The 53,783-nt window shown below is 39.9% G+C and overlaps 4 protein-coding genes, 1 long non-coding RNA gene and 1 pseudogene across 12 annotated transcripts; 1 reads left to right on the top strand and 5 right to left on the bottom strand.

The window, feature by feature from the left end:
* Positions 1 to 11,561: 11,561 nt before the first annotated feature.
* Positions 11,562 to 15,388, bottom strand: LOC135616477 (probable WRKY transcription factor 4). Its single transcript, XM_065115708.1, has 4 exons — positions 14,855 to 15,388; positions 13,444 to 14,129; positions 13,210 to 13,365; positions 11,562 to 12,254 (listed from the first exon to the last, which is right to left on the bottom strand). Exons 1-4 carry the CDS (start codon positions 15,236 to 15,238, stop codon positions 11,960 to 11,962), a joined length of 1,521 nt encoding a protein of 506 aa, XP_064971780.1. The 5' UTR covers positions 15,239 to 15,388; the 3' UTR covers positions 11,562 to 11,959.
* A 1,121-nt stretch (positions 15,389 to 16,509) lies between these two features.
* On the bottom strand, positions 16,510 to 26,058 carry LOC103990997 (uncharacterized). 5 transcript variants are annotated; one of them, XM_009410333.3, is made up of 5 exons: positions 24,908 to 26,058; positions 23,905 to 24,248; positions 22,216 to 22,436; positions 19,952 to 20,744; positions 16,510 to 18,928 (listed from the first exon to the last, which is right to left on the bottom strand). In XM_009410333.3, the coding sequence occupies exons 3-5, from the start codon at positions 22,432 to 22,434 to the stop codon at positions 16,746 to 16,748; spliced, it is 3,195 nt and encodes a 1,064-aa protein (XP_009408608.2). In that variant the 5' UTR covers positions 22,435 to 22,436; positions 23,905 to 24,248; positions 24,908 to 26,058; the 3' UTR covers positions 16,510 to 16,745. The 5 variants fall into 5 exon arrangements, with proteins under 5 accessions (XP_009408608.2, XP_009408607.2, XP_018684972.2 ...); XM_009410332.3 differs by having other exon boundaries at positions 23,936 to 24,248; positions 24,908 to 26,056; XM_018829427.2 differs by having other exon boundaries at positions 22,216 to 22,380; positions 24,908 to 26,055.
* Positions 26,059 to 27,901: 1,843 nt separating this feature from the next.
* Positions 27,902 to 36,039, bottom strand: LOC135616474 (probable galacturonosyltransferase 13; annotated as a pseudogene).
* A 716-nt stretch (positions 36,040 to 36,755) lies between these two features.
* Positions 36,756 to 39,241, bottom strand: LOC135616475 (uncharacterized). 2 transcript variants are annotated; one of them, XR_010488346.1, is made up of 2 exons: positions 38,928 to 39,241; positions 36,756 to 37,446 (listed from the first exon to the last, which is right to left on the bottom strand). It is a non-coding gene; the product is annotated as an uncharacterized LOC135616475 (long non-coding RNA). The 2 variants fall into 2 exon arrangements; XR_010488347.1 differs by having other exon boundaries at positions 36,756 to 37,443.
* Positions 39,242 to 43,611: 4,370 nt separating this feature from the next.
* On the top strand, positions 43,612 to 46,417 carry LOC135616473 (probable WRKY transcription factor 57). 3 transcript variants are annotated; one of them, XR_010488345.1, is made up of 5 exons: positions 43,613 to 44,025; positions 44,564 to 44,707; positions 45,045 to 45,418; positions 45,713 to 45,959; positions 46,041 to 46,417. XR_010488345.1 is itself a non-coding variant. In XM_065115705.1 (4 exons), the coding sequence occupies exons 1-3, from the start codon at positions 43,745 to 43,747 to the stop codon at positions 45,403 to 45,405; spliced, it is 786 nt and encodes a 261-aa protein (XP_064971777.1). In that variant the 5' UTR covers positions 43,613 to 43,744; the 3' UTR covers positions 45,406 to 45,418; positions 45,713 to 46,417. The 3 variants fall into 3 exon arrangements, 2 of the variants coding, with proteins under 2 accessions (XP_064971778.1, XP_064971777.1); XM_065115705.1 differs by having other exon boundaries at positions 45,713 to 46,417; XM_065115706.1 differs by having other exon boundaries at positions 43,612 to 44,025; positions 45,045 to 46,417.
* Positions 46,418 to 47,279: 862 nt separating this feature from the next.
* On the bottom strand, positions 47,280 to 52,598 carry LOC103991001 (uncharacterized). The gene is made up of 5 exons (XM_009410337.3): positions 52,219 to 52,598; positions 49,508 to 49,684; positions 49,223 to 49,396; positions 48,946 to 49,119; positions 47,280 to 48,088 (listed from the first exon to the last, which is right to left on the bottom strand). The coding sequence occupies exons 1-5, from the start codon at positions 52,555 to 52,557 to the stop codon at positions 47,597 to 47,599; spliced, it is 1,356 nt and encodes a 451-aa protein (XP_009408612.2). The 5' UTR covers positions 52,558 to 52,598; the 3' UTR covers positions 47,280 to 47,596.
* Between the last annotated feature and the right edge of the window lie 1,185 nt (positions 52,599 to 53,783).

Raw genomic sequence — 53,783 nt, 5'->3', positions numbered from 1 at the left:
AAACGGGGTTATGTGATTTGTTGAAATCGTAATATTTAAATTTATGGAGTCCTATTCTATCTTAGAGCGAAGTAGGATGCAACGAAAGTGAAAATGTCAATTTGAATCGTATAAATAGTAACGATAATGTGATACCCTAAAAATCTAAGGATTTCTCATCATCGACCATGAAGAAAAAGTTAAGGCCTAAGATTAAATTAAATAAAAAAATAAATTAATGAATAAATCATTATGAATGTAGAGTTTGAATTTTAGGTAACATGTATCAGTTGAAAATAAAAAGAATCCAGTTTAATACATACGACCAATATCATATGCAGAAAATCAAGGATCAAGATTGAATGCAAATGAAATTTATCATATTCTTTTTTATCATACTGTTGAATCTCTCTTATTCTCAAATGTGTCTTTTAGAGTTTATGAGTTTCAAAAGGACAAAATCGGATACACTCATCTCCCAAAACAAATAATTTTTTGTGAACATACGGATCCCCGCTCAATTGACCAAATGGTCTATTATGAACCATTTATGTATCATCCGAACCAATTTGCACAACAATGTCAAACATCTCCCATTTTTGAGCTAATAAAAGAGAAATCAGCTAGCCGCATCGACTGTTGATATGGTTGAAATGTTATTTTGATCCGGATAGGAACAGTGTGATGGCATATGTTGGACTAACACGTGGAAATTATTGCCCAACATGCCATGGATAGGACCGTAGTAGGTGAATGACCTAACAAAGTCATGCCTTTTGTCTGCCTGCCTCGACGCAAATCCCCATCAAATTAGACATCGAGGCATTAAAAGAAATCCTTTTCACTGTTGAAATTTCTTGGTGCTCTGTGCCTCTCATGTCTGGACGAAAGATGTGATGTTAATCTTGATCGAGTTGCTTCACGGGAACAATGGGATGCTAGCTCAGAAGAAGTGCTGCACTGGTGGGTACTTTTGAGTCGCAAAGCTGGGTCCTCTGTGATCTCCTGCTCCTCCATGAAGAGCTTTCCTTGGTGTTCAGAAGCCTCAGTTGGTATCTCGCCGTGTTTCACGGGGATAGCTGTCTTGTTGGAGTGTCTTCTTCCATCATTCCCCTACTCAAAGCACACACCACAATGAGCATTTAAACATGGACAGAAATGCGATGTGCCATCCTTACGTACTCGATCACATCGTTATAAGATACTATCCATGACACTGCATAGAGGCAAGTTGTAAGGTTGAAGTTACTGCTACAGATCTACGATGAACAGGAAGTCTGCAATGCTAAATATCAAGCATCGAGAGAACAGATGAAGTTAGAACGGGTACGCTTATCTCACAGTAGTAGGGAACGAGGATCGAATGATGTAAATTTTCTTAGTGTCCATGATCAAATGTGTGCTCCTCAGCTGCATTCTAAAGATGAGCCGAGTGAGCTTTCACACACTGTTCTACTAGGAAACCCAGAATGTGAGGAAATAACAAACATCCAGAGTTCCTGCAGAGAGCAGCTGTTAACATCAAGGAGGGAGTGCCATCTTTATCCTGTGCGAAAACCTAATCTTCTAGCCAAGCAAATGACATCCCTCACTGTGTGGTCTCTTAAACAACCGACAAAGCTGCGGTCAATGAAACAAAGTATAGCCTAAGAGAGGAGGAACAGTAGATTCGAAAAGGACCCTCGAGAGATAAAAAGGGGGATAAACAACATAATTTGGCAACAGTTGTATCTATCTATCTATCTATCTATCTATCTAAAAAGTACATGCAATGGATCATATGCGTCTCGACCAGATTAAGAATTATAGGATTAATTTTTCTAACATGGAAAATCGACAACTCAAATTAAAAGGAGGAAAAAGATTGGCAATCAGAAGTCGGAACGAAGCGAGAAAGTCCAGATACAAACCATGCGTAGTCAAATTCTAGTTAAGAGTCAAAAGTAGAGGAATATCACAACAACAGACAAGTTAGACACACTGACTGTTATCCACTCATTACGAGAGAGAGAGAGAGAGAGGTGGTGAATGTTTGTGCATGTATGCTGGACATGCATTTGCTCCTTTAATCACACAGTCAAAATGCAGTACCCAGAAGGCAACAGCATAAAACCTTAAGGAAGCAACAAATCATAATGGACAAGTTGCATCAAGTGTTTTTTTTCTGTACAACTTTCCAGCTGGCTTGCTGACTGAAACCATGTACTTGAAATCTCACAACCTGACATTGCTCACAGAAAGAAACTATGGGTTTCCAAGACGTACGAGTCTGGGGGTGGGGGCTTCGTGAGCAAGTGGCCTGTGTCGATCATCAAGTGGTCTCTCTAATTATAATGACAGACAGCCCCAACGACGCTGATTCATGAGTCGTGCCGTATCCAAGACACGGCCCCAAAGGAGAGAATGCCATTTATGATGATGATGGTTTACTCTCCTCTTCGAGTCGGATGAAGAGAATCCCAGAATTTTAAGTGAAGCTCCTCCAGTGGCCACCGGCCATCACGTCGATAAGATCGATCGATCGATCGGCAGTGGAATCAGTTCCGATCACATGTCAAGCAGTCAAAGCATCCCTCTTTATCTTAAATGGAGCGCCAATAGTCAAAGCATCCAGTCAGTGTAAATAACAAAAAAAATTCTCCACTACAAATTACCAGCACATGACACTGTAGCAGAGCTGATCGATCATATTCGATTTGCTTACGACTTTAGATCAAGCCTCTTTTTGCGGGGGTGATTCAGTGTACATACAGAACAGTAAAAATGTTAGCATTTGAGCTTGTATTAACTATTAACCCATACAGGACTAGCACCTTTACAACCCTATTTGTGCTCTCAGTTCAGACCACTAACTAAAATCAAATACATTCTCAACTCAAAATAAAATTTTCTAAAAATTTATATTCACTTAATAATATACAAGTCAGTCATGCCCCTCTCTCAGAAACCATCCCTACCTTCTACTCTAAGAAAAGGGAAGGGAGAGGGAGTAACAAACAAAGCATTCATGATGGATGATGCATGGACTCCCTTATCTTTGAAGCACATGGGAGTCGGCCCGAGCGGGGTGGGAGATCAGATGCTACCATCCCCGGCTACCACTTTCACATGAATTTACTATGCTCATAGTCTTTATCCCACCCCTCTTTCCTTTGTGCCATTTGCCATCAAGTCCATCGACCAGAGACTGTGTTGCAGGGAAAGCACAAGTACCCAAAGGGCATGAACAAGATGCATGTTGTTTGCCGTGTCACACCACTGTGTGCTGCTTTGATGATGCTTGGAGTCGAAGCGTAACAAAGTCCTACTGGGCTGTACTTCTTTCGGAGCACGGTGTTAAGACGGATCATAGGAAGGTTGTACTTGCAGTACAACTTTCAGCATGAATTGGTCTGGAAAAAAAGGAGGTACAGTGACCGCACATAATCTTGCTCGAGAGCAACAAGCAGAAATAAAGAGCGTGCTGCATCATATCGAGTAGAAGAACAACTTTCAGCAGGAATTGACAGGGAAAAGAAATCTGGTAAAGAAGATTGGGAATGTGACCGTGTCAGAGATACTGTGCACTTTTGCCCACTCATAATGTGTGAGTCTCGAATGTAAAGAGGTGCACAAAGCTGCAGATGCTCTTGTAAAGAAGAGCGAGCAGAAAGCATCTTGCAGCAGCATTGGAGGAGAAGGAGAACAGGGTGTGGCAATTGGATGGGCCTAATGAGGCATTCCAGGGTAGCCCGTCGTACACAGGAAGCTTATGAACAAAAGCAGGTGATGGAGATACGATAATAGTAATAGAGGATTCACCAAACTTTTTCTTCTTTCAACAAGAGATAACTCTTGTTCGCAATATCTCATCATAAAGGACCCATCATCAACTCATATCTGCCAATGGATGGGGTTCACTGACAAATGACAACATCTCAAAGTCAAGTTACTAACATAAAACTAAAACTGGACCGAGTCATTTATGAATATCTTGCTACCTACTTCATAAAGACCTTCGATCGATATACACAAACAATTTCATCACCAAAAAGAAGAGGATTTTGAAAAGAAAATATGTTTCGTTTAGAACTACAGCCATAGATGTGAATTTGCTCAGTGTTCTAACGTACAATCATAGTAGCGTTGTGTCACGACCTTAGCTGGTTTTGCCTAAGGCGTGCGGCACCCTCGCGCGTCCGTCCGCAAAGGTCAGCCTCCCCGAAGCCTCCCATTGTCCTTTAGGACCAACAAAAGAGAGAACGGGTTAAAGAGAACGCCTCAATCGGGATCCACAAGCAAACATGTCCGAAAAACACTTCATAGACAATGCAAATTACAAACAGACTTTACAAGCTCTGAATAGTTGCACAACAAAGGGTAAAATGGTCCATTACATACCGAAAAGCTCTCGAACGTGTCCACGTGACACAACCTTTATTTACAAGCCTAAAGAGGCCACCAACCCAACTAAAATGGGACTATTAAGCCTTCGGCCGCCCCTTTACATTCTGTACAAGGCATGAACATGCCAAAAGACACGGACATACATAAGCATTATATCAAACACCTTGTTTAGAAGTTTGTCCGTGACATTCTCCCCCACTTATCCCTTCGACGTCCTCGTCGAAGCCTTTGTGAACACTGCAACTCTTCGCCTTTGCTGAGTCTTCAATCTTCTGCTCCAGCTGCAATGCGCCTCCTGGCTCCCAGCTGCTCTCCGCTGCTGTTTTTGAGTAGTCGAACCTTTGATCCGCCATGCTGCTTCAACTCGCCAATGACTCTGACTTTGGTGTGGGGTTGGCTGAGTTGTGTTGATCCTCGTTGATTCCTGCGGATCCACCAAATGAAGGAAAAGACCATTCTTACTGCGCCAGTTTCTCAAAATTTCCACATGCTGCTTGAACTGGGTGGATGCTTGTTGGAGTTTTAACGAGCATCGCCTCGCAAACTTCTGAAGTTTTGGGTCCTTCCTCCACAACATCTGCTCATTGACTCTTCTTTCAGTTAGTTGTCACATCCAAGTAGGTTCGCATCACTTCCGCTTTCGATTGGTATTTCGTTGGGAAATGAAGCGGACAATCTACTCTCAGTAGCACTGATCACCGTTGGTGAGGATTTGACAACTATTGTCTTCCATTATCTTCGAAGGGTCTTTGAACTTGTGCAGAGCTCCTCTGCTGGATAGATAAGAGAACTGGGGTACTCGGTTTCGCCCATTCTCTTAAGAGTTGAGAAGGCAAAGGTTACTTTGACTTCGCCCGCCTCCTCGAGGTTGTGCTTCATGCATCGAGCTGGTTACTGGTCTTCACCTGCTCTTTGCTCACACTTCTGAAGCACTTGAAGTGTTTGCACTCCTTGCATTGAGTTGGCTACTGTGATTCACCTTCTCAATGCCATCGAACTTCTGGAATGCGGGAAGTTTTCACCCCAACTTGGAGTAATTCTCTGATAGATGAGGTCGCCTCTGGGATTGTACCGTCTTCTCCATCAACCCTGCCGCCTACTCCACTGAGTAGCAAAGGTACAGCACCGCGTACTGCTTGCTTCGTTCCTTGGTCGTGCACTCTTGCATGACCCGAAGTCCTTCACTTACGACTATCTTGATGAGAAACTTGTTGACACCGGTCTTACGAAGTTCTTCGGCCTCTGCCCTTCAGCCTTGTCTCGGTACTTGAAGATTGCCTCTGCATTCTCCACCTCCTCGGCCCCTTTCACGACCAAGCGCTCTCCCTCTATGAGAGCAAGGGATCAATGACTTTCACGGAAGTCCCGCCTCTGCGGTACCATGGCGCTGCCATGCCCATGGCACTACTATCCGTCGCCTCGCATCTCCATCCCTTTTCTTCACAATCAGTAGATATGCCTCCGTGACACTCCTCCGAGTCCACCTCCATTCTAACTGATTGCTTGATTTTGGGTAGCTAAGTCCCTCTGGACTCGTCGTCGCTTCCTCGCCCCTTTCGACCCCCTGCTTCAACACCTCTATGTTCTCTAAGCAGTCTGTTTGGTCGATGGAAAGACAGACTGCAACTCCCATGCATGGCCTCTGCCATCACATTGTAGGGTTTGCACCGATTCTGTTCTCCTTAGTTTCCTTGGTAGCAACGTTCGCTTACTCGACCTTGTCCTCTGACTTGTCGGGCTCTCTTAAGCGAATATAAGCTCTGGAGCAGTCCAACTCTCCAGCTGCTTCGATCATACCTCTGCATGATCAAGTCCCTCTCATGGGACTCACTGGTACTTGCATTCGAACTTTTCCCTTGGTGGAACCCAGCCCCCATATGCTGATGACCAAGGTTTTCATCCGATGCAAAATTCGGTGCACGCCCGGAAGACCCGCCTCTGCGGTACCATGGCCTTCACTCCTTGAATCCATAGCCCTTCTTGCCGTCGTGTTGTTCACCAAAGCGGAGCTCCCAGTAGCTCCCAATCATACCTCCATATGATCTAGTCCCTCCCGGGACTTTGTCGTGTGTGTCGCATTGCCACGAACTGTTCCACCACGATCCGCTGCACCATGTCGCCTCCTGGTGACATCTCCATTGCATTCTGATCCTTGTGGAATAAACTCGAATTGTGAACCCTCCATGTGTGGCCTCTGCCAATACATCGCAGGGTCTCCTCCACCTTCGATTTTGTTCGCTTTGGCAATCGACCTTCATCCACCCACTCTTGGGTCACACCTAGATGAAGCACCGCTCTAGGACAGTCCGTCGCCTAGTAACTCCCGAAGTCCACCGACTTTGCTGTAATTTGTGCACCATTGCCTGGATCCTGGGCCTCTGCCCCTACCAGCACAATCTCCGCTGCGCACTGCTTCCTTCATAGCAACTCGAATGGCAACACTGTGGCATATTCTTCAAGAGTACCCGCCTCTGCGTCCTCTTGCCCCGTGCTAAGGCCTTTTGTACCCAACTTCGCCTCCGCAAATTGAGTCGCCTTAGTTCCTCCATCGAATGCTCCTCCGAGATAAGGTGCATGTGTCCCGAAGCTCCCTTCGTCTTTGGCACCATGCAAGATGAGTCCACTCTGTCAGAATGAAGGACCCAGGGAACAGCATGATTCTACTCCTGCCTCTGCAAGAGTTCATGTCCTTGACCTCTGTCTAGGGAAAGCGCTGTGCCTCTGCTCCATGTTCCAACTTCTATGCTGGCTCCCTTCATGCGGCTTGGGTACTTCGCCAAGTTACACCCAAGTTGCTCCGCTCCTCGTTTTTGCATTGAGTCGATGGTGGCCCTCGCGCCCACCATTCCACGGGTCAACCCTCCCTTGAGTCCGATCTCCATATCGACTCTAAGTGTGCCTTCATTTAAGTTGCTTCAGGTCGCTCCCCCACTTGATCTCGCAATGCATCCACCAATGCATTCTCTCAAGCGAGATCATGCGACGACTCCTCGCCGCTTGCTCAGTCCATCGAGCTTCGTGGAGTTGTTGTTTTGTTGAGGTACTCCTCCTCAACATGTGCAGTCCGTCGCACATGATTCTCCCTCTGGAGAGCCGGGACTTATCCCTCCTGGATAACTATCCCATTTGAGCAACATCTCTCTTCGTTTCGGAGACCACCATCCCCATGGACTACTCCGATCTGCTGAACAAACTGTGCATTGTTCTGCCTCCTGCAAACGCACTTGCTAGATTGCACCTCCCCGTCAATACAGCCCCCGCTGCACCCCTCAAGGCCTAACAACATGCTGAACTCGTTGCACACTTCAGCCTCCTCCGGACGTATCCTTCGCATGCCGAAGAGAAAGTTTCAATGCTCCATGGCGCCGAGTCTCGACCGCCTTGGGATGGCCACGAACAATCCATCATCCGCATACAAGCCCATGCATGAGTACCGAATTCTTCGAGTTAGCAATTCCTCTCACCTCTGTGAGCTTTGCACAACTCTTTCGATCGCTGAGCAACTCATTCCACTTTGCATGGTCTCGTCCTTTTGCCAAGTGCCTCGCTTGCCTTGAGCACCATCAAGTAAAGTTGTCAACGTTGAGCCGTAGCTCAAACTCAGCCATCCCAACCTTTGTGCGCTCCGCATTCTTCCAAGCTTGCCTGTTCTCGTGGTGCCTCTCGCGCGAAGGGTTGGCCATTCCTCTGAATGCCAATGTCAGATGCCCGCTCCTCTGAGCGACTCTTTTCCCTACATCTCCATGCCCGTTTTCCCTCAAACGGTCGCGCGTGTGCTGACTGCCCTCAACGCAGCCCCGCTAGGTCCCCCACGTTTGCATGTCAAGTGTTTCTATGAGTGCTTGTCCCGCTCTGATACCATAATGTCACGACCTTAGCTGGTTTTGCCTAAGGCGTGCGGCACCCTCGCGCGTCCGTCCGCAAAGGTCAGCCTCCCCGAAGCCTCCCATTGTCCCTTAGGACCAACAAAAGAGAGAACGGGTTAAAGAGAACGCCTCAATCGGGATCCACAAGCAAACATGTCCGAAAAACACTTCATAGACAATGCAAATTACAAACAGACTTTACAAGCTCTGAATAGTTGCACAACAAAGGGTAAAATGGTCCATTACAGACCGAAAAGCTCTCGAACGTGTCCACATGACACAACCTTTATTTACAAGCCTAAAGAGGCCACCAACCCAACTAAAATGGGACTATTAAGCCTTCGGCCGCCCCTTTACATTCTGTACAAGGCATGAACATGCCAAAAGACACGGACATACATAAGCATTATATCAAACACGTTGTTTAGAAGTTTGTCCGTGACAGTTGGTCGGTCACGTACAACATTGAACAACTAGTGTCAAATCCGACATGGGTTCTTATTTCTCTATCCATTACTGTCATGAACCCAATTAACAGAGGTATCCTATAATTCAACATAAAAAAAAGGGGTTAGATCGATGCAGTTACCTGAAAAATTCCGACTTGCTGAAAGCATCCAACCTGCTGCCATTCCTACGTGCAGCGAAGGCGAGCGTTGTGTCGATGACGGTTGGGCCTAAAGCCCGTCATCCGGCCTCCAGCATGGGAACGCCAGCGTTGGCCTATGGCGCCGCTCGTGTCTCATGTTGTTCCGTTGCGGCAAATAAACAAACAGGTCGAGCGCAGGATGCGGCGTCGTCCGCAAACCCAAGCCTTCCGAGTGAGAGAAAGATGGGTTCTTCTGGGTCGTCGGTGTGCCTCGGAGATGAGGGTTGGTTGCCTTCTTCTCGTGGGATAGCATTGCTGAGATCTCGGCCATGGAACATACCTCGAAGAAACGACGGTGTTAGAACAGTAAATTAAACTGAAATCGAATTGTGGCTGCATCAGACTTTTCCATGTAAATTTAGATTTGAATTAAAGAGAAAAATTTTAGTAGCAAACTCGCAAGTGGATTACACAAAATTATGCATGACATCATCTCAAATTCGAGAAATAAATATATTAAAAAAAATCAGATGAAAATACAGGTCTAAATAAATACGTTTAATCAGATTGAAAAGTAGACGAATCAAAGATTCATAAATTCTATCCCAAAACGGAACGGATAATTTCTGCGAACCGGTAATTCGAACACCCAGTGAGTTTATACCACCACAAAGATAGAGAACCGAGAACTGAGGTCGTGTCAGACTGTTGCATTCCGTACTGACCGTCAAAGTCAAACTGAGACCACAGCATGATTGCACCCAAAGCTAGCAAGGTGGAGCTCAAGACCTTCTACGCTCGGTTGTGGCAGGCAGGCCTCGAGAAGGGAAGAATACGAAAGAGGATCGATGCAAGAGACAATCGATCGATTAGCTTACCTTGCCAGAGGGAGACATCAGCTTCTCCTTCTTCACCTGTGTTCGTCAACACAGTTTTATCAAATGGAAGCAGTAAGGTTAAGAAAGAGTTAGCGGGACCAGTTGAATCCCAGGCACCTGCCGTGACCAGTAGAAGCAGATGCCACTCACTATCCTCGGCTTCTTTCTCATGGTTACAAGAGTCGAAGAGTTGGAAGTTGTGGCTGTTCCCATCCGCTCTTTCCCACCGCCAAACTTAAATACCATATTTGTCGTGTTGATCGACAATGGCGAGCTTAAATACCATTGCTGCTGGCGGTATTAATGATGGCGGAGGGTGGGCGAAGAGGAGAGTGACGAGACAAGGAAAGTGTGACTCGGTTTCCAATCAAAACAACAGCATCTGCGCTGGTGTCGGAGAAGAATAAGATGGGAAAAAAAGCAGCGAGTCAAAGAGGATTCCCTCTTTCCATCCCGAGCTCCACAACTCCACATAGCCTCTTTCCTCCACGTGGTCAAAACCCCTCTTCTTCCTTCCCCCTCAGGAACACTTCAACCTCGGAAGAGATGAAAGATGAAAGATGAAAGCGGCGTTGTCAACTCAATCAGTGGACAGTGTCCTGGTCTTCTCACCCACCACCTCGCCTTCGCATCATCCAACTGAACAAACACTGAACACTAGGAAAGTGTTCAAGAGAAGGGTGTCGAAGCCTTCTCAGGAGCAGTGGTCGAGGTCTTCTCTGTCTGTCTCTTTGACTCTGTGTTTCTTCTCTCTCACTCTCTCAGTTGAATGATGCTGATACAAGTCACCCCAGAACATAGAGAAACAAGTTATTGCCACATTACTTGCATTTTGCATCTTACATGTGTTGTATGTCGAACAGCAAGTGGGAAATAGGAATGAGAATTAGAAAACTTCGTATAATGTTGTAGCACACTATATTCGACTTGAGATATGAAGGCTAGTGTTGTTCATGTGCTCTTTCTTTTTAGTAGTCCCTCATATTATGTTTCGACCACACTGCCATCTCGACGCAAGTTTTGACGAAATGACACACTGTTTCTCATGGAAACACGAGTGTGAGATAGAACAAAAAATATCAACGCATGGTCTGCAATGATGGCTTCTTTCACCTTCAGGTGACCTCACCGACCATTTGGTTTCTTCCACCATTCTCGGCCATCACGAGAGGTCAGCCCACAGCAGAGGGATCCCATAAGGACTCGGGTAGGATTAACTAAACCTTGATGATGATAAGGCGCTCATATGAGTTTGTACATCTATTGTCCATAGAGATTGGGGAATGGTGGAAGTGATATATGTTGAATATTTCTCGCACCTATAAAAATGATATTCTTTAATACAAATCAACTTTTGACCATTTCAAAATGATATTCTTATTGATTTAGAAAAAGAAATAGAACTTAATTTTATTGTCATGTACATTGTTTTTAATCCCATTAAAAATGATGTAAATGATTGGCCTTTTAATAGGATTTGACTGCTTTTAACACCTCTAAAAAATGCTATAAGCCCATACAAAAGAATACTGTAAAGGGACTATGATTGGCTTCCCTTATGGGCCAATCCAATGCAAAGGATAGGAGATTGCTTTTGGATATCGGGATATTTTTTTAGATTATTGGGAAGAATTAAAAAAAGAAAAAAAAGTCAAAATGAAGAGTTCTTTTTTATTTTATTTACCCAATAATGTGTTTTATATATATATATATATATATATATATATATAACATTATTGGGTTACAGTAAAGAAAATGCCATCTGTTACCCAAACAAACGGATTCTTGACATCCTGATCAATATTCAGAAATAAGTATTGGGTCAGTGAAAAACCTAAAATGCATCCATTCTAGGAAGAAAAATAAATCAATCATCCGTGTCTTATATCTAATGACAAGTGATTCAGGAATTCTTCAATTACATGCCATTACTTTTCTGTGTAGAACATGCAAGCTGTACAAAAATGCTAAACTAGTATTCTGAACTCGATACTGATAAAAGATGTATAAGGCAAGAATAATACAACAACTAGTACAAACAACACATATTGTACTTTTTGGTTACAGGCTGCACAACTCTCAAACGCAGATCTTATCAAGTTTTCCAACCCCGCCGCCATTTAGATGATGATTGATGTTCGTTTTTCAAACATGCCTCAATGCGGATGATGATTGAGGTCGTCCCGTGATGTCCATCACTTCAGAAAAAAAATGGAAGACAATAATAATCCTACAAGTATTCACGCAAGTCACTTGGAAAACTAGACACCATCACGTTCTTTTTTCAGCTGGATCGCCACTGGCCGTTCGATATTGTGTCCTAAATCTGTGCTACCAAGGGAAATCTGATTTCTAGAATAGTTATGAAGAGTGTTTGGAGAGATGATGCTTGCAGAAGCATTGGCATTCAGCATGCTGTGGTTGCTGCTTCTTGCTGCTGGCACATCATGGTTATGTTTCCCCTCGTATGTTGTTATAACCGCTTTAGGATCAGTTGAAGCTCTTTCGACATGCTTCCTTACGTTGCATCCAGAATTAGTGCACTTGTAGTAGCTCCTGCATTTGCATCAGAAGTTTTAGATGAAGTCTGAGGACTACAAGATATAGTCTACTTGAAACCGGCACATCGCCATAGTGGTTCAGTTGCCGGAGCCATGCACAGTAACAATCATTTCAAAAGACTCCTCAAGATCATTAGTCCACGAAATCCTTCTGAAAAGTTAGTTGGATGTGACAAATTTGCTCTCCATCTTGATCAATCAGAAAGTTTGAGTGTCATGATAAGCCAACTGAAAGATGATGAAATTTACACAAATCTTGTGATTATGGTGACTCAGAAAACAAGTTCTGAGACGGTTTTCAGCAAAATAGACCTTAATGCCAAGAAATAATCATTCTACAAAATTAAACAGAGGAAACTGAAGAAGCAATAGTCCATGGTTTTGAAAATAGCTGTGAGGTTGTCCCCTGTGCTTAACTGTAATCTAGCTGATTGATCGTCCATCAAATTCTAAATTAATTCAAGTAATAGCAGCTACAGATAGATTTCATGTAAAAGATGCAGAGGAGGTTAATGGTTTTGAAGCTAATTCAAAAAAGAGGAGATTCTTCATGGTAGGATGTCCCATCAAGCAGTATAAATTGAAAGATTGAAGTTTCATAAGATAAAAAATGCATTAGCATACATGTGATACAAATGCGATTATACAAAAAAGGTAAATCACGAGAAGGAATGTATTTGAGAAGGTTGCTAAGGTTATATCAAGATGGAAAGAAAAATTTCCTGATAAAAGTAAAATCTAAAAGGTAAGGTTACATCAAGAGTAAATTATAATATTTGATTCAACATTTGGTAGCAGTAAATCAATCAAACAAGAAAGAGACAATTATTCCTAAAAATTATTGTAGAAAGCTGCATCGATTTAGACATTCTGAATTCTGAACTCCATTCTCCACACCAACCACAATGTTTATAGTGGAAAAATATCATGTGTCAGAGAGGATGCATCACCTTGGATGAGGATTTCCTTTCACCACTTTTTGCCCATATTTCCTCCACCTATAACCATCATCCAAAAGATCAACTTCACTTGTTGTTTGAAAAATAACTTTAGGCTCTGTCACTGTACAGTATGATGCTGATTGGTTGTTTCTGATGTCCATTTTCCTGCCAAATTAAACAAGAAGTTGTCATGGATTGAACTGGAAAATACACACAATCAGATCATATAGTCACAAATCTTACCTCCTCTTTAAATCTGGCTGATTTTCATCCAATTCATCTGTCCTCATTGCAATTTCTCCAGCTACTTCATCATCGCTAGAATCCGATATATACTTGCTTGAGTCATGATCAGATTCCAAGTTTCTCTTGTATGTAGTCTCGCTTGATTTGCCGAAACTTTCATAGAGACCTTGTGAAGCAGGTTCAGGTTTTGAACCATTAGACCCGCTTGCCAAGCTACCACCTTCCTTTGCATGCCGATTCTGCTGAGGTGGCTGATGATTGTGCTGTCCCTTGTAAACTATTTCAGTCACTTGCCCATCAAAAGAACGCTCAACCTTCTTCTTAACTGGGCATTTCTGATGCGTACATTTGTAGTAGCTCCGAGGATATTCACCACCTTTCACCTGCTTCTGCCCATATTTTCGCCAATTGTAGCCATCATCAGCAGGTTTGTCAACAACAAGGGTTGAAGGTTGAGATCTTCTATCACCATGTGCAGATTCAGAAGTGGAGTTATATTGGGCCATCTGCTGCGCTGAGGAGAGATTAAAAGGTGTCGGCAGGTGTCTCAAGGAGGCTACTGCTGTTGTTGCTGGTGCTGCAGAGAGAGTAGAAGAATATGAAGTTGGATCATATGCATGAGACCGTGCAGCCTGAACTGTAGCTTGGGGTTGGTTCTGCTGATTCAATATTCCATACTGTCCCTGCATGAGTTCATTAACCAAAAAAGAAGTAATTATTTGCCATTGTTTTTCCAAATGAGCATAAATAATATTCATCCTACACCAATGGATTAAACTACAACAATCTCGCAAGTTAATATGATGTATACAAGCACATTCGTATCTCAAATATGCATGTAGTTCCAAAAAATTGATGTTCATATATGACACGATTATACTGACTATTTCAAACATCTTACGACATCTTCAATATATTGTTCATGTAAAAAGTGTATGTATGTTTGACAATATCCATAAAAAGCATCAAACAACATTCACAGGTTAGGCTTTGCTAATGATTTGCCCGTTTCAGAGGAAAACACAGATTTTTTGTTCGATAATGTCCATGCCATTGTCATCCTCCAGAATCAGACCAGTCTTTGCTGATCTCAAACTGTCAAAGATCCTCTAACCAAAAGAAGAAAGAACAAGTAATCCTATTAAAGCCTACTTTAATCAGACCCAAAAGTGACCTGAACAGATGAAGGATGAGGAGGACTTCATCTCCATCTTCGTGTAAAATTTATTAGACTGTCTCTTTAACTTAATAGTATATGATCGCCCGTAAGAACTTGTGAAGTGACAAAAGTAAAAAGTCAATTCTGATTTGCAAAACCACGCACAGATTCTTCTTTAACTAAAGCATTAATCCAAACAATCCTTCACCTGCAACAACAATTGTTGCAGGAAAAGCTTCGAATGCTCACCTGCACAGGGGAGAAGACTGAAGGAGGAGATTGGAACAAGCTCGATGGGCTGATCCCCGGAGGGAACGTGATGAGCGGCAGCCGCGTTGCCGTAAGATTTACCGGTCGGCTTTGTCCCAGGCTCAAAGCCACTTCATTTGCTCCTCCTCCGGACTCCCTTCTCGCCTCGTGCCAGAATGACGGCGGCGCCGACGCCAGAGGCCCTATGGCGCCGGCGAGGAGCTGCGAGAAGGACGGATACTCCAGGTCGGGGTCCGCCAAGAGGCTCGACAGGCCGGGGCTGACGTCGGCGGGGCGGAACAGGCTCTCCATGGAGGAGCGTGAAGGGAGGGCTATCGCCGGCCGTGGCGGAGGCCGCTGAGCCCCGCCTTGGGGCTCCGCCATGGCGGCTGAGTGGAAAAGGAACGACCTTTTGGGCCTCGACTCTTCACCGGTGCGTCGATCGAGATGGCGTTACGACAAATTCGGTTGTGGAATCGGCAGTTGGAGATCCTGGGAGGCGGCCGACGCCGTGGTAGTTCTTGGTCGGGGGAAAGTTCTCCCCTCCCCTTTCGAAGTCAAGTCAAACGCATGCCCGTTCGTTGACTTTGAAAATGCCGGCCCTACGACTGTGATTGGAGTCGTTGACTTTAGATTGTTTAGGATCAAATTTGTCTGTTTTGTGTTTTAAGAACAGGTGACGAAAATACAAAATACGATTATTACGGCCTGAAGTGTTTAACACCTCGTTCATAATAATTGCCTCTTTTTTTTTCTTTAAGGGGGTTAACAATAAGATAAAAATATAATTATAATGGAAACAAAGAATGCACAATAATATCTATCATATAGCCTTGTAAAAGTGCAAGATGGAAAATATATTTTCTCCCTTAAATATATGCTTAGCTCATATGAGCATGCCATGAAGCTGGATGACTAGCCATAAAATAAAGATCCAAAGTCATGCTCATCAAACACTCTCGCCAATTCTCTTTCAAATCGATCACATGATAAATTTAGCCAATGGTCGAATTGAATGATTTAGTTATTAATGGGTTTAATTTACTTGGATGTGAAGTTTCCTCTTTGTTTTTTCGTATTTGTAGCTTCAAAACTCTACTGCCATTGACATCACATTTAGTGCCTTGCCATCTAAGTTGAGTATTTTTAGATTAATAATCTACATGATCACGACGTGTTGTTGTTCAAACTTTTGAGATTGGATCGTACAAAACAATCGATGATGATGATGATGATGTTTGAACAATCAGCCATACTAATTGGTTTCTGTACATTATACAAAAAAAAAAGACAGACTATTATATGGCAATAAATTGCTGAATTTTAGGAGAACAATTTTTGAAGCCTGTATAAAAAATCTGGGATTTATTTCTGAAAACAATCACCTTCTTTCCATTAAGATAGTCTCATCCTGCAAGCATGCATATACACACGCTGGAGATCATATCAGTAAGGAATCTTTGAACAGAGTGCAATCTTTAAGATACTTGGGTATCAAATTACAGTCTCAGAGAATCATGAAGACCACCATGAAAAAGCTTTCTGATGCTTTGCAATGAGACCTTATAGACAAAAATAGGTGTGTGTGTGTGTGTGTGTGTGTGTGTGTGTGTATATATATATATATATACCAGCAGTTCAGACCTCACCAGCACTGATTTAATGAGCTTAGACTTCATGGAATTAACTGTTTTAATGAAGTTCTTTACAGTCAAATTCTTCTCAGTTTCAGGTAAATATGCAGCATTTATTATGAAATGTACAGGCTGTTATCAAGAACACATGTAAACCACATTTCACCAGTGCAAGCATCTTCCACCTGCACTACAAAGAACTCGGTCCGAATTCCTCTATAGAACAATCATGACAAATTTAGTGCTTGCTTTCTACCTTATGGAGCAGGGAGACTGCCAGGGGGGCACCTCTGCCTACGACATCGCCTTGTTGTCCTTCCCCATCCGATCATACACCTTTCGCTGACTCCTATCTCACAATTGCTGGGTTGTGAATGTGTAGAGGGGCTGACTTGAATCTCCTCAGTGGTAATGGCCAAACTTCTAGGCTGCCTCCTTCCCTTTGTTTGGGGGTTCATGCCATTTCGACTCGTGTTTCGTCTAGTTAAACCTGTCTGACAAGGCCTACCTGATGCTTTCATCATCCCCCCAATGGTTTGAAGGTCCTCCGATACTTCATGTCTCGACAGTGATGCAAGACCAGGCAGGATATCTTTCTGGAAGTCCCTTCGCTGCCGCCTCTTTCTTGCCTGACCACGCCGAGGCTTTGTGAAAAGCAGTGAAGCTGCACCTATATCGTCTTTGTCTTCTTTTTCATTTTTGTTCTCAAGCTCCTTAGGTCTAGAGGAATGCTTATCCATCTTAATCTCTTCAAGATTCAGCGTCATGACCTCAAAGAAATCATAACCATGATCATCTGAAGATTCTGCACTGCATGATACAACCTCTGCAAACCAAGACAAGGTGTCAAGTCCAGGCAGAGATAACTGGTGGGAACTGATTACATCTGAACGACCCCTGCAATCCATAGAGATAGAAACTAAATTCTCTGCAGCAAATCTAACGAGTATATCACCAGAGTAGTCCTTTCCCTGTGAACCATCATTCTTGCTTAAAGGAATGTATTTATGCTGATTATAAATAACAGTTTCATCCTGAGATATGGGTACTTCCAAATCAATGCCAGAAGGAATTTTTGCACCAAATCTTGGTGTGTAGTGTGATGACTGAACTGTGATCTCACCTTGAGTTAATATATCTGGAGATATAGGATCATCAGTACGTGCAAACTCAGCATTCACATTTATGTGTTTCCTAAAGCTTGCACGGTTTTTTCCAGAACATATTTCTGTAAACGAACAACCAATGTGAATCTTTTCCTGTGAATTCAGAACTTTTGTTTCGTGTCCCAAGTCTGAAAAAATCATGTTATAATTTTCCATAGACTTAGCATTGTCAGTTAAATGTCGTTGTTTCATATGTTGAACAGAAGCAAGCATGCTGCTTTGCTGACTTGTATTATCAATAAGAATTCTTTTCCCATAGCTATCAGAAACTTGATTTTGCTGCATCTTGTTATCCTTAAACTGAGAATTTGATGCCACATCCTGTTGTTTGCATAGAGAAAAATCTAGCTCCATTTCTCCTTTCCTCTCAATTTGCGGTGCAACAACCATCAAGCTGGAACTAAGTGGAGGATGTCTATCACAGATGCTAAGATCCACTTTGGCAGCATGTTTCTTCAAGTAAACAGACTCGTTAGAAGATGGTTTTATTCTAAGACAAGATAGACCCCCTGACAAATTGTCATATTTTCTGTCAACATCACAAATAACTGCATCCTGTCTGACAGCAAGCCTTGCTTCAACACCGGTTGCAAATGCTTGGTTTAGGTTAATGTTTATTGGAGTGCCTATATCCCTGCTCAGGAAACTCTTTACATGTCTTCCAGGTAAATGACCATGGAGATCTTTGTTGCTGCCATCAATCTGGTCTGGCTTGGATGCAAGTTTTGGATGTGGTGATGATGCTGAATTAGAATCCAGATGAAGATAATGGTGAAATCCATTTGTATGAGACACCCCAGTACCAGAAAGGAGGCTTGTGTTCTGGTTCCCATCACTCTGCCACTTTTCACAATCAATGGGAGTTGGAGCATCTATCTTGGAATTCAAGTTCTCATTACTAGGATTTGATGATCCGCTGAAGCATGGAAGTGCTTGAAGCGCAATGAGTTTGTTGTTTATGCCGGTGGCAGGTTTTCTCCAAGATGAAACAAATGAAGATGCATGGCTGGTTAAGTCTATCTCACTAGCTGTGATTGAAGAAGACACTAAAGGAGACAACAAAGTGGAATTTGAGCAGGTGCAATGAGGGACTCCTACGGATGTCTGGATACTATGAGTTGGCTCTTGTCCAGAACATGTCACTGGGTTACTATGATCAAGTGAAAATATTTTTGGACATTTCTTAATGTTCGATTGTAATGTTTCACATGATGTTCCCACATTTCCGTTATTCCAGGTCTGAGCAAAAAATTCTACAGTGCTCCTTTTCTTACCTGTATATCAAAAACCAAGAAATAATGATGAGAAAAAAAAGGAAGTTTGAACAGGTCAGAGAAGTATAACCATCCAAATTCTGAAAGCAGGAGTTATACCATGCATAACACAAAGAAAAAGGACAATAAAAAAAAATTGAAGCAACTAAAAGGTAGGTAAGGCAGAATTTACAAGTTATTATAGTGGTTTAATAAGAGAAATTAAATGATTGTGCAGTTGATAACCATATAATTTGCTTGAAAATTCTATGGTTGAAATATATATTTTCTTAACATTCTGCAGTGGATATTCTAAGAAACCAGTTGAATCATGAGATATACTGTCCTTATATTCAAGCCATCAATTTATCCTACATTCTCGGAACCTCTTGGCCTCGTCAGCAAAAAAGAAATAATTGTCATCACATCTCAATCTCGGTGTTCATATGATCATGGATTTGAGTTTCGGAAAATTGGTCCATGCCTTATTGTGCCAGCATGGTGTAGGCATGTTTTTGTCATACCAAAGGATTGCAACATTTAGCACACTTCTGGCTTGTGCAGCCAGCATGGAATTCATGCTTTATCATGCCAGCACATCATGACATGTGCCGTGTTGGCAAAATTAAAACTTTGGGTACCTTGCTTCCTATTTGTCAAAAAGCCAAATGGGGGTAAGATACAATACTCCAACAGATACGCACCACAAATATATCCATGTTAATAATATGTTCATGAAAACCTAAGCTGGTTGTCAGCTAACTAGTGAAATCCTTCAGAATTGTGATTGATTATGAAAACTTATATGTATACAAAACAGACGGTGTTAAGTAAGCATTCAATCAAATGCACGATAATGAACATCTAATACTGAAGATGTAATCATGCCATCTTAATGAGCATCAAATAATACAAGGACATCATATTTATTGATAAATGTTTGTAATCGTGCCATCTTTAATGAGACACCTGACAAGTAAATAATGGTTTAGACCAAGTCAATGAATAGGACTACATAAACAAGACAAGGAATCGAAGAATTACCAGAGTCATCAATAAAGAATGGCCATTCTCTTTTTGTGTGTACATCTGCATCCAAGTCTGACATAGCCTGTTGATCACCTGGCCCATCCAAGAAACTAGTATTTGATCCAATCGATAAATGATGCTCTTGATTCTGTGAACTGTGATTCTTCAAGACAAGTAATTGAACAGATTCCAAGTTTACTGGTGCTTCAAAACATACTTCTGTTTTAAGTTTATTTAAATCAACTATGCTGTAGGCTGATTTACAGATTTGTGTTGGTGAGTTCGAGATGTGACAGTCTTCTCTGTGATTGCTTCCTAGACTGAGCTTCACATCATTCTCAGAATACAGAGAGCAAGTTCCATTCTTGAGAATACTAGCACTAGGTGATACCTCAGCAATATTCGTCAGACCGTATCCATCAGTATCTTCAATATCTATATACTCGTCAGCTGGAAGTTGAAGGTCAAACATTCTCCTTCTCAGAGACTGGCAGTCTAGCATCTTGGTGTCCTTTCGAGAAGCTTCATTCAATACTGGGATCTGATCAGATCGAATGCTACCTTCCCTTGTGAAACAAAAATGGTTCTTCTCAGTGCCCCCAAAAGGTGTCTTTCTGCAACTGATCCTTCCTATAGGGAAGTGAGACTTCTGTGATGACATCTTTTTGTTGCATTCGTAATGCATTTGAGATGAAAAAGAGTTTGAGTGTGATGCTTCTGCCAGTATGGATGATCCATCAAACCCTCTAGTTTGATATTCATTCATTAGGTCCTTCTGAATTCTATAAAGACGATGAAGTTCATAGACCTGAATGACAAAGGCAACAATAATTATTACAAAAACTGCATGGAAGGCTTGAAATTAACAAGACAGACAAATTCAACAATAATTCAATGCAGTTGACAAATGCAACAAGAAGAGCCTACTTCTTCCCAAACAAATATCATTTTCCATGTTCCCTAGCATAGATTATTTTGGCTTGGATTTCCTTATCGATTAAACTTGGTCCCATATTTGGACAAAAGGCAGAACAAAAACTGTCCGATAAGCTGAACCTTCCAAAGATGTCAACTAGCTTGGTTGGTAAGAGCCTTGACTGTTATTAGCAAGGTCTTGGGTTAAATCATATCTTAACTGCTTATCCTTCAAAAAAAAACCTGGGCCTTTCTTTGTCAGTTTCTAAGTGCAGTGACCAGGGGAAATTAGCAGAATTTTCAATTAAATTGAACTTAATAATAACCTGGAAAACAATTTTCAATGAGATTGAAAATTACAAAGTCATTCTACTCCATTTTGGAATCAGAAGCAGCATATGCAGGAGTCCATACTATTTCTGAAACTTGAGAATATAAAAGTTTCACAGTAAGAAAGACTTGAAGATCATCAATTTTAAATCAAGTGACCTACACATTGAAGTCTGAGCTTCTGAACCTTAATTGATCGTTTAACTTATAAAAAAAAGCAGGGGACACTCCTGCCTTTTTGAGTTTATAAAAAACTTCCAAACAAAGAAGTACTGAAGAAACTTATAATTTTCAAATTACTATAAATCTTTAGAAAAGGATTCAATTTGAAATGAAAATTATTTTATCAAAACTATTCAAGATAATCTACAAGATATAAGTTATTAAGAGGTCAAAAGTTGCAGATGACAAAAAGCCAAAATGGAGGAAGGTATGTCAATCAAAATATTATTTAAGCAAACTTCATTAACTTTAGCAAATTCATGTAAATGATGGTAAACTCCTCTTGCTTTAGAAGAAATTGGATCAAGATTTTAAAGATACAATACAATCTCAAAATCTATTTGACATGTAAATGAAAATTTTCTGGCTAAAAACCAATTTAAGATTACATCGAGAAGGATTTTCATTGCTTATTGGTAGCTAAAAAAGATGCCTCCCTTGTGATCAACAATTGTGATCGAAAAAGTGTTTGATGTTGAAATTCGTCACTTGGCAACTTCCACAAAGAACTTCAGAATAAATGTGATAAATCTCATCCATGGGTCACATATTAGAGCTCTGGGGATCCAAATCAACCAAAGTACAAGACAGTTGACATGTATTTAAACACAATTTGATACAATCAACTAAATTTTGTTGGGACTACTTGGTCATCGAAACCATTAAGCACAGATGGGATGTAATAGCCAAGCTATTTCACCCAGGAAAGAGATGAGGTGCACCCAAGAATGATAAAATTGAAATGAAAAAAATTAATTCAACTCTAAGGTAATTTCTCTCTAAAATTGTAATTGAGAACATTCAACCTTTACCTGCCTCCTAAAAATAGCTTCATGTTCAAGCATTGTCCGCTTCAACATTTCTTTATCCTGTGCTGAATCGTTCACTGACTTTGGCATATAACTATTATAGAGATGCTCACTTAATTTCTCATCCTGATAGCAACTAGTCCAACTACTTGCATCCTCCTTAACATCCTGCAAAGGATAATAGCCTGGAAGGTAACTTTTTATCTGCACTTTTGTTGCCATTCCTGAAAGTTGTAAAGATAGTCAGCAAAGAAAAGTAAGAATATGATGCCAAAGGGACTCAACAAATTTCCTATCTATGGAAACACATGGATAATACATGAATCATGAACACTGGAATGTCAGAAGGGCTTTCATTTTCCCTATATGAAGTAGCAAAGTAATGCCTATATGCAAATTCTAGAAAGAATTAACGTTCAACATAAAAAGATTTTCCTCGCTCCTTAAGGAACGTCTGCTGGTGGTTAACAAGAATGATATTTGCAGTTGAGATGGACCACCGCCACCACCAGTAGCAATAGCATCAAACTAAAGTAATATTAGTTAGTAATTTCTTCTTAAAATAGAAAATGAGGTTGATAACAATCACATTGCTTACATATCTTCACCAAGTGTCTGTTCAACAAGAAAGAAGATACAAGACAGGGTACATATATCATGATTTAATATTGACTATATGGTATTCATGCCTCCAATAACTGTCACTAACTTAGTATTGAACATAAAAATGTGTGACTCTATGGAAAAGATATGTAGCCAAGGAAACAATGTGGGACTTCCAAATTTACAAATGTTGCCAAAGCAGGAATGGCACAACTAAAGATCACTAAAAAGGTTATGGCACAAGAAACGCATGAAAAGATGGATAGTTTCCACTGAAATGGAACATACAAATCTATTTATAAAATAAAAGAAGAATTCACAGTGAGATGGAATGTTGGAACCACGAGGTTCTGCAGATTCTGTTAACTAGGTCCACGCTTGTGCAAAAATTAGGAAGGGGTCTTTGTATTAGAAGTAGTTCCTGGTTCTCTTATTCAAGGAGGAGAAAAGGCCTCTAGAACATCAGCAATAACTCCATCGCAATAAATCCAAACTATTTTGAATCTGACTAAAAAAATTAAGAATATCAATCATAGCATAATTTTAAATGGAAAAGATTGTACACAGAAGTACTGATACTAAACTCTAAAAAATTAGAACTCCTATGTTGAGTTCTCCAATATAATAACAACACAACAGCATGACAAAATCCCTAACTATTTGGGGTCCACTACAAGGACGCTGAATAATAGAGATCTATAGCCATACTGGATTTCATAAGATTATGTATACCAGTTGTCTGCAACTAATGCAACCCTCCTATTCATGGGTTTTCTAAAAAGGGTTTAACTATGCACATAAAGGCTTTTTTTTACTGAAAACATAATAATCAACAAGCTTTCCATTTGTAACTGAAGATCATAATTTCACGATGAAAATGAATGGTAGAAGATAGGTCGAAGAATCGGCCTACACAAATCACTGTCTTGAATGGCTATCACAAGCACAAATCAATATGATATCTATAGCAAAGAATAAAACAGGACTTCATTAATCTTCTATCATCATCATAGTTCCAATGGGAACTTATAGCAATCATCAGCTTCATCAAGACCAACATTTGTAATATTAAAAAAAAAATTTACTTACATGAATAGTTAATGTAGGATGTTGTAGTTACCAGAGTATTACTTGGAGAACTGGAAAGAGGGAATACGAATCCAGTTAGCAAAACAGGTTACAGCCACTTGAATGTGATTCCCATTAAATCCTGGATAGAGTTGTTCAACATGGCTGCAGCAATCAGCAAGCGAATTATCTGAAGCACGTTAGCTAGAAGAAAGTACGATTTCGAAAATCGAATTGGAGTTTAGGCTTCAACGCCCTCAAGTTGATGCCCGACTTCACAACCAAAGCTGGTCAATTTGGTCAAAAACATGCTCTTGAAGACTGTAGTCAGAAGAAAGCCTCAGATTTCCCAGTCACGGAGAGACCTAACCATGCGGTATCAAGTGAATTAAGGAACATATAAGAAGCATTAAGCTAAAACATAATATGTCAAAGCAGTGACAAGAATCATAAGTCTCGAGGCCAGAATTTGGAAACTTGCAGTCCCCACATGACTAGAAACTGAAAAATAGAAAATCCACCAAAGAAAGAGTAGAATGAAATCTGGCATGCACATCATGTGAATCAACACTAAGAGGTGCATTGGTTAGCCCAGTGGAAGCACAAAGAAGATATCTGTAAAATCTCAGAAGGGGTGCAAGAGTTACCAACCTTAAGGTCAGCAACTGAAGCTGAATAAGCCCTTCTTCCCTGAGTCCAAAGTTCACCGAGGGAAAAAGAACAAGAAAGAAGAAGACATGACTAATCGACACGAAGGGAAACCTTTTGGTTTCATTCAATGGAAAAAGGACTTAAAACTCCATGGTCATAGACTGCGATACAATCACATAAGAACAACAAAACCATTTCTTTGAGAATAGAATTGGAGTCAAGCATGTTCTCGAAGACATCAAAACCCTCATCAGAAATCAAATCCACCAGAAGAAATTTTTAACAAAAGCCAAATGACCACCTATCGGAATCCAAATCAAGAAACCAAATAAGGAACAGAACAGGAATTTTTCGACGATGAAGGAAAAATTACCTCCGCCCGCATCGCCGCGAACATCGCTGCAGTGGATTCAGCATCAGAACGCGGAACATCAAAAATCCAAGCGGCCGCGGGCCTTCCGCCATGGCAAAACGTCAACTTTCGTCGTACCGCACCAGTACCAGCGACAGGAGACGACAAGCGCCAAGGGTCTCAGCCAAAAAGACCGGATTTTTGGGATCAAAAGGCGCTAAAGGTGAAGAGACGGGCATCCGGAATTGGCCATTGGCAGGAGACGCTGCCGCAGATCGAAGGATATCGATCCCCCCTGGGCCACAAAGAAAGGGAGAGGAGAGAGATCCGAGATAAAAGGAAAAATCTCTCACAACAACGAACGACCTTCTAAGAACAGTGACAGGAAATTTGTCAACATCTGGTCTTTTGATTCCTTCGCTCTCTATTTCTCTCTCCTGTGATTGGCTTCTCGTACTCTTCCAGTGAGTATCCTTTATTGGGTTTCGGCAGCAGCGGTCACGATGGGATTTTTATTTCCCTTCTTTATAGGCTCAGAGATTCTCTCCTTCCCTTGTTGCCTTGGGGTGTGGGGGAATGGAGACACTCGAGTCGCGCTGCCACTTGAACCGTGCAATTCCGAGCAAGCAAACGCGATTCCCAGAGAACACACCAACCAATTCTTCTACCTTTCTTTTCCTATTGCAAACAAATCTTATTCTCACTGGAAGGTGAGGCGATCTAGCGCTGGATCTTTGACAAGATCAACTTTGTTGGCTCCCATGTTCCTTCCAGCTGACAATTTGTGGACTGGTGTGGGGGCCACTGAGATTGGGTGGATGCTGGGAATGCCATTTGTGCGCGGCCCAGATTTCGTAAGAAGAGAAAGATCTCGAGGAGAGTCGACGACAGCCGAACGAGTCAAGAACTTGGTGGCGACTCCAAAACGGAGTCTTTTCCACCCTGCTTCCGGTTAACACAGGGGAGCCGGTGTTGGAAGACGGGAAATCTTTGATGGAGTAAGAGCGAAGCTGGATTTAAATCCTAGGTTTGATGGAGATTCCTTCGCCTGTGATCTGACACTGACACTTGGTTTAGGCATTTAAATCTTGTTTAGGGCCTCAGAAAGCACATGATGCAGCCACTGTGGGTTTGCCATCTGAAAAAGCACTGCTCTCTGGACCACAAACAGCTGCTTCATCTTACTGCAAACCGAAGATTGGCACGATTTATCCATCTCTCAGGCGTGACATAAAATCATCTGAATTATTTCTCAGATCCAACAGCTCTGTTCTTCATCATCATCATCATCATCTTCTTCTTCTTCTTCTTCTTCTTCTTCTTCTTCTTGTGGGTGCCTGCATCGGCTTGAAAGCTTGGATCATTCTTACCAGCGTTCCCTGATCAAACTCGTTAGATGTAAGAGCATGAAGTAGTGGTCCCGTGCTCGAATCTAGTCACGGAGAAGGCATGAAGCTCTTAACCGGCTGCTGCGTTCCGGGAATTTATGGTTGAGAGTTGGAGGTGGGTAGAGAGTGGCATGCAATCTTGGCCACGGCCATGAAACTATTGTTGTTGGGCCTTTATTTCAGGGATGGGTCACCAGCTTTTAGATGGTCTACCGGAGGAAGGATAATGTACAAGGTGGTGGTGGTGGACATGGCACAGAACGAAGCAGAATGACGCCGGGCACTGATGGCACACAGGCCACCCACCATAAAAGCTCTATTTATGATTTCACAGTCCTTTGGCCCGCATGTGAGAGAGAGAGAGAGAGAGAGAGAGAGAGAGAGCAACAGAAGCTCTCCAAGGTACAATGGCGAGCGACTGCCCCCACCTCTCATTCTTCTACTACGACCACCGAGGCAGTAGCATCTGCAACCATTCTTTATTTACTGTCTTCGGTCCTGACTGTTAAAAGTCGATCTAGAAAAGTGACTTCAAAAGGGTTGGGGATGTGCTCATACGAGTAGATGGAGAACTTTGTGGTGTCGCGCGTCTGCCTGCAATTATGTTTACCATTCTCATGTTTGCGATTTCTAGCGTGATAATACTTGTTTTGGTTTTGCCAGAAATCCAAGGCTGTGTTGCATCCGAAGCATTCAACTATCTCTTCTTCAAGACTGTGGCACTGAGCATACTTCAAATTATAGGCGGAAGGATTCTCTTTGATCCTTTACATCATAGTATCCTTTTGAATCTAAAAAGGATGTGAATAGCTGAAGGATTATATAGTATATGTGCTTTAATAACTTGAATGACCTGCACATTAATTTTAGGAGTTCATGAACTCTAGTAAGCAAAGAAGAATGATTAATCAATCATATGAAAACATTAAACTTCTCTTTACAATACTACACAACACGCATTTTTATTATGATCACTGGTTTCGATAGATGTGAGAGATGGTGACTATATTGTTTTACAAGGTCAGGTCAGTATATTGTTTTGATGGCCCATTATGAATTAACATGGAAAAATTCATACCTATATTCCTTCCTTTGTATTAAAAAAAGAAAAAAGAAAAAGAAAACTTCATCAATGATCAATGGACCCTAAAACAATCCATTTCTAATGGGAGTTCAAATTAGAAAACAATCGAGTCAAATGAGAGTATAAGAACATGCAGCGCTTTGGCTCTACTTCAGATCTATGTTTCTGCCTAAAATTGGATTCCATGTATTAGAGTAGCAATAAGAGGTTGAATTATTCACCAGCTATTCCTAATCATTGAACTTCTCAGGAGTTCCATGACTCTCTTTGTTTTGGTTGATGGTATCTATTATTATTATTAGATGGATATCATTGTTCTTATGCTTCTATAGAATAATTGATCCATGTCTCTTTTTTTTTTTTTAATTGTCAACATTCTTATTTTCTTTTCCATCATTTTTGTTTGGATATCATTTGGTAAGAAACAGATTTAGGAGGCTGCAATCCTAAATCTGATCAATTTGGAAGAAGAAAAATATGGATTGATCGCATTTTAACAGACAACTGACATTAAGATAAGTGGACAATATAGTCAACGGAATATATGCAAAAAGAATTAACTGCACATTTCAATATCTCATGAAGACATCCTAAAGTTTCCCAATATGGAAAATGGGTTACTGTGTAGTTAATATGCATGTCCTCTAAATTTAGAGGACAAGTAAAGAACCAGAAAAGGTTGAGAAAAACTAATACAAAGACTTGAAGAAAAAAAAAAAGAGAGAGGAAAAGAAAATCTGCATGCCTCACAGGACAAAATAATCCTGGTTTCAGTATGTACTGGTCATGCAATCAGATGTTCCACCACTATAAGAGCATCATTTGTTCCAAAACAGGGTAATACACCCTCCAGAGTACTTCGAAGAAGCACCTTCAATATGAGAAATACTGATTACTATCCTGAAAAATAGTTAGAATCTTCCATGTTGCAGAAGTAACTCAAACAGGCCAATGAGAAGTATATCCCATTTTGATTGCGTTGCTAAGGTAACTGAATTCTTGATTTAATCAGTGGTTGCTAATATCTTGAGTGAATTATGAGTCATCACGTTGTCTTCAGATATTGTTTATGCCATCCAGTTTTCGTGTCGTTATTGAGGCTCCAAGATATGACAGCTCCTTATGAAGTCATTGGTATAGTTTACATGCCTCGTCCAAAATGGCTGGAGGTGCTTATATCCAATCTCTAGCCATGGTTTGCACTGTCCATTGTAGTGAATTACAGCAGCCTTCCTCACACTATCTGTGTTTGTCATCTCCTGATAGCCCAAACCTAACATATGCCATGATGAGTCTATAGGATGCACATAACCTCTGAATGCTATCAGGGCTGGTGGCAGTGTTCCAAGCTTCCACAGCGTCACACTGGATTTTAGATTCTGCCAAAAAAAAAAAAAAAAAGGAGATAAAAGTTAGCAGCGATGCCCGATAAAACAGTAACTTATATGCCATTGACACATCTAGAAAGCCTTTACTTATGAAAATAATCAGTTTAAGCATTTGATCATTTATATACTGCAGGTCAGAAGGGAAAATACGAATTGGGTATTGCCAATACTAACAAAGAGCAATCAAGCATTCAAAAATTGTATCGGACGATAAATACATGGGCAATCATGGAACACCTCAAGTAGTTCCATCATATAGCATATTGATAATCTGCTTTTTTTTTTACTTGTACTGATCCTAGCTGGCCAACACAGAAATTTAATGGAAAGTAGCAGCTAAGGCAGGCCCCAAACCTATCCCAGTTATAAAAATTAAAATCAAAACCTGCATTAGGATTGAGTCAACAGTCAAATGTTTTGGCAATTCCTAGTGGGGGATAAATCAAATATAATTTTGCATAACATCTTTGTTCATCCTTCATAATAATAATATCTCTGGGTTTACATCAATAACTTGGCATATCCACTATATCATGATTTGACCTTGTATTGGATTTGTACAAGTCCATTATGTGCCGGTGTATTGTAGTGACCGGTGTGGATCCTGTATGTGCCAGAATACTGTAAGGACCAGTACGAGTCCGGTACATACCGATACACACAGTATGCCAGCATATATTATAGAATTTTTTTAAGACTTGAGTATACATGGTATCGGGAGTGAGTTCATATTGTCGAGCCGATAGGTCAACAGACCGGCACAATCAAGTGGTACATAACAGAACCATGCACCATACAGTCATTAACTAATTGAAGGAAGGGGCAGATAGTACATAGAGAACAACATATATAAATGTAGGCCTGCAGCCTACAGCAAGGTAGAGAAAGCATAGTGCTCAACCAAAGTTGGAAGAGAACTGAAGGACATATGATACTTTGTACAAGTTCCCATAAATTTCTTTACAACTGTAAGAAGTTTGATAAACAAGTGTCACCTTACTATTGGCTCATTATATCAACCTACATATAACTAGTCATGATGTCACATTAAATTGTGATCGACTACATGAATCTTCTCACCCATTGAGCCCTATTTGGGGCCAATGTACTAAAACTAAGAGCATATTTTTTTAAAAAATTAAGGGGCCTTTTTAACATCTCTCATGATCTCCGCACATATCACTAATCTTAATTGATTCATCTTGTCTAACTAGGACTTCCATATATCCGTCTTGGTCATGTCTATATCATTTAAAATATTTTTTCTTATTTTCTTTTGGAGCTACACCCAATTGTTCATAAATGTGAATTTCCTATATATTTTTTTCTTTTCTGATAATCCATCTCAATCTCCACATCCCAATAATACTAACTTTTTTATACATGTTGTTTCTTAACTGTCTAATATTCCAACTAAAGCATGGCGGACCATATAACTGTCAATAACTCCTTATGTTTATATCAACATGTTACTAGGATCATTTGTCTTCACTTACCATAAAATGCTTTCTTGCAAAATTAGCACCAACCATATGTACCAAGATAACCAAATTTAGTCGACATTCTATGAAGGATAACAAGAATAATCATAATGTTAATTAAACTAAATTTATAGACTTGTTTGGTGAGCAACATGGAGTAAAATTCAATGAGATATGAAAAGAGAAAGAATCTTAATGTTCCTTTGTATAAGGAAAGTAAGATAAATGAAGACAAACGATGAGATGGCAATGGAGTTCAAATACTACCTCCATCACCCATAAAAGGTATGTCTCTCTGATGTTCGTCTTCCTCCAAGCATTCAAATCAAAAATATTCATCCCATATGCCCATGGACATTCATCAGGATCCAATTCATCAGCTATGAGGGGATGAGAGAAGTTGAAATATGTCCTGAAGCTCTTAGCCATCACCCACGTATCTTCACCTTTACAAGTTTCTACAGCACCATTTACTTTTCCAGAAAGATCAATCAGCCATAGTGGTGACAAGTCACGTTGAACAACGACATCATCATCCAGAAACACCACCTTGTTTAGGTTTGGAAATATCTGTTTAAAAGGTTAGAAAGAGCATATTATTAACATTTTTCATAAAATCGCTTTAAGTTTTGAACTGTAGAAAAGCTTTCTTTTTTCCTTTACTACAACATTGGTTCTCCAGAATCATTGGTTCAACCGTAGAAAATATATCAAAGTAAAAGGATCTCAGAAACATAGACTAATTTACCTCGGGCAGATATATGCGCAAATGGTTGAGCAGAGATATATATTTTGGACTCCTTGCCTGCAGTTTAGAAGCGAAGACCCTTGGATTTTCACTAACATTGGTTCCCACGATATGATTTCCATGATAGTGATTTCTAACACCATGGTAATTTGCAATAGCTTTAAGAATAGGTATACTTTCTCTCCTTAACCAGTGAAACTGGTGAACACCTTTCACCTCAATTATAGCAGGGGAAAGAGGATTCAAGGCAAACCATGCATGCATACCCGGATAGGTTTTCTTGTCAGTTATGACATGGAAAACAACCCTTCCAGGATTCAATGAAGATCTTACGACCGAGGTGACCACAACAGAGGCTGCAAGAATGTTATCAGTGGCTAGAACAAAATGGTGACAAGAGTTATCAGAGAGCAAAGATAGCAACTCTGGCGCTGGCAACTGTTTACGTGCTCGGGAATTGGATGAATACTCATCAGTCAAGCGTAATGTGAGACAATGTATGCCTTTTGGAATAGAAGTTGCTACAAAATGTTTGTGCAGTTGTTCTGCCAGTCTTGATCTTTTAACTTCTTTGTCCATATTTTCAATCTGCAAAGGACATACAAGTCAGAATTAGAAAACCACCCAAAATAAGTTCTTAATGATTGGATCGGAGAAGGACTAGCATTTTTATCTACAAAATAAAAATAGATGAAAATGACCACATTTATGTGAAAATAAAAAGAAAATAATACCTGATCAGATAAAAATATTATTTAGTCAGATGAAAAGAAAAGTCTTTATTAGGATTTCTAAATCTAATAACTCAATTAATGAAAGAAACTTTGAACTTTTTCTGGCTCTGAGAATTGCAATATTTTCTAAACTAAATCTAAAAAAAACATCACTTTTATTATGGATATGCTAAAGAATATTATTTGTCAGTCTTGACAGGAATATCAATTATATGTAAACAGTTGACATGGATATACACAGGACTTCTCCATCCCAGATCTGCTCGTTTTCAAACCCAATCCACTAAGGCCCTACAGAGGATTCACCTAACTCTCACATTGTTGGTGCCTGTGACAAAAATGCAGACACCATGTAACTTTTCTTATGAACAGACAACATCTATCTCGAAGAAGGACATGAAGGTAGATCTGGTAGTTTTTAGTTGTGCTGGATTAGACAATAAATTCTAAAATAAGAATCACATAAGTACCTTCAAAGATCATGGACTTATGCAATGATCATGTAAGTTTCAACATTGTGTTGGATGATAGCAGTAAATTGATGATAATATTCAGTATTATATATCAAGTCAGTTGACACTTGTAAAATGCAAATGCATTTTTTACGTACTCTTATCTATTCTTGTACATTTCATGTATGTTTATATAGGTAGGGTAGGGTTGATCTAGTAGTTCATGAGGAGAATTAATGCAAAGATCATCTAAACATATATTATTGATGGACATCTCAAAGGTAAAAACTAGTAGAGACTGTCTGCCCATAACAAAAACATTGCTAATATTCCATTCAATGACTTGAAAGAAAATAAACACACAGAGAAACAGTTTATTCAGAATATAGAATATACGAAAAATTCATTCTTGAAATATGACAAAAAGACTATTTCGTTTAAATTTGTACCTTAAACATAGAAACATTTTATGAATACCAATATGGGAATATAATATGAAAAATCATCCAAAGAAATCCATGCTTGAAGGTCCATTACAAAATAGGTATTGAGGAGGTATCTCATACTAAATAAAGATAAACAAGGAAGAGATTCACAAGGGCTAATGAGAACTCCAACATCTAAAGAAGAAACAAAAGACAAAAATATAAAATCTTCAAAAGAAGAAAAATGAAACAAAGAATAGTTCTGATAATCCTGCAAAGAATGACAAGCAGTATAACTTTCCTCTGGATAATCTCATAAAAATTACATTAATATGATGAATCTAAAAGCACAAAAGTTCAATGGCCAATTAATCCAGCAAGATTAGATTTGCTGAACATCTTTAGTTTTGTTCTGGGAAGGAATGTAACAAACAAAGGAATAATGAATAGCATACCATCGCTTTTAGTCTTATGGCAAATTTCTTGGCATCATACTCTTTATCTTTCATGTCAGACAGAAACTCACTGAAAGATTCTGGAAATTTCTCACTGTCCGGAATTTCCAGAGAGTTTACTTGTTCAAGTATCTTGTACAATTCTTTAACAAGCTTCTGTAAATGCATTCATGTGATTCTAAGTAAGACGTCGTCTTCACGAAAGAGATAATTATCCATGAATCATCAACTCAAATCGCAAAGAATAGAAAACACTACCGTGGAATCATCACCACTCCAACCAAGAAAACTCGGACCTAGCCGCCTCCTCAAACAATCTGAAACAAACAAAATATTACCAACAAAATTGATGTATATTTGTCAAAGCTATAAGCGTTGCATTCAAATTATGTTCTTCAGCAACAAAAAATTAGAATCAGAAAAGTGGAACTAATTAGGTGCTTGGTATAATCTTCTTAAATTTTTGTGTCCATTCGCTATATGGACATGCTTGTGGCATATCTTCAAGGAAACCCAGCTGGAGCAAAGCAGTAGAGATGTTGCAAGTAGCAGGTTAAAGAAAATCCATAGCAAACAGGTGGAGACAACAGCTAATTGCAAAACATAGACATCCAAATATCAATACAAGTAATTATGTAGATATGATAGGAGAACGAAACAAGATGCTCCAATGCAAACATTGTCAGATTGCTTAAGAGCACGATTAACATCATTTGTGAATATTGTCTGAATTTCAAATGAAGTATGGTAACCAACTTCATGGCAAAATCCAGGCGGCTGAAAGAAAAAAAAAAAAGGATGAGGAAATGCTGGTAAGCACTGCAGACTTTGGATAAGGAAAAACATATATATATGAAACACAGATTTAAAATCTGATAAGATGCCACATATGATGAAGGATAATGTTGAATGAACAAAATATCCAAGCAAGCCTTACTTCTAACAAAGTTAACAGAGTTTCCGTGTGGAATTTCCTTTAAAGTGACAGTTGAGGAAAGATCAATGCAAAAAGTAATATCTCAAACAAACAGCAGCATGCATAAGTTTGATAACTAACACAGCAAGGTAGATGTTTAAATGAAAACTAAAAGAGAGCACAACGTTAAAATTGCACTGGTAATGGAAACTAAAATATAGCAAAAAATTGGCTATAAAGGAATGCTATCGAGAAGACAAACAAAATTTAAACAACATAACAAAAAATCAATTGAGAATAAACAATTGAAACTAAAAGGGCATGCACCTCCATAGGTGCTACTTAACAAAATCATCAAAGAAATAAGAAAATGGACAAGCTATTAGCTCATGAAGTTAACGAAAAACATACATAGCTAATCCAGTGACAGTTCAGAAATATGTAGGGAGTACAAAAAAAGTTCCTGATTGGGACCACGCTAACCCTGCAAAAACTAATACGAAAATACATAAAAGAAGAAAAATATGGAGAAAGGAAAGATATGGAACAGTCTCAACTGTTCAGCTGGGAAGAAGGGAGCTCCACCAAACGCACGAAAAAAAAAGAAAAATAAGAAAACTATGCCCATGCACACACAAAAAGTGAAAAAGAAAAGAAAAGAAAACCATGCATATGCACAACTGCTAAACTAGTATAAAAATCAATTCGCGAGATCTTAGAAAGTAAAAACACCTATAACAATCAATTGTGTTCTGGTAAAAGGATAAGCAATTCCCATCAAAATTCGACTAAAGGATCGTTGAAAAGATTTAATCAGGTCAAGTATAAAAAGAGCCTAAAATTGACAATGTAATAAACCTAATGTTCAACCTAAGAAACTATATCACGAAGCAACACCACCATTAGACCTATACTGAATCCTGGATATGGAGTGAGGTATCGGAATTACTAACTTGTCAATCAGAGGGAAAGGTGGGAAAATATATACGTCAGCGTAACAACAGGCAATAAAATTTCAAGATTGACCAAAACGGATCAAAGGGGCAACAATCACCAATAATCAGATTAGCAATCAGCAAGTATAATATAGAATCATGTGAATGACGTGTTTTCAGTATTCCAAATGCAAATCATCCAATCTTGCGACGTCAGATCCTTTAGCGCCGGCGTAACCAATCCAAGATATCGAAATGCAACCAATTCAAGACCCACGAGAAGGGGTTTCCGAAACCTACCCGAGGAAGAGCAATCGTTGACGCCCTCGAGAGTGTCGACGGCGGTAAGGATGAAGACAAACGGCAAGAGGAAGGCCAGGGCGAGGACGGTGTAAAAGATGGTCCGGTTGGAGAAGTAACGCGCGGCAGCTTTCACCTTCATCAAGTCGAGGAACCATTGCTGCTCAATACCTTGATGCCTCTCGTGCCAAGAGAGAACCTAACCTGCATCGTCGTCGTAGCCGACGCCGCCGCGCCAGCTGCCTCCGTCCACGTGGCAGCGCCGGCGACACCAGATTCCGACGCCTCTAAGCAAAAGAACGCGCTACCAAATCGCCGAGGGATTCAGAGGCGGAGATCGCGCTACCGGCAGCTACAAGATTTGATCGTAGGAGCTGTTCATGATCTGGCATTGGGTTTCGGATCGGAATCAGGACGAGAAGAGAAGAATCGGTGCTCGTTCTTGGCTTTGGTGTCCAAGAAATATTGCACCGAGATCTTTGGTGTCCAAGAAATGGAGAGAGAGAGAGAGAGAGAGAGAGAGAGAGAGGTGAGGGGAAGGAATTGGAGCGTCTCGTAACAAATTCCAATTTCTGTTCCTTGGATATATATATATATATATATATCCCTCTTATTTTAATATTATTCAAAAAAAGATAAATTTCAAAAAAAGATAAACTCAAAACATAAAACAAGCTTTGGAAGGATCGCAGCAACACTTGGCTTCTAGTCGGAGGGCTTCCATGGGAGGTCAAACATGCACTGAGAGATCGCATTTCTAATTCTCCGATGGGGTCCATGCCATGCAGGATCTACTTAGAATAGAATTTAAAGATCATTATCATCTGTAGTTGCACTCTATGTCCATCGAACATGAATGCAGCTTTAGCTCTGGCACTACTAGCTCATGCAAATCCCATCGTCACTGTAATGGAAGACGGTAGCGAGACAATCTGTAATGTGAAATTATATTTGACTCTAATCCCAATTTTCTCATGTTCTTGTTTTTTCTTCTGTTTGACTCTTTCGTTGGAAGTTATAACTTTGTTGTTGTTGGTATAGTATCTCAAAAATAATTCCACCATAACCCTCTCAGCATTTTAATTTTATATAATATTATTGTATGAAAACAAAAAAGTATTGTTTGTTGAGATTTTCTCCATTGTGATATTAAAACAACCAAGGCAGGAAGAAGAAGAAGAAGAAGACCATATGCTCTTCAAGAAGCATAACAAGAATCTTGGGATGAGAGAACAAGAGAGGGTGAAGTGGTGAGAAGGGAGCAAGAACACTTCATGCCACCTCTTAACTTGTACGATAAGATCCAAGTAACACATTTGCAGTATGCTCAAATGACACATTGCTTCTTCTCAGAAAAAATCAGTGAAATTTATTTAGCTCACCCAATGAGAAGGTCATCATTATTTTATTTTTTTTCTTTTTGCAATTTAGTAGGTGGATGCTTTGTTACATCCCCAACAGGACAATGAACTCTGCCTGCATATCTTCTTATCCCACAAGTGTGTGACAACCTTCCACAGAAAATGGCACTTTGTTCTGTGATTATCAACTTAAATTCAACGATTGACCTTATAACTGATGGTTATGAGCAAGCAAAGCATACAAGATCATCTAATACAACCTACATATCAGTTTAATTCTGATATTGCTGCTGTAGTGCTGCAAATTAATTTATCTACAATATCATGTAACACAAGTTACAAGTTAATTTAGGTATGCCTACATTAAATTAATTTAGCATCATGGTGACTAAATATGCGACCAGGGAAAAGCATACCCTACTAAGGTCATGCTCAATGTCTGCAGCAGTTCGATGAGTCCTAGTAATCCGCTCGCCTTGTTGATGCAAGATAACAAGAGTTTTTGAAGCATCTTCTCTAATTTCTTCGGCAATTCTTAGACAGACAGCCATTTAGTTTATTTGGGGTCTCCTCAGCCTTGTACACAGCATAATGTTCCGATTCATGAACTGATTGGTTCTCAATGCCACCTGAATCACGAAAGTCATACTTGTATCTGTCTTTTGCATCTGAGAATCCCCAGGATGGTGCAGAAGCTGTCCCTATTCCTTGATCTTCATTATCGCCAAATTGATGGTTCTTAAATTTTGACTTGTCGACCGCAAAGATTTAGTGGGCTTGCTGTTTAGGTCGAGTTCCGAGTCAGAAACAGAATCCAAAGGGTTTTAGCCAGAAAGTCCAGGCTTCACATGATGTTGCCTATTGCCTGCTAAAGGAGTCCTAGTGCTCACCTTCTAAAGGAATCAGTGATCGAGTGAAGAAGACAGAGATATCAACACAAGCAGTATTAAAAACTGGACAACATGACCTTGAACTAGGGGAAAAAAATACAAGTATAAATGATTCATCAATATTTTTTTTTGTTGAACTATGAGCACAAGTACAAGAAGCATGCCATAAAACTAATGATAGCAAACGAATAGGAAGTAAATCATAAAACAAATGGTAATGAAAAAGAACTTGAACTCTATCATATAAGATATGACAATAAACCTAAAGTAATGCGCTGAGGCTCCTTCTAATGCAAGATTTGGGAAGGGTCAATCTACATAGTCTTACCTTTACAAGTAAGAAGTATGACTTTGTTGAATCACGAATTCTGATAATGAAATCAATTGATGAGTTTATTGGACTAAATATGTTTTTGAGATGAGTGACGCAGGAAATACTTCGATCATAGACTTGGAACATCAAAGGGCCAACTATCGAGCCAAAGGATTGATCAATGTGTCAGAGATCGGACTTCATGCTATAGGCTTAGGCATCGTGTCGTAAGCATCGGATATTGCACCGAAAGATTAGATGTCGTGAAAAAGTCGGCATATCGATAGAATGGGCGATGTGCCGGAGGTTCGGACGAAGTGCTGAAAGATCGGACGACATATCAAAAGAGAGTACAACTTGCCGAAAGCGTCGTAAATGTGCAGGATATATGATTGATTTGTTAAAGTCTTGATTGAGATCATTTTGGGTCAATTTGAGTTGGTATTAGATCGAAACAATGCCAACTTGTCAAGAAAGCCATTGAACCTATTAGAAAGCCAAACTTATTATTATTCACTTTACTCGTAATCCTTACTTGCACTCAATATTTGGATAATCGTGTTTCGATACGATCAAGCTTTAAAGTTGGTTAAAAATTTCTATAGCACTAATTCGGAGACAAACGAATCGGCCAACTAAAGAAACAACAAAATGTGTAACCCATTTCCAAAAGTTACCTTTCCGTAACCTGTTGGAGACCTAAAGCTATCGAAGAGGTAAAACTACACTAAATCATGTAAATCACTTGCATACCTAAAAAGTAAGCTCACAAAATAACATTATTAGACCCAGAATTCCAAGAAAATACTTGAAAATTCTCAAGACTATCAACTACACAATAAGCCAGAGGGGGGAAAGGAGAGTTTAATGAAAGAGAACAAAAAAAAAGAGGACTTTCTTGAGCAAAAAAGAAACCGAGAACAGAGACAATAGTAAACAAGAACATCAAAGAAAGGAACCCTAAGACAAATCATATAGCTTACAGCAAAACTAAAACAAATCACTCCTAGACCGCAAAACCCAAGAAAATACCTAAAACGCTTCAAACTATCACTTCGACAAGTAAACAAGGGGAAGAAATACCCGACCCAAAAATTCAAAAAAGAGACTTTTTTTTTTGTGAAAGACAAACTGATAACAGCAGGAGAAGCAAACAAGAAGAGGAACGTACCTTGGAGATCAAACCCGTGTGCGATCGCAAGAATCAGCAGCAACGACTGTAAATAAAATCAAGCGAGAGGTTAAGAAAAGATCTGACTTTGCTCCGCGAGCCGACGATCGCGTGAAAGAAAGAGCGCCGCAAGCGAGAAAGCGGAGCCTCCCGAGAGCATGAAGGGAGTTTCCTCGAATGGATCAAAGCCAACGGGATGAGGAGGCTCCCAAAGATAAGAATAAAAATTCGACCGTCGGAACTTCTTGTCGTGTTTTTACCAAGTGACCCACATGCGTGCTGGTTCGATCCATGTGGGCCACATACAAAACGACGCAGGCGATAGAGTGGGTACTACGAGAGAAGTGGCAGAAGTATCGCGAGCATTTCTACTTCTTGATTTGGTGACGGGATCCGTACCGCTGTTTTTAAATCGGACGGCCAAGAATGATTCTATCTCGGTGGATCTCAGGTTGGAGTTATTATTAGGGCGAATTCGCAGGAAAAACTTCTCTTTTGGGATTTTTCTTTTTTAAAGGCGCCCCCGAATCCCTAAAGCTCGTTTTTTTTCTTTTTGTTCTTCTAATACAAGAAGTATCTTAAGCCACTTATTTTGCACGCTCGAGAGCGAGTTTACTCAATCGAGGTGTAAGCCTCGGGCCAATGATACGGCTCGTAGGTTCGTGAGGAATTGTCCGGGACGATGAACGTACTCGTACGATTTTATCTTTTTCGAAACATTTAAGCTTCAAAATATACCTCTGCGGATAAGAGAGACCAAGCGGAGTTATGAGCCCTTCGTTCCCATACTCCTCGATCAATGTTAGACTAAATAGTCTTATAATTTAGTATTATTAAAAATATTATGATTCTGTGTAAACACATTTAAACATAATATTTTAATAAAATTTATTATTGAAAATATTGTAACACAATGTAAAATATTCATATTATATTATAAACATAATATTTTTATAAAAATTATTATTTACAAAGAGTAATTTAAAAATATTCATATTTTTTTAATTGAGACAGTAAACAGTGATCTCCCATTATTATCGGGCAAAATTAGGTGCGAGTCCTTTCCAAGTCAATAGTTTCGCGGGGAATAGTATTGCAAATATTGCTACTCCTCGATCCGAGGAAGAGATCCGTACCACTGTATTCAGATTGGACGGATTCCGTGTGGTGGATATGATCCGAGGTTGGAAGACAAAATTGCGTGTGAATTCTTCCAAGTCAATTATTTTCGTATTTATTCTTGAAACCAAAAACTTAATTTTTGTTATCATGATAAAATTATTAGAGATTGTTATCATTTTATTTTTTAAAATTCAAACTATGTATAGTTAGACGTGATCAATGAGTTCTCTAGATAGATATTATTTATAAGAGGGTCATGTACATGATATATATTTTATTAATATTTATGTAGCCAACCTCAAATGATTATTATTATTATTATTATTACTATTATTATCATTTAAAATAATCGGATGTAGTTCTTCTCCTGTGTGAAGTGGGTCGATAAATTTTAATTGAACTTACGTCAGACGAGATGATGAAGAGATGGAAAGGGATGGACTGAGTGCGAGGTGTTTCATCAAGTTTCAGGAATAAAATTTAATTTTAATTACTTCTCATGAAATCTGATCTTTGTAAAGAGCAAGTCTGGATAAAAGAGAAAGAGTGTTGATGGCCTCAGATGATTGGCTGACTGATACATCATGTCGGCATGACTGTGAGGGTGGAGAGTAGAACCCTAGAACATGGTTCCATTCCATCATCACACTGGGTGATGAAAGAGAGACTCTTGTTCGGATGAATGCTGTATATATCAATCATGTCAGCATTTATGCAGTACCAAGCCACAGAAAGGTTGATTGAGTGACAACAACCCGAATGAGAAAAATGACCTTGTAAGTTCCATAAACTCCTAGCGGTGTAATAGCACCGGAACTGATACGTCAAACCCTAATGAGAAAAGGGTTTATACTCGATAAGCTCAGTAATCTTGACAGGGGATTCTAAGCTTATCCTTTTAGTCGCCCAAATCAATCAGACAATGTTCTGTCGTAGGCACTGTTGCATCATCGACAGCACTAAATATAGTGCTTACCTGCGGTACGAGTAAAGAACATGAGAACACGGCATGTACTGTTTCTTTTCTTTTCCTTTTTCCTCTTCTTCTTTGTTGTCACATAATTAATTGTAACATATTGATGTCCTTCTCTTACTCTATCCTTAGCATTCTCTTTCTAGGCCATGGTGGGGCTGCAGCGGCAAATAAAAAGGAAATGGAAGAAAGCAGAATGAGTAACACGATTTTGTGGCCTCATTATCATCTCAAGACTGGTGCATGTGATGCGAAAGCATTGCAACATAAAGAATAAGAATGCATTTCTATTGAATTTTAGATGGTCTTCTTCTTCTTCTTCTTCTTCTTCTTCTTCCTCTTCTTCTTCTTCGGCTTTAACAGATAAAATATCTCTCCGATTTTTTTTTTGTTTTTATGATATCAGAATTAAATCAGAGAGACCTGAATCAGGCCAACAGTGCATCACGCCGTGTAGGGTTTCCAAACGGCTCCTGATGTTGCTTTCAGACAAGATTGCGGGATATCTTCCAGAGCAAGGCAGCATCACCACTAAAAGAAATGGCCAGAGAGAAAGCAGTCGCTCCACGGGTAATGGCGACAGTGTAGGAGCTTTTTGCTGGAGTATTAGTGCCGTCACTGAAGTCATCATATGCGAACCTTATTGATGATACTCCAGACGGAAAAGAGCCCGCTCTTGTATATACCAATACGTGTACCGTTTGGAACATCTGAGTAGGTCAATCATCAATGGAGGTGATGCACTGTCAAGGGGCTCCAATGAGTTCCATCCGAAAGGAACGTGCTTTAATGCGATCCAAGTTAGGTTTCGAAAGATTCGAGCTGTGGCCCCACGATATCTCCTCCACTGTCCCCTTCACGGCAACAAATCGATGATAAGATCGCTACAAATCCCACCAAATCCTCGACTAACCAAAGAGGAGAAGATATCTTCCTTCCAATGAAGATATCCAAAGAAACTGTACTCGACAGTATTAAACTCGCCTAACTTGTTACCAGAAAGAAAAAGGAATACTCGATGATATGTTGGAATTTTCTGAACATTTCACGATGCTGCACTACTGGGAGGTGACACAATGCTATTTGTTCCTCAGAAAAACATCCATTTGTCCAAGTAAAACACTTGATGATTTCTTAGGTTGTGATCTTGAGGATTTTTGCATGGCTTACATGTTCCCTTCCCACATCATGCCACGCATAAATTGCTAAAAGGTCTTTCTTCAAATATGTGGTGCACACGAAGGAGACAAGCTGATAAGAAGATCGCATCAAACAGTTGTCGAGAAATCTACAGGGCATACCCATCCAACAAAGACTTCTTTTTTGTCTTGACCAAGTCCACCTCAGCCGAAGGTGTATACATACATACTTAGATTACCTTGTACTCATCAAATTATAATGTAGTCATCAAATAGAGCACGGATAGAACGAAAGAATCATTACTCGTATAAAAGATTAGTAGGAATTTTTGTGTTGTTAGGATATCTTTAGACACATCTCACCTACCTTTCCCTTCTTTCACCCCCAAACATACATATACGGTGCAGAATGAAGCCTCCACATCAACACCATTTATTCCGTAATCAATCGCCATCCGCATGGTAATAATAGTTCATTTAATGAAACCCTCTTCGCTTAAAGGTTTTGGAGCAACGACAATGTGATAGGCGAGCAAACCGGGAGTGAAGTATATGGTACTACACAGTCAAACTCATGTCACAGTGGGATTTCAAGATGCTGAGTCTCAAATAATAAATAGTTCATGGTGCACCTCCGTCCTGCTACTACTGCCTGGGATCCTCGTACTATACTGGAGTTTTTACGATGATGAGTCTCAAATAAATTAATTTTGTTCGTGGTTAAAAATAAATTTTCTTTTATTAATGATAATTATGTTATTTTAACTCGATAAGAGGATATGTAAATGATTCAACACCATCGTCATGTCAATTAGGTCCTCCTGTCACATCCACATTGGCATCTACTTGATGTAACTTCGCGCACTCAATTCTCTCGACACGTTAGATTAGGTTAATCATATATATAATAATAATCGTAATTCTTAAATTTTTAATAGATTTTTTTTTATCGACCAACTATTCCACATAATTATCCTATTAATTTCTTACTTAATTCTAACTATTATAAAAAAAATCATATAAAAAGATCCTAAGCATGATTCCACGACTCCCAAATAATTAATATACAACACTTTTTTTATTCTTTTAATAATTTAAATATCAAAAGAGATTTTACGGAGCACATCCCTAATATAAGAACTGGTGTTGGCTCCAACCATAATTTGTATCAAATATATATATATATATATATATATATATATATATATATATATATATTCTTCCCCGGTTACAGTAAACTTCCAGTACCTATTGTTGGGCCCACGCGGACCCACGTGAGGCCACTATTCCAAGTCCCATGACGAAGCGGGTAGTTGTGACGGGTCGGCCGCGAACTGACAGCCAAGAAAAATAGTAAACTGTGTCAAGAGAGATGGCTTTGGCGGTAGAGAAGCTTCCGAAAAGTACACCCCAAAAGCCTCAACGCGTCTTAAAAATATCAAAATAACGTAATAAGGAAGACGAGCGTACTCTTACTAGTTTGGCGGTGGGAGGGGGAGGGGAGGAGAGAGAGAAAGAGAGAGGCTGAAACACTTACCTTAACCCTACGGCAACCCTAAGGCGGCGCCAGCCGATCGGAACGCATGGAAGAACAGGAGGAGGGCCTCCCGCCGCTATCCGACGCGTCCTCCAGCTGGAAATCCTCGGCCGACGGCGCCTCCATCTCGATCGCCTCCCTCCGCGACCTCTGCGTCGGGGAGGGCCTCGACTGGGGCCTGCCCGGCGGGATCGGGGACGGACTCCCGCCAGCGTTCGATCTGCCGTCATGGGTGACGGAGGAGCCGAGATCCAGCGACGCAGCCGCGGCAGTGGCGGCGTCGAGCTCGAGCGACGAGCGTCCCGGCGGGAAGCCCGCCGAGAAAGCGTGAGTCGCTCCGTTTCATAACCGAACCCCCCGTCTCTCTCTCTCTCTCTCTCTCTCTCTCTCTCTCCTCCGAATGGCAGACTCGTGATTATGTCGCACTCAGAGAGGAGCGAATTCAAGCGGCGGAAGGAATCGAAGGCGATCGGAATTCGCCTCCTTTTCGCTTTTCAGGGTTCGTTTCAGACGAAGAAAAGTAGAGACGTGTGACGGTGAGGGGCAACCGCGTAAATAAAGGAAAGTGTCGGGGGCATGGTCGGGATCGCAACGAAGCCGCCATGGCGGCGGGAATTCCGTGTTTTATTACTTAATATTTTGAAGATTACGCGATTTTCTTTTTTATAATAATAAATAATTTCTTTCCGAAGTAATTAATTTATAGAATAATAAGCATTTTTTGGGTTATGAAGTCAATTTTAGTGACGTGTGGGCGGAGAAGACCGATGATGAGAAAAGCCAATTAATTTTTATCTTCGTTTTCTTTATCTACTGTATCTGTTTAGACTTGCGTCAAACGTCAACTCATCTCGGCTGGCTGTAGGAACACAAGTGCCGAAAGGGTGCAAAAGGGAACTCGTCAACCGAGGTTTGCATTCATGACCAAGTCTGAAGTGGATCACCTGGAAGATGGCTATCGGTGGAGAAAGTACGGACAGAAAGTCGTCAAGAACAGCCCATTTCCGAGGTCAGTCGACGTCTCCTACTGCAGAAGCTCATCATCATATGTTCCTCGTTTCATGGTGTTTTTTTGCTCCGGTCGTAAACTTTGACTAGTTGTTGTTTTCACAAGTAAAGCAATCCAATATTATTTATTCCTTCTGCTGAAGTAGCTGTCACAGCTGAAGCAATTTCATGTTATCATTCGATCGCACAAGTAGGAAGTTCCAAATGGTTTTCTCTTTCTTCTAAAGTTGGAGTACACAGTCAAAGATTGCAACGAATTTATGATGACAATGGCCGATGAATATGTGCGATGATGAAAACATCACAACCGATCTCACGACTGGCCGTCGCTCATGCAGGAGTTACTACCGGTGCACACACAGCAAGTGCAATGTAAAGAAGAGAGTCGAGCGCTGTTCGCAAGATCCCAGCATCGTCATCACCACCTACGAAGGCCAACACTGTCACCACACCGTCTCCGCCTCCCCTCGCACCGACGCGTCGCCATCTCAACAGCTTGCCTCATCGGCACCGCAGATTTGTCTGCCGGCGATGCAGTTCCATCGGAACCCTCCCGTGATTCCTGTCATCCGTCCAGGCCAAGTAATCGGTCCACGGTACGAGGAGCGAACGCCGATGGCGATGGAGAGAACCTCGCCGGCTCCCACGGACGAAGGCCTGCTAGATGACGTCGTGCCATCTGGAATGAGAAGGAGATGACGAAAGTAATCTGGTATCGAAACTTTAAACTTGCTTATGGTATACATGTTTATGTTCTGCTACAACACATCACCGATAGTATCCTCATTATTCTGCATAAATCTAAAGCAGCAAATCCATGATGAAAGATGCATGAGTTTAGGAACTCGTTGTGGCAACATGGACATTTTACTCGATCTACATGAAATCTTATTCACTATGTGTAGACTCTTTAATGTCACAAGCTGATCACCTTTTCTATCTATCTATCTATCTATGTTCGTCCTCATAAGTTTGCTTCTCTTCGTGGCAACGATCTTTCTTGCAGGTTCTTCGGAAGAAATCGAAGCATGGAAATATATATATTCATCTACGTGGCTCCTCTTTCGGTTGTTAGACTTACTAATCATTTGTAGCTCTTCTCATTTAATTTCTAGATCTTCTTCTGTTGTTGTAAGAGTTCATGTCGGAGAAAAAGAGAACTCATAGCTATTCATGGGAAGAACGAGATCTCAACCTCTTTGTTTCCTACCTCGTTCGTCTCCGGTCCTGCGGCACCTGAGAAGAGAAAGAAGGTAAACAACCGCGTTCTGAATGATGACGGCGACTTCTCTTGTCTTGTCTCATCGGTTTCTTTCCTTTCTCCTCTCTCTCAGAGGCGTTTTGAACTGGACCTAAAGGTCAGATAAAAGTGAGAGTGAGAGAGAGAGAGAGAAAAGAATACGCTGGCTTCCTCGGGAACAGGAACTGTCCTTCGTGGAAGAGTTGTACGTCAGAACCAATTTGCATGGCATGCACGTCATGTGCCCTTTTGAAGAGCCAATAGAGATCTGTAGCAGAACACAGGGAATTGGGGCCTTTTGCCTCTCTATTCTCTCTCTTCCTTTTAGCTTCAGTTACATTACATGAAACCTAGATAGATATAAAGAACAATAAATATAGCACCTACATTTGGTCCGATCTAGCTCACAGTCATATGGGACGATTAATGACGTGACCAATTCATCATTTCTTCAAACGAGATATTTTCTGACACCATATCGAATTATTAAATCAATCCTATGGAGCAATTTCCTTTTAGGTTTTTTTATTGTAAAAGTACCTATGTGTTTTTTCAAGGAACGGTACGTTTATTTTTTTTATAATTCTATAAATATATCTCTCGTCCTCATTGCCATCGTCGTGTCCGCTCACTTTTGTCTTCTCGATAGTGTGAGTGCGGAAGTGACATTGGAAGTAGGTGACAGATTCACGACAACACCAGAAGAATAGAAGAGATGGTAGGGCAAGCAAGCAGCTATAGGGAGGAGGCCCTACGGGGCAAGATGAGGGGGAAGGACACCGGATAGAAAAGGGTGTTCGGTAGGGAGGGCGAGATGATGAAGGCGACAGGGCGGAGGAAATGATCACCGAACAATGACAAAAGACATTTACCGATATTACTAGATTTAAGAGCACCATATGAAATAAAAATAAAAATAAAAACAGAGCCATTCCTTCCGTGAAAAACCAAAAAAAGAGAGTTTTTTTTAAACAAATTCATCCGTATTTAACTGTTTCCGTTGAAATAAGATCATTGATGTGACAAACTAATAAATCCTAAATCAACTGTTGCGTCACGAATTCTAATCATATGTTAGGTTTTCAGTTCATTAGCATCGTGCGTTAGATATGTCACAAAGCAGATACAAATAAATTCCTAATTTCACTATGTCACTCGTTCAATAAGCAATGTTGCAGATCAACATCCACATGTGGTCTTGTATCCGATCAATATGCCCCATAAAAATTATTCGGGGTTTTGCTCTTTTGTTCCTTCAGCTGCAGATGAAAATTCCAGCTCCAAGGAAACATGACATAGAACAAGAATAAAATACGATTTAACGGAAAACACATTAAAACATAAAAGCTTCTCTGAATCATTTCAGAAGAGCCAACCACTCTATTCGATCACCATACAACTATATACATCACTTGGTTAATGGAGGCATACAGCATAGCAGCAGATCAGGTGTTCATACGAAAGACGGTTTCAGAACAAAATCAACTCACGACCAGTCTGAAGCACAGATTACTATCTAAAACACTTTCCTACTTTCAGAAAACAGAAAGTCGACATGTTGATTGGTGTTTCCATATATAACAAAAGTCGACATGTTGCAACAAAGTTGTTCGATAACCCCAGAATTGAGCAAGGGCATTCTTATTGTCATCAGCTCTTGCTAGTTAAGATCTCCTGCTGTTTCTTCACCATGGCTTTGTGTTTCTGCCCAGCAATATGAATGTCAAGGACTTTTTGGCTGTTGCACACAACGTTGCATAGATAACAGCCTCTAATTGCATCTGCAGCCGCCCCTTGTTCCAAGACTTTCCGCCTCTTGGTCTCCAAATCCTGCTCCAATGCTGGTCCGGTCTTATTCTCTGGTTCCTCAAAAGCAGCTGGGTTTTCCATCTGTAAATCTACAACTTGATCATTTGTAGGCTTTTCTGTGAAGGTCTCTTGTAGTTTTTCCAAGTTTTTCTTATGTTTTTTCCCCATTTTGTGCTTGTTAAGGACATCTTCACTATTACAGCTGATATTACAAATTTCACAATACAGAGGCTGTACAATCCAGGGGGCAGTGTGTGAGCCACTTGTACAGGCTGGAAAAATTGTCTCATTGGGGGAAACCATAGATGGTGAATTGGAAAGTCTTCCCTGGGCCTGTAACGTGCAATGCTAAGGAAATCAGTTGTCACAAAGTCATTATGTCTTGAACCGAACATGAATTGTTAAAAGATACAGTTAATTGCTGTAAATCGAGAATAAAAAGATTACGTAAATCAGATAGGGAATATTTGCAGGCAACACATGATACATGTAAAGCGAGATACAAAAGGCCTGCTCATTCACAATCTTATGGTTCAATAGTTGGTCTAAGCCACGACCACAATTGTGAGAAGTTTACAGAAAAACTAAGCCATGCTTCCCAGACTTTTAAACAGCATTTCTGAGGAATGATGATTCCTTCTAATACATAATATAATGATATTTTTGAAACACAATCCCTTTCTGATACATAGGAGACCTCCTAATGCAAGTTTCAACTTTAGGGACTGTCAACAACCTTTCTAACACTCTTCTGCAATGTCCGTATTCAATGCTCCATGTAAGTTTAGCAAGAATGTATACCCAAATATGGCCACATCAACTAGTCCATAAGAAGAGATGAGTTTATGATACTGAAATCTTGTTCAGTTGGCCCTCAGTCAATTTTATTTTTTCATAACATCATGACAGGAATAAGTGCTGCTATTGCTGACTTGGTTAAGGACAGAAAAATGTTACTGCATTAGCAATCCTAAATATGCTGTTAATTAAAACAGTCAGCAAAGAATATAAGCTGAGAGAAAAATAAGTACACAAATCATGCCAATTTCTTTACACATCATATACAAGAATGCAGAAACCTCCTCATGTATAGCCTCGATATTCTAGACGCACCATCATATTTCCATGCATATCAATGTAAATAGATTGTGATCCACTATAGTCAATTAAATTGGTTGAGCATCTGTTACCTTAAGGACGTGCTTTTCTCCTGCAAGATGGGATGCAAAGGCCTTGTCGCTGTTGCATACAACATCACACAATGTGCAAACTCTAACAGATTCAGCTGCTACGCCTCCTTGAATTACTTTTGATTTCTTAGTCTCCAGATCTTTGAACTTTGTCTTGGTACCAGTGGCACTCATCTGGAACATACATATCAAATATATATCCGAACATGTAACTTTTGATATAATGCACGTCAACACAGACAAGAATGTATTTAAGTACAGTCGAGCATCTATTTACCTTCATGATGTGCTTTTCTCCTGCAAGATGGGAGGCAAAGACCTTGTCACTGTTGCAGACAACATTGCACAATTTGCAAATTCTAACAGATTCAGCTGCTGCACCTCCTTGAATAACTTTTGATTTCTTCGTCTCGACATCTTTGACCTTCGGAATGGTACCAGTGGCTTTCATCTGGTATGTACATATCAAAATGTACATCGGAGTATGTCACTTTTGACATAATGCACATCAATACATACATATAAGAATGCATTCGACTCAATTTTATTGATTATCTGTTACCTTAATGGCGTGCTTTTCTCCTGCAAGATGGGAGGTAAAAACCTTGTCACTGTTGCAAACAACATTGCATACTGTGCAAATTTTAACAGATTCTGCAGCTGCGCCTCCTTGAATAACTTTTGATTTCTTCATCTCCAAGTCTTTGACCTTTACCTTGGTATCAATGGCTACTCTTATCTGGTAGATATTATAATGATATCTAAGCATGTGACTTTGGATATAATGCACATTACCAGCTAAAACTAAGTGGCTGTAAGCTAGCAGATTCTGTGTAACAAGAATTGTGTCTGTCCTTGCTAATAAACTATTTTAGAGATCATTACTAGAGCAATCAAATGCCTGAACAAGAAAGTACCCAGAATTAAAGCACATAGTATTGCCAGTTCTCTAACCTACCTTTACTTGATAAAAAGCATTCCTCAAAACTTTGAAGAAGCCAATTGAGCAGCCAGTTACTTACATTGCTACATATCACATTTTGTAAACCTAAAGGATGCATTATATTCAGTCCAAAAGTACATAAAGGTTTGAGTTCCCAAGTGCAACCTGTCTCCATGTACCCTCATCCTTTTAGCATATGCATTGATGTGGTGTCCAAACACCAACCCTGAAAAGAGCCATTGCAGCCACAACAAGTTTACACAGCGAGATGCTCCTTTTCTTCTTAAGTCCACATGGAGACAATCATCAAGAATAAGGTTTATCCTCCAGTAGTGATGGCCATGCCATCACTTGCAATAATTCATGAGAAAAACATTGAAAATGGAGGGGCATAGGAGAGAAGTAAAAAATGAATATTTGTGGAAGAAGGGCAAAGCTATAGAGAAAAGCTCAACACTCATCAAAGCAATTAGTCTTATCTGCATTTACAGTGAGTTGGACCTCCCAACTCTATAGGAACAGTTTCCACTTACCTGCATCCATGTTTCTCCAACATTCACTTCCTTACTCCTGTGAACCATGATGGTAATAAATGGAAATGTAGTAGTTAATCATGAAACTAGAGCCCAAGGTGAAAAGTCTATCAAACTACTAGTTGAAGTAGCCTTTCATATGGGAGAGACCCCCCAATCCCCTAGTTCAAGTTTGAAAGCAGACTCATACCTGATGTGTATCAATGCGAAAGTGCTTTATCTTTCGTTCATTTTAGGAACTTAGCTTTTTGTTTTGTAGTGAAAAACAAGTAATATGATGTCAATTTTATCATTTTATAATTGACAACAAGTAATATGATTTTGTTTGCCAATGATATTATCCTAGTTGGTGAAAACCGAAGCGAAATTAATTATAAACTTGAGCCATGGAGACAATCCTTAGAAACTAAAGGTTTTAGATTAAGTATGATTAAAACTGAATATATGAGATGCAATTTTAGTGATACTAGGAATAGACAAGAGAATATAATTGAGTTGGATGGACAAGAAGTTCCTTTAGGTAAAAGCTCTAGGTATATTTAATCAATTATTCAACAAGATAGAGAGATTGATAAAGATATTATTCATAGAGTAAAAACATGATGGTTAAAATAACAAGAAAAGTTGTGAGACCGACAATACTTTATGGATCCGAGTGTTGGGCAATTAAAAAATAACATATACAAAAATTTTGTCTTGTTGAGATGAGAATGCTATGATAGATGTGTGGCGTTACTAGGAAAGATAGGAAAAAAATTATTTTTATTTGTGAACAACTATATATCGTTTCGATAAAAATTAAGATGAGAGAGAATTATTTAGAATGGTATGCACATATGCTTAGAAGACCTTCAGATGCGGTAGTTAGAAGAGATGAAATGATTAATGTTAGTGATACAAGGAGAGATAGAGAAAGACCTAAAAAGCCTTTAATAGAAACCATAAATAAATATCTAAGTATTCTGAACTTAACTAAACATATGACTGTTTACATATCTCAATGGTGGCAAAAAATCTATGTAGCCAATCCCAAATAGTTGTGCTTTACGACTTTATTGTTGTTATAATCAATAGCTTGGTTGCACAAAAGCATCTACATTGATAAGACCAAGTGGAACAATATATGAGCTCAACTTAATTTGGTTGTGTGGCATCTCAAATTCAACTTAACTTGATATTTTCTAAAATGCCACGTGCTTAACATATGGTAAATTGGCACTATATAAATTAAAAAACGAAGACGCTCATGCATGAATAAACTAAGTCAAATTCATGTAATTTACAGTGTGAAGCTCAAAATGCAATAAAAAAACTAAATCAAGAATTCAATTTGACTCGATCAACTAAAAATCGAGTCGAGCCAAGTTTTGTGCTCCAGACAGCAGTTGCCACCCTAATTCAAGACAAATTAATATCTGTCTATGTTCAAGAAGCAAAGATGAAGTTGACGTGAAAAGAGAACTTCTGTCAGTAAGTTTTGTTTCAGGACCAGGATCCACAAGGAACAGCTAAAAGCTCAAGCAAGGATGAAGTTCAGCACTAAAACTTTCAGAACTCCCTTCCCTTTGGATTTCTAATACACGGAATTGTTTGATCCTCTTGCCACCACGCAAGACTTAGAATGACGGCCAATATTGTGCAATTTCTGCCAATTCCAGATAGAAATCACCCTCTTTTAACAGCACGAACTTCAATCTATCAATAAGGAAAAGAAGACGAATCGAAGGCCAACCCATAAAAGAAGATTAATGAACGGTTCAAGCTCGAAAAAATGAGACGAGGCAAGAGGCAACTCACGGGACCATAGCTCGAGGGATCCACATGAAACGGCAGAGCGGGGAACTCCTGCGCCTGCCCTCCGGCCATGTTATAGTAAGGCGCCAAGCCAATCCCACCAGCAACCGTCATCGCATAGGGCGTGGCGATCCGGTGATCGCGGACGTCAAAGGGGTTCACCCCCGCCGCAGCATCGGCGGCGCTCGTATTGGGGTTAGGGCACGTGAAGTAAGACAGCGGAGGGGAAGCGTAGGATTGGGGTTGGTACGACACCGGAGCCGCTTCGTAGAGAAGGTGGTGGAGGCGGCGCTGATCGTTCTGGTCGGCTGCCGGAACCGGAACTTGGGATTGGCGATCCATTCGACGGGACAAACCAATAGACCAAGAGAAGTAAAGGAGATCTCATCACAATTATATTATATTTGTTTCACATATTATATATATATATATATATATATATATATATATATATATACATATGTATGTATGTATAACACTAAAGTACTCCACAAAACACTAAATCATCCAAAGTATTACATGTAATCCCATAAATTAATAAAATTTATTATTTACTCACTTAATATATTTTTAACATGCTATATATGGATGATTTTTTTTAAAAAAATCCATGAGTCTTTCCTAAATAAATTATTTTTTTATTTTCTAAGATAACAAGAAAAGAGTCTTTCTTAAATATATTTTTTAATTTTTTAAAATATTTTATCTCACAGGGCTTTTAAAATGATATCTTTGATCATTAATTTGATGAAAATATTCCTCCGTCCTTCACCAATCGCCCTCGACCACTATCGCCTCACCTATTCCTAGTCTTAACCTTCGTTGCCTTTATCACTGTCACCCCTGATCCAATCAAGAGTGATGTCACCCGTCAAACCTTCTTCCCTCACTCATTTCTCTTCTCCTCCTCCTCTCTTGTCGCTTGTCCTTCCCCATCATCTATGGCCTTTTTCCTCCTCTCTCCATTTTTATAATTAATAAAATTTATTATTTACTTATTTAATATATTTTTTAACATTCTAGATATGGATGATTTTAAAAAAAACCTCCAATTTTGAGTCTTTCCTAAATAAGTCCTTTTTTTTCTAAATTTTCTAAGATAACAATATATAAGTTTTTCTTCAAAAAGTTTTTATTTTTTTAAAATTAAGATATTTTACCTAACCATTGTGCTTTTACCAAATGACATCCCCGTAATTGCTTTAGCATGTCTTTTTTGTTAATTTGATAAAAATAACTCTCCATCCTCTACCAACCCCCCCTTCAACCATTGTCACCTCCGTGGTCATTAGTCCTAACTTTTGTCTGCTTTTGCCATCATTATCCTCACTCTCCTCACGAGCGATGCCATCCGTTGAACCTCCTCACCTTCGCCATTCCTCTTCTTCTCATGCTCCTCTTCCCTCGTTTCTTGTCCTTCCCTATCATTTGTTGCCTCGTCCCCCTCATTTCTTTTCTTCTGTTTTTTCCTTATCTTTTGTGTCTTCTCTCTCCTCTGTCCTTCCCTAGAAAGAAAGAGAAAATAGAATAGAGACGTTTCTCATGGGAGAAGCAGGGGCAACAATGAC

The sequence above is a fragment of the Musa acuminata genome, chromosome BXJ2-7, assembly GCF_036884655.1.
Source record: "Musa acuminata AAA Group cultivar baxijiao chromosome BXJ2-7, Cavendish_Baxijiao_AAA, whole genome shotgun sequence".
NCBI classification, from domain to species: Eukaryota; Viridiplantae; Streptophyta; class Magnoliopsida; order Zingiberales; family Musaceae; genus Musa; species Musa acuminata.
Note: the sequence above shows the minus strand (reverse complement) of the source record. Positions and strands in the feature narration are given on the sequence as shown.

Bases quoted from the DNA above. Each gene is read 5' to 3' on its own strand.
- LOC135616473 (XM_065115706.1), top strand. From the start codon at position 43,745: ATGGAAGAACAGGAGGAGGGCCTCCCGCCGCTATCCGACGCGTCCTCC. The intron at 44,026-44,563 runs GTGAGTCGCTCC...GGCTGGCTGTAG, and splicing joins GGGAAGCCCGCCGAGAAAGC to GAACACAAGTGCCGAAAGGG. The intron at 44,708-45,044 runs GTCAGTCGACGT...TCGCTCATGCAG, and splicing joins AAGAACAGCCCATTTCCGAG to GAGTTACTACCGGTGCACAC.
- LOC103991001 (XM_009410337.3), bottom strand. From the start codon at position 52,557: ATGGATCGCCAATCCCAAGTTCCGGTTCCGGCAGCCGACCAGAACGAT. The intron at 49,397-49,507 runs GTAACAGATAAT...TGTACATACCAG, and splicing joins GAGAAAAGCACGCCATTAAG to ATGAAAGCCACTGGTACCAT. The intron at 48,089-48,945 runs GTAACAGATGCT...TGCACGTTACAG, and splicing joins GAGAAAAGCACGTCCTTAAG to GCCCAGGGAAGACTTTCCAA.
- LOC135616477 (XM_065115708.1), bottom strand. From the start codon at position 15,238: ATGGCGGAGCCCCAAGGCGGGGCTCAGCGGCCTCCGCCACGGCCGGCG. The intron at 14,130-14,854 runs GTGAGCATTCGA...GAACTCATGCAG, and splicing joins CAGTCTTCTCCCCTGTGCAG to GGACAGTATGGAATATTGAA. The intron at 13,366-13,443 runs GTAAGATTTGTG...TTAATTTGGCAG, and splicing joins CAGCCAGATTTAAAGAGGAG to GAAAATGGACATCAGAAACA.
- LOC103990997 (XM_009410333.3), bottom strand. From the start codon at position 22,434: ATGGCAACAAAAGTGCAGATAAAAAGTTACCTTCCAGGCTATTATCCT. The intron at 20,745-22,215 runs GTAAAGGTTGAA...TTTGTCATTCAG, and splicing joins AAGCTATTTTTAGGAGGCAG to GTCTATGAACTTCATCGTCT. The intron at 18,929-19,951 runs GTAATTCTTCGA...TTTGATATACAG, and splicing joins ATTCTTTATTGATGACTCTG to GTAAGAAAAGGAGCACTGTA.